The 72,089-nt window shown below is 44.4% G+C and overlaps 2 protein-coding genes and 1 pseudogene across 2 annotated transcripts; 2 read left to right on the forward strand and 1 right to left on the reverse strand.

The window, feature by feature from the left end:
- The first annotated feature begins 10,585 nt into the window (after positions 1-10,585).
- On the forward strand, positions 10,586-12,708 carry LOC123443022 (F-box protein At4g00755-like). Its single transcript, XM_045119241.1, has 5 exons — positions 10,586-10,889; positions 11,285-11,701; positions 11,781-11,959; positions 12,055-12,173; positions 12,277-12,708. The coding sequence occupies exons 1-5, from the start codon at positions 10,700-10,702 to the stop codon at positions 12,398-12,400; spliced, it is 1,029 nt and encodes a 342-aa protein (XP_044975176.1). The 5' UTR covers positions 10,586-10,699; the 3' UTR covers positions 12,401-12,708.
- A 613-nt stretch (positions 12,709-13,321) lies between these two features.
- Positions 13,322-15,338, forward strand: LOC123443021 (UDP-glycosyltransferase 1-like). The gene has a single exon (XM_045119240.1). It carries the CDS (start codon positions 13,643-13,645, stop codon positions 15,224-15,226), a length of 1,584 nt encoding a protein of 527 aa, XP_044975175.1. The 5' UTR covers positions 13,322-13,642; the 3' UTR covers positions 15,227-15,338.
- A 10,012-nt stretch (positions 15,339-25,350) lies between these two features.
- Positions 25,351-30,478, reverse strand: LOC123441508 (annotated as a pseudogene).
- Positions 30,479-72,089: the final 41,611 nt, after the last annotated feature.

A 72,089-nucleotide genomic window follows, 5' to 3' on the forward strand; every position in this document is an offset into this window, starting at 1 on the left:
TGCCGCAGAAATTTCTTATTTATCCCTACTCCTAAAAGGGCAGTTGGTAGCCGGATCTCACCGGTCTTTTTTCGTCCACCGCCACCTGGTTAATTTTCGTCACTGGGGTTTTTTCGTCATCATCCCAAGAAGGAGCGATCCCCTCGCATCCCACCCGCCCGTGCCCCCTCCCCTCCATCCCTTCCTCCGAGTCCCGACCCTCGGCTAGGGTTCCATCTGCCGCCGTCGTCGCCCCCATCTCCTACTCCGCCGCCCCCACCCCAATCTCCTGCTCGGCCGTCGTCCCTACTCCTCGGATGCGCGCGCGTCCGGCCGCTCCAAGGCCGCCGCCAATGACACCCCTCGGTGCGCGTGTCCGTCGCAACCATAGAGTCTGCCGCCGTAAGTGACACACGTGCCCCGTCCCTCTCGGTGTCCCAGTCACCGACTAGCTCTGGTCATGCAGTTAATGACTCTTTGCCGTGTAGTCGGCGGACGAGGACGTGGAGACGATGAACCCGAGGACGGTGGTGGCGGTCATCCTCGGCGGCGGCGGCAGGACCAGGCTCTTCCCTCTCACCAAGCGCAGGGCCAAACCGACGGTGAGATACCACTTACTAATACGACCATTTTGCATCATGCTTTCATGTTGATATTTATCGCTTTATGGACTGATATTATACTTTGTGGTACCATACTTATGCCTTTTCTCTCTTATTTTGCAAGGTTTATTTGAAGAGGGAGAATACCGGCAGCTGGAATTCTCGACTGAAAAAGGAGCAAGTCTGAGTCCTCTATTCTGCGCAACTCCAAATGCCCTGAAAATCAACGTGGAATTTTTTGGGAATATATAAAAAATAATGGGCGAAAGAAGTGCCAGAGGAGAGCTACCAGGGGCCCACAAGCCTGGTAGCCGCCACCTGCCCCCTGGCGGCCGCTACAGGGCTTGTGGGCACCCTGGTGGCCCACTGCCCCCCCCCCTTTTGCTATATGAAGGGTTTCGTCCAGGAAAAAATCAGGGTGGAGCTTTTTCGTGGATTCTTCGCCGCCACGAGGCGGAACTTGAGCAGAACCAATCTAGAGCTCCGGCACGACGATCCTGCCGGAGAAACTTCCCTCCCGGAGGGGGAAATCGTCGCCATCCTCATCACCAACACTCCTCTCGTCGGAGGGGAGTCATCTCCATCAACATCTTCATCAGCACCATCTCCTCTCCAAACCCTAGTTCATCTCTTGTAACCAATCTCCGTCTCGCGACTCCGATTGGTACTTGTAAGGTTGCTAGTAGTGTTGATTACTCTTTGTAGTTGATGCTAGTTGGATTACTTGGTGGAAGAGTTTATGTTTAGATCCTTGATGCTACTCATTACACCTCTGATCATGATTATGATTATGCTTTGTGAGTAGTTACTTTTGTTCCTGAGGACACGGGATAAGTCATGTTGATAATAGTCATGTGAATTTGGTATTCGTTCAGTATTTTGATATGATGTATGTTGTCTTTTTCTCTAGTGGTGTTATGTGAACGTCGACTACATAAAACTTCACCATATTTGGGCCTAGAGAAAGGCATTGGGGAGTAGTAAGTAGATGATGGGTTGCTAGAGTGACAGAAGCTTAAACGCCAGTCTATGTGTTGCTTCGTAAGGGGCTGATTTGGATGCACTAGTTTAATGCTATGGTTAGACGTTGCCTTCATTCTTCTTTTGTAGTTCCGGATGCTTGCGAGAGGGGTTAATCATAAGTGGGATGCTTGTCCAAGTAAGGGCAGTACCCAAGCGCCGGTCCACCCACATATCAAACTATCAAAGTAACGAACGCGAATCACATGAACATGATGAAACTAGCATGAAAGAAATTCCCGTGTGTCATCGGGAGCGTTTTTCCTCCTAAACTTTGTTCAGGCTTGTCCCATGCTACAAAAGGGATTGGGCCACTTTGCTGCACCATTGCTACTACTTGTTACTTTTCGCTTGCTACGTTTCACCTCACTACACCATCACTTGTTACTGCTACTTTCAGTGCTTGCAGTTATTACCTTGCTGAAAACCGTTTATCAGAGCCTTCTGCTCCTCGTTGGGTTCGACACTCTTACTTATCGAAAGGACTACGATTGATCCCCTATACTTGTGGGTCATCACTTACCATCACTCCTCTTTCCATGATTTGGCAAATGCGAGTAGACTAGATTGTTTGACACGCATTGGACTGACTCGTTGACGGTGCCACCCGTCGCAGGTGCCGATAGGCGGCGCGTACAGGCTCATCGACGTGCCCATGAGCAACTGCATCAACAGCGGGATCAACAAGGTGTACGTCCTCACCCAGTTCAACTCCGCCTCCCTCAACCGCCACCTCTCCAGGGCCTACAAATTCAGCAATGGCGTCGGCTTCGGAGACGGTTTCGTCGAGGTGGCAAATCCTGCAGTTCAATTCAGACTTCTTATACTACTTATTAGGAGATAATTTATTATCGATGGCAGACGCACTGCTTCAAGGAATCTTCGGGTCTTGCTTTGATTATCTGAAACAGGGATAACAGAGTGGGAACTTATTGTTTTGTTTTTTCAGGTTCTGGCAGCAACTCAGAGGCCTGGATCGGAGGGAAAGAGGTGGTTTTAGGGTACCGCTGATGCGGTTCGGCAATTCGCTTGGCTTTTCGATGTACGTTTGCTCTCCGTGTGTGTGAATGATATACATTTTTATTTCATCGCTACAGACGATGAATCGTGGTGCAGGGAGTGTGCACGTGGTATAGGTAGAAAAATGTTCACTGATATAATTACACAATCAAGAAACTGCGTTCAGCTATGCTTTGGGTTCCGCTACTGGAAACCTCATGCTTGTAACGCTGCACGTTATTTATTTATTTTTGCTTTCCAGGATGCCGAATCTAAAGACATAGAAGATGTGCTGATTCTTTCAGGAGATCACCTCTACCGTATGGACTACATGGACTGTGTTCAGGTAATTTACCGCATAAAGACTGTTTTCCACACTTGTCTGTTCAAGTACATGGTTAAATTGCTCTCGCCACTCCATATGCAGAGTCATCGGCAGAGAGACGCAGGCATCAGCATATGTTGCTTGCCAATTAATGACAGGTGATTTCCTCTCTATTTAGTGGCTAATGTACATAAAGTCACAAGTGGCCTTCCACTATGCATCATCTACATGCAGATGAAATACTATAATTCTTCTTCAAATTTTGAAGTTTTTGAAAAAAAATTGAATTGCCATTGCTTTGTTAAGGAAAATGTTTAATTTTTAGCATATAATGAACTCTTCGATTTAGCATTCTGTTAGTTTATGTCTTGTGGATTAGAAATGAATAATTTTGTTTTCAATGTTAGTCGGGCGTCTGATTTTAGTCTAATGAAGATAGACGACACAGGAAGAGTTCTTTCATTTAGTGAAAAAACCGAGAGGAGCTGACTTGAAAGCAATGGTAAGTTGTATTGATTTCTTCGTGCCACTCACCTCTCCAGTCCACACTTGAGAGTAACATTCTAGATGGCCAAGTGCACAGCTTATCAGTTAGTACAACACTGAGAATGTCATTCAAATAAGATAAAACAGAAGTTCATGGCCATTTGTTTTTGGCAGCAAGTTGACACCACTCTCCTCGGCTTAACGAAGGAGGAAGCAAAAAAGAAACCATACATAGCTTCAATGGGGGTATACATATTCAAGAAAGAGATACTTCTAAATCTTTTGAGGTATGCCAATTCAACTTAGTGGATCTCAAAATGATGTCAGTTAAATATTATATTTGATTCTTCCTTGAAAAAAAGTGTATTCAGTTCCGCAAATATAAGGCAAACTGCCAAAGTTCCAGTAAACATGGAAAGTACTAAAAACAAGTTGTTTCATCTTCAAATATTTGATGTTATAGATTTTTCTGGGATACTACCTTATGTTGTAGTAACGTGCATTTTTCATAGAACAACTTGATCACAAGTAGATCTTAATAAGCAATGCATTGTTATTAGGTCAGATGGCGTTTTCCCTCTGCAAATGATTTTGGCTCTGAAATAATTCCTGCTGCAGCAAGAGAGATTAATGTAAAGGTACGTGAATATCATAAGTGCAATCATTAGTAGGCATGTTGTTTAAGCCTTTCTGAGGAGTTAAAAAAATAGTTTTAAGATGCTCCCTCTTACCCCCTCTTTTGTCATGAGATGTAAGAGTATATAATGTAGATCTGAGTAGTTGATCTCATTAATTAGTAGTTTGATTAACTCTTACCTTCTTACCTCACATGTAAAAATAGGGGGTAAGAAGAAGCATGTTAAAATTTGCTCAAAAAACAAAATGACTATTCCTCACCTACTGGTGCCTTCTTCAATTGCAGCAAGGCATCTAAAACTGCACAACTGAAGATAGAAAAGTAGGATGATGGCATCACCGTTGTAAGCTTGATTTACGAGGAGCTTCTCGGTGTTGTACGTGTAGGGTGTGGAAAATATAAATAAAATATATTTATCCATTCTTATACTGTACCTCCAATTCATCTCCCAAGGTTTAGTAAATTTCAGTTGTATGCTTAAATATTAGGAAGCCAACATCTTCAAAAACATACTGCTACCTACTTAAAACATATTTTCTTTCTTTGTGTTTCCGATAAATTGTTTGAAAAAACACGCATACAATAGAAGTTGCAGAACCTGTATTGGACCATGCTCATTTGCTCTATGCATTTTTCTTCAAAGAAATAATACACCAGGTTCCAAGGTATTTAGAATTATGGCTTGGTGTGCTATTACATTTCCTAGAATCGGACACTATATATATTTTCTATGGGAATTCATTGATGAATTTCCTTACAAAAAGTTGTATCTTCGAAATGGACAAAGTTCTTTATGTAATTCTACTAGCCATTCTGATTTTGAGGCAAATATACATATTATGAAATGCCTTCCAAGTCAACCACATAGCCATTTTTTTAAGAACTGGTGCGAATTCGTTTGTCAATATTTTTTCCAGGGAATGTTGCGTTATTTCTCCAGTAAGCAAATAAACAGTGTGATGAACTTAGCAACTCGCTATCCTTATTTGTTATTTACATTATTCACAGCGTGTTTCCCATTTTATTCATGTAACGATGGTGAACTTAGACTTTGTCTAATGTGAGCCATTCTGTTTCCTTGAACTTAACAACTCTCTATCCTTGTTTCTCCAGAAAGCTTGTAGACGATATTGACACCATGTGATTCCTTGAAACATCAAGTGTTTTTCCCATCTATTACAATCCAAGGTTTGTCATTAATCATATTATTTATATTCATAAGTAGTATGAAGTTGCTCCAAAATTCTTAATATGATTTTGGATGATATATTATGGTGCTGACAAGGAGGTTATTGGTGCTCATTAAAATAGCAGTATGAAATAAGTGTTTTGTCGATTTCCAATTTAAGCCTTTCAACTCCACTAAAATTATTATTTGTACATTATTTACTCACTTTTACCTCCATTTTGCAGGCTATTTGGAATGGTTGCAGGTTTTAATCAAGAGGTCCTCAATAGGTAGACTGGCTCAAAATGGAGAAGCATGCTGGTAGCTTTTCGGTTGGTCGTATCAATCACTTATGTTCGTAGCAATTCCTAACGCCAATATATTTGGGATTATTTGATGTCAATGTTTGAATGTATGTCCAATTACGGGTTCTCCCCGGTTGGTGATCGAATAGATTTCCTTCTGAGTCTTCTGTCCAAATACTTTTGAGTCGATACACCAAATATGAAATTAAATAAATATTATAAAATAAAAATAAATGGCAATAAAAATTAAAACAATAAATGTTATCAAATATTTATATATCCAGCTGGCACAAGAGAGGTAGGAGTAGCACGTTCTAGAAGATGTGTTTTGATGTAGTAATTTATAAATGTAATACTGTGCCACCCAATTGCATATTGGAGTGAAGTTTCTCTAACATCTTGGAACATTTTTTTAAAGGAAAAAATCATCAATGTGTTGTTTTAATTAATCAATAATAACAATGCACATGCCTTTGTGAGACAATCAGTCTTAAGAATAAAAAAGGCATTTAAGTGTTATTATCATTTGTAATGTGGTGCACAATAAAGAGTTCAATGTATGTGTAACACCTTTATTTTGTGCAGCAGGTGTATAGGGCCAAATTATTATTTTTATCAAAATGCATTGCAAACTAAGTAGATTCTAATTATTTTTTCGTTTATTATTGGCTATATTTCTATCTATATAAAATTTGACATGCAACCAGTATGAATTTTCGTAAGCCCGTGGCAACGCACGGACAGTCTACTAGTATTCATGTAGTCTTGGACCTGAGTCCTCCACCACCGTTTAGAAGGTGGCAACCAATGGAGCTGGGCTATGCCCATGCTAGAACTTTAGGTTCACTACCGAATAAAATAGTCCCACCTTTTTTTCATGAAATTCAACAAGTTTATCTACGCGCATAAGTTGTGTGGAAAATAAGCAAGCCGATCCTCTAAAAAGAAGAATGCCTCAAGAATAAGGAAACAAAGGTGGGCTTGCATGTGGCTTATATTTCATGGGATGTTATGACCCTAGATTAAATATGAATGTTCGGTTTCAATGAGCATATATAATAATGAAATGAAAGAATAAAAGGTGTGATCAATGGGCATAAAAAAGAGAACGGGAGATTAAAAAATATGAAGGAAAGAATAACACAAATGAATTGGTAGTAATACCAAGGGCGTGGCATACACAAAATAAAGAAAATGAATTGATGCTAAGGAACGTAAGAGGGGCACGTATATAAGCGTTGTTGCGCAGCGTGCGACGTGCAACAAAAATAATGCAACCACAAGGGTGAGAGGCACCCGTAAGTGTCGAGTTGCATACAACAAACTAGGGTTGTTTCCAGACACAATTTTTTTATATTAATCTTCAAGCATTTGCAGAGATGGCCTACAACTATACCTAGCCATAGGAAGCCCGACCCGACCCAGCCTGACCCGACCTTGCCCACGGGCCGGGCTTGGGTCTAGATTTTAAGCCCGTCGGGCTCATCGGGCCAGGCTTGGGCCAGGCTTGGGTCTAGAAAACCAGGTTTCACGCCTATGTTGGGCCGGGCCGGGTCGGGCTTTTTCGGGCTTGGGCCCAAAAGCTAGGCCCGATGGTAGGGCTGGGTCGGGCTTGGGCCTGTGTTTTGTACCACGAGCTTTTTTGGCCCGGCCCGGCTCGAGTTTTGCCCAGGTATACCTACAACCCATTTAACAAAACCCTTTTATTGTGATATTTTCACGACTCGACGCAAATTCCAAACATTGCTTTAACTTATAAATAATGCCTTGATATAAAATATTTGAAATTAGGCTCATTCTTGCTTAAATCACAGCGGTGCATGTCCTTAGGCTCATTCTTGCTTAAATCAAAGCAGTGCATGTCCTCCTTTTATTTCAATCAATTCCGCAACTCTTTCTTTTCCTTCTGATATGTACAATCACCCGCCATAACTTTTGGAGTCTCTTTTTTCTTGATGAAGTGATTTACTCTTTTTGTTTCGGTGTATAGGTCGTCTTAGATTGTGCAACGCGATCAAAATGAAAAAGTAACAAGAGAAATTAATGTTAATTTACTACTCCCTCCGTTTCATAATATAAGACATTTTAGAGATTCCACTAGAAGACTACACACGGAGCAAAAGAAGTGAATTTATACTCTAAAATATGTCTATGTACATCCATATTTAGTTCATAGTGCAATTTTAAAAGGTCTTATATTTAGGAACGGAGGAAGTAATTAATATCATTGCTTGCAATGAATTGATCATTGTATGTTGTGCTAGTTAGTCTTAAGTCATTAAAAACATACACAACTCATGTTCCTTATTGGTTGATCTTTTATTCGTGTCAAGAAACAAAAAAGAGATGAAAGTAAATGCATTGTGTTTAAATATTTTGGGATTATTTATTTTTCGTAAGATGACTTATAAATCGTGACGAAGAAAATACTTATTTTCTAGGCACTTCGTGAGAAAGTAGCGAGGTGGGATAATTAATTGGGCAACGACACAATTGGTAGCACAAATCATGGTATAGCAGCGTTGAGTGTTGTGATCGGAAGAAAAGTTGAGTTCTTGAGTTTGATTCCCTCACAAGTATATAGTTTTCGCTGCGAGGCTATTGATAGGAAAAATTGTGGAGCAGGCCTGCTTCGGCACATGGGAGTGACATATGGAAAAAATAGAGCAGCTTACACGGACGGAAAATCATACTCGTAAGAAAATACAATAAAGAAGGCAACTTTCTTCTTTTTGACAAAGACCTCATCTTGATTGGTTGGTTTATGCTCGAGTCTTCGTTCTAACTTTTTTCAAACTCGCAATGATCTCATTCTTTATTAAAGCAACTGCTTGATCCTGGATGTCCATGATGAAGTGTGGGTTCCTTATAATATCTATAGGGACTATTCTATAAAGCATAACATGGACGATCATAAACCTGACGTAAGTAGTTCGTGTGCTTTAGGATATGTACAATAATATTATTTTAATAGTGTCACATAAGATAAATGAAGAGACGAAAGAGACAAAAATTATAAAAAATGCTTGTCTTTTCTTTTTTAAGAGATAATCTCTTAGCATAATATATTTTATCATACTTTTAAGAATAGCTAGTTATTGAAGATAAGACTAAGAGATAACCCAATTGTGAAGATATTTTTTTAGCATCTCTAAATTACATGTAAATCTTAAAATAAAACTGTCCTATCAACCATTATACATGTCATTATTATTAGGTAAAGATAAAGATTAGGTAGAGAAGAGATTTGTCCGGATCTTTTATCCCGTCTTCGAGCATCTTCAGCCGTTCGCCCCCAGGGGCTTGAAATAACGTCGCCTAGGGGCGCGTCGGCAGAAAAATCGACGTCGGGGGGCCCGGGTTCCCAGCCCCCACCCCTCCCCCCAAAGTTGCCCCGGCTAGGTTTCTTTTAAATGAAACTCGACCTAAATTCAGCCAAAAACGACAAAAAAATTAAAGGAAATTCGACGCTTTCATTGATATTTGTACAAACTAAACTAAAAACATAATTTAAAATGAAATTTAAAAACTACTATGCAGTTGCCGCCCGTCGCCGCCGTTTTCTACATGCCGAGAACCTTATAGAAGTTGGTGTAGTTGCCCCCGTCGTCGTCGTCGTTGTCGCCGCCGTCCTCCTACACTCTGTCGCCGTCCTTGCTGCACTCCTACCCTGGGTCGCCATGGCAGATGGGGCTGGACAACCCTAGTGCCTCCTCGTCGTTGTCGTAGCCGTCGTCCTCGCGGCTGCGGCGTCGAATAGCGATCTCCTCGAGGGTGCGGTGCTGGCGCTCCATCTCCTCCCGGACGTAATCGTCCCTCGCACATTTGAGCGCGATCTCGTCGGCGACGGCCATGGCGAGGTGTTCCTGCTTGACAGGGAGGAACACCAACTTGGTCTTTGGCTTGACTAGGCAGGAGGAGGAGGCTGGAGGAGAAGAGACGCCGCCCTCATTGATGATAAGGCGTCGCTGCACGTGCGCCGCCCTAGCGGCGTCTCCAACGGCTTCAACTTGAAGGGAGGAGCGCCGACGACCAGTAGGAGCGGGAGCAGGAGCAGGAGGAGGAGAAGGAAGCCGTCTTCATGCGCCTCGGCGTCCAAGAATTGTCGCGGTAGCGGGAGAAGAAGGGGGGCGTCGGGTATTCCAAATGCGGCGAGTTGCCGTCCTCGATGTGCTCGAGGATGGCCTCCAATGTGCGGTCGAGGACGCCCACCATTGGCGTCACCCCTCGGAGTTGAAGCGGTCGCGGTGGTCAGCACTGTTGGTGACGGCAAGCTAGTCGGTGTGGCGGCATTCGAAGTACGCCGTCTACAACGTTTTGTTGTTGGGGCGTACCTCGGCTGGTTCCGCGAACTCTCCGATAGTGACGACCGGATGCGCGCGGTCTCCACGCGTCGCTCAGGTCCAGAGGGCGGCGGTGGCACCGGGACTCCACCGGCGCTCAGCCTCCACGAGCTCGGCACCCGCATGTCCTGTGGCGCCGGGTAGTCCGCCTCGTAGAGGAGGCGGGCTTCGGACTCATGCGTGTGGTAGCGGTCGATGTCGTTGGCCGCCGCTCCGCCGTTGGGGTAGCGGTCGGGCATTGGTGGAGAGAGAGAGGAGGCGCCGATGATGAAAGGGGGCCGATGATGAAAGGGGGTGAAAAGAGGAGAGGGGCGTTGGCGGCGAGAGATGTGCGGCCATCGACGAGGGAGGGACGACTTATATAGCCGCAGGCGGGCGATGAGTGGACGGCAGCCGGGCGAACGCGTGGAGGGAGTGGACAGGACGCGCGTCTTCACCCCCCCACCCCCCCCGAATCAATAAAAGACCGACCGGCGGCGCAACCTTCGCTTTGATTCCCGCGGAAAACAAGACGATGAGGACGATGAATGCATCTGGTAGCTGATTCGACCGGTCCACACGCATTTCGCGCTAAAAACGTTTGCGTCGGACCCCGAACGCCTCAACACGCGGATTCGGCTTGGAACCGTCGGACCAAATTCGAAAAAACAGCCTCCTTAGACAACCGGACTGTTTTTTCACTCGGACAGAAAAAAGATTTAGGGACGTGGATGGAGATGCTCTTCGCCCCTGGACACAAGGCACCGAACGCGAGGCCCCTTGTTCTAGCCGCTTTTGACCTTCTCCTCTACTTGTGGGTCTGGACTATATACAGAGGAGAGGAGATTTGCCTGCGATGGCGTCTTCTCGGGGGTTGACTATGGAGAGGATAAGAGAATTGCCTGCGATGTCGTGGGAGGAGGGTCGGGGGTTGGACTTTCTCGAGAGCCTGGGCCCGGACAACTCCGCCACCGTCTTCAGCCTGCTCGACGACCCCGCCGACCTCGCCCGCGCCACCGCCGTCTCCCGCTCATGGCGCCGATTCGGTACGCCCTAATTTCCTGGATCTGCCTCCACATGCCTATGCGTCCATCCATCCATGTAGATTCTAGTCTAGCTACTTATTATTACCAGCCAGCGATCCACTCGATGCGGAAATTCCACAATCGATTTGACGACGATGCCACCCAAATAGGCCGCTTACAGAACCATCTTAATTTTTGCTGTTATGCTACTGACCTTATGTTCGTTTCTCTGCTCATAAGCTTCATAACGTCCCAGCTGAATTGGATCCATTATATTCCGATATTATATATATTGCTGCTTATAGAACCATCTCATATGCTGCATTGCTGCTATGCTAGCCGCTGTTTGGTTTTCCATTCAGTGACAATACTACCCACAAGGTTCAGACCAGCTGAATTTGAATCTTTTTATTCAGTTATTGCAAATCAGTTCAGCAAGCTCCTGTGCCTGCGGGTTTATCCGGAGGTTTCCAACTTCACCCGTGTTGAGTTGGGCAGCTTCAGCAATGCACACCAAAATGCTGGATCAAGTGATTGTGCCGGGTTGGAGAAGCTCGGGAGCGATCACAGGGTGTATATGCATCTTAGCCATGGTCTTCTCTCGCCGTACAACCCCAAGGATTGCATCAATCACTGCGTAGGTGCATCCAGCACTGATCATTTCCCTGAAGAGGCCATAGGAAATACCCTTGAACCGGTTGATCGTGACGAGAGGAGACCGTCTTATTGGTCGAGCGGTGGCCACAAAGATCCTGCTGTGCCAGAATGCCTGATATATAGGCTTCAGTCGGAGCTGTGTCTCGTTGATGAAATCAAGATACGGCCATTCAAAGGTCTGGCACCTAAGACTTGATTCAGCCTTCTTTCTGTATGCAAAAGATGCCTTCTGTGCTAATACTCTTCACCGTGCAGCATTTTTCCGACGTAATCATCCGATATACTCAGCAAAACATATCCGATTCCACATGGGCTATGTAAAGCCACCCCTCTGGTCTGAAACACATGTACATGTTCAAACTGATGATGGGGAGCTGATTGATGATAGCAATTATATCTGGACGTACACATCTCCGGAATTTCCAATGTTGCAGGTCAGTGGGCATACATATTCCTAGCTGTCTTTCTTTTTTGTGTAATAAATATAAAATTTAGGTGTTTGAAAGTAACATGAGGTGTGATATTCCAGGAAAATGTGATGCAATCTTTTAAGCTACCACACCCAGTTCTATGTATCGGTGGAGTGGTAAAGATTGAGCTTCTTGGGAGGGTCCACAAGGACACGGTTGATGGTCTGTACTACATATGGTGAGCTTTCGAGCACTTGCGGAAACGCTTCATTGATTTCACATGATATCTCTTTATATGATTTCGTATTACACTGATATATTGGTTATGCATTTTATCCTAGTGTGTCTCATGTCCAAATAGTGGGGAAGCCATTGTCACAAGATTTTGGGGTCGCTCCTAGCAAAAATGATGTAGTCCTCAGTTACTATCTGGATTACCACAGATTCAGGGGACGATCACAGTAAATTACATGGCTTTGTATTGTGGATCTGGCGCTTTGGTATGGCTCAAAGGGATAGGAGAATTGAACCATGCGTGTTGAGCAGGCTGTCTGGTGGGTACATAAAAGTGATGAATCAGAGGAGAAGCTTCCATGCAAGTGAAGCGTATCTTCCCGAACTCGTGTCTATTGGTTTTGAATAAAAGAAGTCCTTTGTGATCCTGTGGGAAACTGAGAATGTATTTGCTTGTGTAACTGACAAGCACAAAAAGAGACGCATGATTGAGTCCATCTACGAATGAATCAATATAAACATCTTGAACCTATTTGGAAGAAGGAATAAATCTGGAGACCTCAGGTACTAGCAATGCACATTGCATAGAAAATATAACTAGCATTTGTTGGAAAACCGATCTAAAATTTAGGTGTGGCCATCATTTTTTTCCCACTCACAACCCAGTTTATGGAGGGAAAATCTCATGTATTAAGGGCCGAGTGAATTGCAAAAAACCACCACATTTGGGGCATCGATTGCAGAAAACCACAAGGTGACTTATCTTTTGCAAAAAACGCCGATCCAAACACGAAAACGGATGTTGGTATCTGATGGACCGATTTAAACGGATAAATAAGAACAAAAACGCCGTCCGTTTAAATCGGCCGGTTAGAGTTGCCCTTACAAGCCTTGGACGGTTTCATAGGAGAATTGCTGAACCAGAGCGACAGAGCGTGCTTGGAAGCCTTGGACGGTTCTACCTAGGCTCTGTCTGTTCTTGAACACCACGAGGCACCTTGGCCAGTGCTAGGTGGATTGGCGCACATGTCACCATTCCGGCCGTCAGCTTGCCAAAAACTTCTCGGTACCCCCGAATCAGCTTTGAACTGATCGATCTCGCGCAGGTGCAGGTCCCGCCCGGCACGGGCGCCGCACTGACTTAGAAAATCCATAACCCCACTGTCGCCATGCCAAGCACTAGGGAAAATCAGATCAATCGCAAGTTGATCCTCCACTAGTGCACGCACATTTTCTTTGACCACCTACTGCTTCCTATCACGTTCCGTTCATTGACAAGTCAAGTGACAACCTCCACCCGCTTAAAATTTGATCAATTCATCGCGTCACCACGGACGTCACGGAGCATGATTTAGCCTCGACATCGGCCGTGTACGCGCACCATTGACCGGGGTGTTCGTATGTGCTCACTCGCACACACACACACTCGCACTGACTAGCTAGCTAGATTCGGATCGGATCGAGCTGCCGTCGATGGCGATGCCGGAGGAGCTGCACTTCGTGCTGGTGCCGCTGGTGGCGCAGGGCCACATCATCCCCATGGTGGACGTGGCGCGCCTCCTCGCCGCGCGCGGCCCGCGGGTCAGCGTGGTCACCACGCCCGTCAACGCCGCGCGCAACAGGGCCACCGTCGACGGCGCCAGGAGGGCCGGTCTCGCCGTCGAGTTCGTCGAGCTCCCCTTTCCCTGCGCGCAGCTCGGCCTACCGGAGGGGGTGGAGGCTATCGACCAGATGGCAGGGCTCGAGCCGGCCATGTACCTCAGGTTCTTCCAGGCCATATGGAAGATCGCCGACCCGCTGGAGGAGTACCTCCGGGCGCTGCCGCGCCGGCCGGTCTGCCTCGTCGTCGATGCGTGCAACCCGTGGACGGCGCCGGTGTGTGAACGTCTCGGCATCCCCAGGCTGGTGATGCACTGCCCCTCGGCCTACTTCCAGCTCGCCGTGCACCGCCTGTCGGCGCACGGCGTGTACGACCGCGTCCGCGACGACGAGATGGCGCCGTTCGAGGTGCCGGAGTTCCCGGTGCGCGCCGTCGGCAATAAGGCAACGTTCCGGGGATTCTTCCAGTACCCCGGCGTGGAGAAGGAGTACCGTGAAGCGCTCGACGCCGAGGCCACCGCCGACGGCCTGCTGTTCAACACGTCCCGCGGCATCGAAGGCGTCTTCGTGGACGGGTACGCGGTGGCCCTCGGCAAGAGGACGTGGGCCGTCGGGCCGACATGCGCCTCGAGCAGCATGGTCAACGACGCCGACGCCAAGGCCGGCCGCGGCAACCGCGCCGACGTCGACGCCGGACACATCGTCTCGTGGCTCGACGCCCGGCCGCCGGCGTCCGTGCTGTACGTCAGCTTCGGCAGCATCTCGCAGCTGACGGCGAAGCAGCTAGCCGAGCTCGCGCGCGGCATCGAGGCGTCCGGGCGGCCGTTCGTGTGGGCGATCAAGGAGGCCAAGGGGGACGCCGCCGTTCGGGCGCTGCTCGACGACGAGGGGTTCGAGGCGCGCGTCAAGGACAGGGGCCTCCTCGTCCGCGGGTGGGCGCCGCAGGTGACCATCCTCTCGCACCCGGCGGTGAGCGGCTTCCTCACGCACTGCGGCTGGAACGCGACGCTGGAGGCCGTCTCCTACGGCGTGCCGACTCTGACGTGGCCCACCGTCGCCGACCAGTTCTGCAGCGAGCAGCTGCTCGTGGACGTGCTCGGCGTGGGCGTCAGGTCCGGCGTCAAGATCCCCGCCATGTACCTCCCGAAAGAGGCCGAGGGGGTTCAGGTGACGAGCCGCGAGGTGGAGAAGGCGGTTGCAGAGATGATGGGCGACGGGCCGGAGGGGTCGGCGAGGAGGCTCAGGGCCAACGAGATCGCCGCTGAGGCGAGGGCGGCCATGGAGGAAAGCGGGTCATCGCATTCCGACTTGACGGACATGATCCGCTATGTCACGGACCTGTCGAAGCAGAGAAGCCGCGAGAGGGACGCGAGCTCGATGGCCCGGCCTTCCGAGCTCGGAGAGAAGAACCAACAGGATGCTGTGCTGCCGGTACAAATGACGCAAGTTAGCATTTAGGATCTTCCATTTCCTGGAATAAGTTCAACACTGGATCATGTTGTATACGCAAATGTAAAACTCCATTCTGAGGGGACTGCTACACTTCGGCCAACGAATCTCTTAGAGCGTACAACCCTCCAACCCTTAAAAATAATCGTTTTTTACAGTTTTCATAAAAAAACGGCGTAGACTAGAATCCTTAAACTCTTAAACCCGTAAAAAAATTAGAGGTCGAACCGTCAAACCCCTTCCCAGCCTGTAGAAGTGAGGGTTGGGGGGAAAACTGTCCCCAACCCGCACTCATTTTCCCTCCTCGCGCGGGAGCCAGTTGGTTCCCCCGCGCGAGAGGAAATAGCTCGGCCGCATCTCGCCTCGCCGCCGGCCCGCGCTCCGGCCGCCGCCCCGCCGCCCCTCCGCCCCCCGGCCGTCGACCCGCCGCCCCTCCGCGCCCCGCGCCCCTGCCGTGGCCTCGTCGACCCGCCGCCCCGCCGCATCTCGCCCCGCCGCCGCCCCGCGCTCCGGCCGCCGCCTCACGCTCCGGCAGCCGCCCCTCCGCGACTCCGCGCCCCGGCCACCGCCCCGCCGCGCCCCGGCCGCCGCCCCTCCGCACCCGCCGCCGTCCGCATCTCGCCTCGCCGCTGCCCCTCCGCCCCGGCCGCCGCCCCTCCGCACCCGCCGCCGTCCGCATCTCGCCTCGCCGCTGCCCCTCCGCCCCGGCCGCCGCCCCTCCGCTCCGGCCGACGCCCCGCCGTCCCCACGCTCCGGCCGCCGTCCTGCCGCCCCTCCGCGCCCCGGCCGCCGCCCCGGCGCCCCACCGCGCCTCGGCCGCCGCCCCTCCGCTCACTGGTGAGATTTTTTTTTACTTTTTTAGTTTTAAACTTTTGCTTCATTGGCACTAATTGTAGCCACTTCGTATGTAGATGGACTCGTTGTCGGATTCGTCGGATTGGTCATCATCCGACGATTCGGACATTGACGAGTTGTTGCAAGACGACGACGTCGAGATGATGAGCCTCCTCGTCGACGTGCAAGCGTTTGAAGACCGCGTGAAGCTTTTGGATCAGAGGAGAGGGTCGAAGATGGGGCGACTCACCATCTACCGGAACCGCGCTCTCGGACACGAGCATTTGATGCGAAACTACTTCGCGGGGGTACCTACATACCCTCCTCGTCTCTTTCACAGAAGGTACCGGATGAGACGTAGTTTGTTTGTGAAGATTGTCACCGATTGTGAGGCCGCCTCGTATTATTTTACACGTCGTAGATCCGCCGCCGGTATCATGGGGTTTAGTGCATATCAAAAGATATCGGCGGCAATGCGGGTACTCGCTTATGGCATACCCGCGGATTATACCGACGAGTATCTTCGCATTGGGGAAGATACAACCACGGAGTCCGTCCGTAGGTTTGCCAAGTTGGTCATCCGGTTGTATGGTGAGCAGTATCTTCGGGCACCAAACGAGGAAGATACAAAGAGATTAATGGAAATGAATGAAAAAAGGGGATGGCCGGGGATGCTTGGTAGTCTTGATTGGATGCATTGGAGGTGGAAAAATTGCCCAAAGGCATGGCAGGGAATGTATTGCGGTAAAAGCCGTGATGCTACCATTGTTCTTGAGGCCGTAGCATCGGAGGACACATGGATTTGGCATGCATTCTTTGGGTTGCCGGGAACACTCAGTGATATCAATGTCCTCAATAGATCTCCCTTGTTCAAAAGATTAATTTCTGGAGATGCTCCAGCTTGCAACTACAAAATCATGAACAATGAGTACTCAATGGGATATTATCTCACCGGTGGCATCTATCCCGAATGGGCAACTCTTGTGAAGTCCATCAAGGAGAAAAATGGGGTGCCCTTAACAAGAAAACATGCTCATTTCACCAAGGCACAAGAGGCAGCCCGCAAAGATATTGAGAGAGCTTTCGATGTTTTGCAAGCAAGGTTTGCCATAGTTCGGGTCCAGCAAGGTTTTGGGACAAAAAAACCTTGATGAACATCATGAAATGTTGTGTGATTCTACACAACATGATCCTAGAGGATGAGAGAGGGTTAAACCTCCCTTGTTTCTATGACAATGTTGGTACCCGTGTGCAACCGGAAAGAAACCCTTCTCGCATACAAGCTTTTCTTGAAGCACATCGTGAGATTGAGGATGGAACCACTCATGGTCGGCTCCGGGATGATCTAGTAGAGCACCACTGGCATTTGGATGGGCGGCGCATTGGCCCATGATGTATCTTTGTTTTACTTTTCTATGTCCTATTTGATTCGAACAATTGTTGTTATTTGCTCAAACATTGTTGTAATGATTTGAATGATTATTGTTTTATTCGGTGTTGTAATAATAACTAGAATGATTATTGTTTTATGTCAAATGTGATTGAATTTGTGATATGTCATATGATGAAATGTGTGATATATGAATGACAGTTTTAAGGTTTGGGGTTGGGGCAAAGACTAGAGCCCTCAAACCCAACCCTTATAACGGAATATTCCGTTATAAGGGTTGGGTTTGAGGGTTCTAGTCTTTGCTTTCCGTTATAAGGGTTGGATTTGAAGGTTCTAGTCTTTGCCCCTGTTTTTCAACCCTTAAAAGTGTCAAAAATGTGCAATTCTCAACCCTTAAAACTGGTTTTTGTTTTAAGAGTTTGAGGGTTCTACTAGAGATGCTCTTAGCCTTTAAATTTAATACGACCGATCAGCCAAACTTCTTTCTTCACTTCACAACAAAAGTTCTGTTACAGAAACATTTTCAACAGAGTTTATATTGCGGGTTTTTCCTATAACATATTCTAGTAGATCGTATTGCGTAATTTTTTAAAACATAAGTTGATGTTTTTCTTTCTGTAACATGGGTCGTGTTGCAAAAAAAAATCCATCCTGGTTCTAGCCACTGTGAAATCTAACTTCGGTCGTTATGCAACAAGAGGCTAGTTACAGAACCCTTTTTTGAAACAATGAATTGGTTGCGAAATGTAAACATAAAAGAATTAGTTCCATACCGTTGATTAAAAAATCATCCAACGGACTTAGGGATAGCGGGCGCTTGTAGAGAATCAGTAGGTGAAAGTGAATCGTTTCCCGTTGATGATTGATCATGTTGTTTGTATATAATTACACTGGAACGAAATATCTATGTCTTCACTTCATAAATGAACAAATAACATAATAAGATTGTCCTCGCCACAACTTATGTTCACGTGGTAGTGAATGGGCTTCATGGTCACATGTCAGCTACTACAAATAGTGTCAAATGAAATCTTATAGGAGTATTACAATACAGAGTGAGTGGCACTATATTTTATTTATTTTTCAAAAACCTAGGACTATATTTTCCATCTTTATTTGGGCAATGATATTCATTGATGTGCATATGAAACAATTCTTTTCAGAGTGGGAAGTAACTTAGAATAGTTACATACACATGTTACTAGTCTATGTTACTACCTCTATAGTGAGGAATAACATATGGAGAATATGTTAGGAGTGTTAGAATTAGACTCATATACGTATGTAATCTTAACTCCTAATCTATATCTTTTAAATATATCGTTCTATCTCCTCTAACTACCTGCATCTTTGGCGATCGGGTATTGCTTCTCAGCCACGACAAGCCCTATGTCATCTATCAATAAAACCCCATGCAACTCTTCTATGGATGAGTAGGAACGCTTCCACCTGTTCACGAGATCAATCTTACATGGTATATAAAGCTAGGCTCTTCCCTTCCATCTAGCAAAAACAAAAACCCAACCCTAGCTTCGCCATGGCCGTTAGCTCAAGTGATGTCGTCCTCAACCTCGGCGCACCACAACAAAAAAGCTTGTGAGGGGGAACTACCTCCTCTGGAAGGCGCAAGTAATGCTGACACTACGAGGAGCGCAAGGGACCGACCTCCTGGATGGCAGCGACGTTGCACTGGCAAAAAGATGGAATTGATCAAGGCGGACAAGACCATGACCATGGAGCATAATCCTCTGTTTGGCCCGTGGCTGCCAAAGGACCGGCACGTCCTGAGCTACTTGCTCAATTCGTTGACCCGGGAGATCCTCGCAAAAGTCATTGGTAAGGAGAGTACCCATGATCTTTGGATTGCCATCACCACCTTGTTCGTTGCGCAGTCTCAATCTCGGATTACTAATGTGAGGATAGCCATATCCAACACCATGAAGGGGAAAATGTTGAGCAATGTATTCATCGCCAAGATGAAGAGCCTCAGAGATGAACTCGGTGCGGCGAGTCGTCCAGTAACCAATAGGGATATGGTGGACTACATCTAGGCCGGACTCGATCGGGATTACGATCCCATTTTAGCAGCAGTTGGAGCCATAAAAAACTCTGTCAAGGTTGATGATCTTTTCTCATAGATCTCTGCCTTCGATCAAAGGATGGAGATGCTAGGCGATGGACCAGGCGGCTTCCACTGCTCTCATAATGTTGTATACAGAGGGCATGGGCAGTCTCAAGCAAGAGGAGGTTGTGGGCAAGGAAACAGGGGGCATGGTCGCAGTGAGCGCGGTGACTGCTCTTCTCCCTCTCTTGATCGCGGCGGCGGCTACGACAACCATAAACAGCTCCCACGACAACAACCACAGCAACCATAGAAGCAAGAACAAGACCATCCCAAATGCAAGATCTTCTACAAATACCACGCCGACAGCGCAAGGGCCTGCTGGCATCGGTACATTGAGGACCATGAAGAAAAGAAGGCCAAACTCATCACCAACTCCTAGGCAGATTATGGCGCCACCGAGCACATCACAGGGGAGCTTGACAAGCTGACAATGAGAGAAAGGTACCGTGGAGGTGACCAAGTGCACATGGCAAGTGGTTCAGGTATGAACATTACTCATGTTGGAAACTCAGTTTTTAACCCCCCCCCCCCTTAAAAGACTTGCATCTAAACAATGTTTTCCATATCAGTGTTTGGCTTGGCCTCGAACATTGAGAATCTCGGTTTTTAAATCCTCGGGAATCCAAAACTCATCCGAAAATCATGAAACCTCGCATGGTTTCATGACATGGCACATATTTGCCGTGGAAAAACATTATCCATTTTGGGGGCAAGCTTTATTACAAGCCTCTTACAAACCGGAGGTTCTCTCTCAAGAATCCTCGTGGTTCCGATAGGGAAACCTATCCACCTTGTGGGCGAAACAATAATTGTTGTCTCTTCTCGCATTATATTTTTTTCTACACGCAACATGGGACAAAACGAGATCCATGCTGAAATTTGAGATTATTCTTGGTCCGTTTGGCCTTTTTATACATTAATTGAGGTTTGTAGGTATTTAATGTCCATAATTCAAATCTTAGCTATAAATACATGCTCTCGTGCATTAAAATGTCTAGAAAAATTATACATGTGTCCTTGGGGTTGATACGTCTCCGTCGTATCTACTTTTCCGAACTATTTTGCCCTTTTTTTGGACTCTAATTTGCATGATTTGAATGGAACTAACTCGGGTTAACGATGTTGTCACCATAATTGCCATGGTGTTGTTTTTGCGCAGAAATAAAAGTTCTCGGAATGACCTGAAAATTTACGGAGAATTTTTCTGGGATTTTATGAAAAATACTAGCGCAAGAATCAGCGGAGGGAGTGCTGCCGTGAGCCCACAAGCCCACCAGGCGAGCCCCCCTGGCGCCGCATGGCAGGCTTGTGGGGCCCACAAAGCTCCACCGCCTCTCAATCCAGCTCTATATAGTCCGTTTCATCCGGAAAAAAATCAGGGAGAAGAGTTCATCGCGTTTTATGATACGGAGGCGCCGCCACCTCCTGTTCTTCATCTGGAGGGCAGATCTGGAGTCCGTTCTAGGCTCCGGAGAGGGGAGATCGTCGCCATCGTCATCATCAACCTTCCTTCATCGCCAATTCCATGATGCTCTTCACCGTTCGTGAGTAATCTCATCGTAGGCTTGTTGGACGGTGATGGGTTGGATGAGATCTATCATGTAATCGAGTTAGTTTTGATGGGGATTGATCCCTAGTATCCACTATGTTCTGAGATTGATGTTGCTACTACTTTGCCATGCTTAATGCTTGTCACTAGGGCCCGAGTGCCATGATTTCAGATCTGAACCTATTATGTTGTCGCTAATATATGTGTGTTTTAGATCCTATCTTGCAAGTTGTAGTCACCTACTATGTGTTATGACCCAGCAACCCCGGAGTGGCAATAGCCGAAACCACTCCCGGAGATGACCATAGTATGAGGAGTTCATGTATTCACCAAGTTTTAATGCGTTGGTCCGGTTGTTTATTAAAAGGAGAACCTTAATATCCCGTAGTTTCCATTAGGACCCCGCTGCCACGGGAGGGATGGACAATAAATGTCATGCAAGTTCTTTTCATTAAGCACGTATGACTACATACGGAATACATGCCTACATTAGATTGACGAACTGGAGCTAGTTACTTATCTCTCCGTGTTATAACTGTTACATGATGAATAGCATCCGGCATAATCATCCGTCACCGATCCAATGCCTACGAGTCTTTTCCTACTGGTCCTTGCTACTGTTACTCTGTTGCTACTGCTGTTACTTTGCTGCTACTGCTGTTACTTTGCTGCTGCTGGTTACTGTTGCTACTTCTGCTATCATACTATCTTGCTACTGATACTTTGCTGCAGACACTAAATCTTTCAGGTGTGGTTGAATTGACAACTCAACTACTAATACTTGAGAATATTCTTTCGCTTCCCCTTGAGTCGAATCAATAAATTTGGGTTGAATACTCTACCCTCGAAAACTGTTGCGATCCCCTATACTTGTGGGTTATCAAGACTATTTTCTGGCACCGTTGCTGGGGAAGCCAAGTCAAGTATTCTCCCGTCAACGTGCTATTTTCTGGCGCCGTTGCCGGGGAAGCACGGCTATATTCTCTGAGTCACTTGGGATTTACGTTTGCTGGTCACTGTTGACGTGCAACTATTCCTGACTTGATGCCTCCCCGGCAACGGCGCCAGAAAAGAGTTGCTTCCAGTTGTTCAACAATTAGCAATTGTCGTGCAATGGCCCACCAGCGTGTGGGATCGCAGCAGTTTTCGAGGGTAGAGTATTCAACCCAAATTTGTTGGTTCGACACGATGGGAGTGAAAGAATATTCTCCAGTATTAGCAGTTGAGTTCTCGGCTCAACCACACCTGAAAGATTAGTACCTGCAAGCAGGGTATAAGCAGCAAAGGTAGTATGATAGCAACGGTGCTAGGAAAGAATCTGTTGACAAGGCAGGCTATTCCTAACTGAAGTATCAATTGCGCCAGAAAAGTATTGTAGCAGGTAGCAGCAGGGTAACGAGTAACAACAGTGGCAAGGAACATCAGTAGTGACAGCAGTAGCAAGTAACAGCAGCAGCAAGACAAAGCAAGTAACAGTAGCAACAATAGTAGTAACGGCAGAGCAAGTAACAGTGGGAGTGGGACAAACTCGTAGGCAATGGATCGGTGATTTGTTGGATGACATTCATCATGCAACAGTTATAACACGGAGAGATATGTGGCCCCGACAGACAGCAAAGGTGGCGCGTAAGGCAGACGGCAAATACTCCGTTAGCCACCTAATGGAGTAGGTGCGTGTGGGCTGACATCTAATATATTTTCCGTCTGCTTGCCATCGACGCGGATGGCAAAGGTCTTTGCCGTCCGCTGCCTGCCGGCATGCGGCAAAGAAGGCCCTTTACCGGCGCAAGTAGCCGTAGAAGTTCTGCCGTCTGCCGATTTGTCGTCCGTGGATTAGATCTTTGCCGTCTACCATGGCAGATGGCAAAGAAGCGAATTCTTGTAGTGAATTGGCACAATCGCTTCTTTTTGGACCCCTTGTGGGTGGAGCCCTCCGTGGACTCTGGCAGCCGTTATCCTCCGTGGGTTGAAGTCTCCACTAACATGGACGTACAATATAGCCACTTATCGGAACCATGCCAAAAATCGTCATGTCAACCTTTGCGTTTGATCTCCCTACCATACCCTCTACTTTACATTTGCATGTCGTTACTTTGCGCTGCAATACTCTTAGATGTGTATGTGTAGGGTGAACTTGACTAGTCATAATTGCTAAAACTGGCCTACTACTAAAATTAGAAAAGGCTAAGTTTTTATCTTATCAAGTAGCCTAATCACACCGTCCTCTAGACATACTTTCGATCCTACAGTAATAATAAACAATTGATAAACAATTTCATGCCCGATTAATTTTCCATCACGTGAACAACGTCGGGGTGGCTTCTTCACGTCCAAACTTTATGTTCCAAAAGGCGATAATTAACATAATCTTATTACCTCAAATCATTTTATACCATGAATTTTTTATGTTCAAACTTAGATTGGTGTCATATGGTGCATGCCTACCGGTCTGATGATAGATATATTTTGTTTACCATAACTACGTTACAACAAATTAAGTTTTTTAGTAAATCAAGTTACTGTTATTTAAATCACCCATGTATTTTTTTCTATTCTGCACTTTTATAACTACTCTTTTATAACTGCTCGCCATGACTTTCTTATTTTACAATGCATACCGATAACTGCATATAGATATCTAGCATGTCCATGATAAGTTTTAGAACTAAAATGATGGGGTGATTAAGTCATTGATAGTTGTTCATTCAAAATTGCAAGATTGCCAATGAGAAGTTGTTTCTTCCGATGCAATGCGCGAGCATTTTTCCTAGTAATAATAATAATAATAATAAAGTACGGATTGTTTCTGATCATCCATCACTCTTAAAGTTACGAAATATTAACCACTAATGCCATCTATAAATAATAATAAAAAGTTTCAAGAAAAAAATCGGACCAGCCAAATAGATACCTCCTATGCTGCAATTCGCGTTAGGAGACGACACAACGGGCCCGTTTGGGGCGGCTCATGTACGGGCGACATGTTTTCAATTTTGTTTTTAGTTTTTTTTTCTCTTTTCCCTCATTTATTTATACTTTAAATATTTTTGGAATTCGAATTTTATAATACAATATTTAATAATTCGTAAATCATTGTACATTCAGAATTTTTTTGTGATTTTTAAAAATATATGAAATTTGAAAACAAATGTTTGGGAAATAAAAAACTTCTATGATATTTTTTAAAGTTAGTGTCTTAAATTTTTTAATGAAATTGAACAAAATTTCGCCAATTCAAAAAATGATCATCTAATGAAAAATATGCTAGAAATATAAAAACTGTTCATAAATTTAAAATTATTTTATTGAGTCATAAAATATTCGTTGATTCAAAAAAGATCATGCATTTTAAAAAAGTTCCTCAATTCCCAAAGTTATTCCACTAATTTCCAAAAAATTGTTCCTCGATTCTAGAATTGTTCAATGAATCAGGAAAAACATTTTAAAAAATGTTCACATATTCTAAAAAATGTTTGTAAATAGTATAAAATATTCATGAATTTTAAAAAAATATTCATGATTTAAAAAATGTTCGTGAACTGTTCTCTTGTATTCAAATATGTTTATGAGTTTTAAAAAATGTTCAGATTTTCAAAAATTGTTCACAATTTCACGAACATGAATGATAGAGTGTCTCTATGGTGGCTAGTACATTAAAATGAGAGCTATACAAAAAAATATAAATCTGGGCTTTTTGGCATGTGTGTGTTTATCCTCAGAGTCCATGATTTTTATTTTATTTTTGCAGCCGGCAATTCAAATTTTCCACGGATACACACTACATCCTTGCATACATGTGTACTTTTTTTGATACATTTTCCAAACAAGATTTTCGATTTTCTTCAAAATAAAGAGCGTCATGGAGCTCGGTCTTCAAATTAACTTCCTCATTAGCAGGGTCAAAATAGTCATTCTAACCTCCAAACTAAATGTTCAATATAGCCCAGCGCTTGGAGGCCAGGTAATAAGTCTTGCACAAGGAATCTGCATATTGAGAATTGCACAAGTACTCATTCAAAATATAAGGACTAGATATGGCTGTGGCCGTTAATATCCACGGGTCAAACAAGAAAATCTCATACACAATTATCTTAGCGTCTGAAGATGCATGGTTCGAAATACATTTAAAAGTTTCTGTTATAATACAACAGAAGTTCCCGCTAACTCCAATTTGGTAAAAACGGGCACCTGTTGTGGCCTGCGTCCGATGCGCATGCCTGCGAGCGCCTCGGTGCTCACACCTGCTCACATTCTTCAGGAATATTCTACATGAGTTCCCTAGCCTTCCTGTGAGAAAATGGAATAGATACGTCAGCTTTACCGAAATCCGTCGATACTGAACTCAATACCAGTACTCATTCTTGGGTTGATATCGTTAGGTACACAAGTGGCAGATAAGAAAGAAGAGCACCATAAAGTACTTCGCCAGCCTAAAATCATAGCAGCATTTGGAGGACACTCGAAAGAGGCGAGCATGAGAGAGTAGTTACCGTAGTTCACGTTCAATCTCTGCATTCTCAGGATCCAAGTTTTGTGCATCCAACAGAGCGTCATAGGCTTGTTCATACTCCTGGTTGTAGAGAAAATCAAAGAAAGCGACCAGACTGTAAGATCAATATGAAGTAAATGAAGACGACACTTGGCAATGTCAAGCTAGACTCACCTCGAGTAGCATGAGAGCTGCACCTTCACGATAGAAAGCTTTTGCCCAATGGGGTCGCAGCACTCTACACCTGAGAGCATCTGACAAAGCACCTTCACCATCACCCATGAGCAGTTTAGTAAGACTCCTGTTTGCATACAGTGTTGCACTTTCTCCATGATTTATTGCCTAACTAACAGAAAGAGGGCATTAAAATATTATTCTAAACTTAAAATGGTACAAATGTTTTTTCGAAGGCTTTTTCATGGACAGGTAGAAAACTGTCTAAAAGCTTTACTATTCCCTCCGTTCCTAAATACTATAAATCTTTTAAGTGATTCTACTAGGGGACTACATACGAAGCAAAATAAATGAATCTACACTTTAAAATATGTCCATATACATCCGTATGTAGTTCTTTGATAAAATTTTAGAAAGACTTATATTTAGAAACGGATGGAGTACTAGGTAATATACTGCACAATGGGGGTTATGGAGCACATTCTCTTACTAAAACGGTTGGCTTGCTCAATTTACATGTACGGTCAATTTGGATATGTTGTCAACAATCCTAAGTGACATCAAATCAGACACGTAGACAGAAAAAGTGGACAGCCATATAAATATTTATATTAGTCAAGAAGAAAAAATAACTTCAATGTCATGGATTCTGGAGACCTAACAAGTCAACGGAAGTTTGACATGTACAAATAAAGTAAAATATATGTCTCAACTGAATTCAAAAATTTCTTACTATGCATGACCTACGTTAGTTAATTAAGACCAGTCTAAATCAGTGACAAATCACATGAAATCATGTCAAACTACATACATGGCAAATTAACAATTGATATATCTGGAGAAGTATGAGAACTAACTCGATCTACATCTGACCTACTTGTTGTTCCATATCCCTAATAGTATGCATCAAGATCCATGCAAACATAGCTTTTACTCATTCCTTGTCGGCACCCTAAACGGGCTCCATGAGAAATCTTCTTCCACTCTACCCAAATAGTAAGATGCATGACTTTAAACACATTCCTAATGTATAGTTTCTTCAAATTATATTCATTTTACATGGGCATTGCTCAGACGATCCATTCGTAAATTTAGTTGATCTAATTAGAGTATACAGTAAGGAACCCAGTTAGTAAAAACAGAAAATACGCTTAGATTGGTTAATTGGTTCCCGATTAACAAGCAAAATCTTACCACCTAAACTATAAGAGGTTAAGTAAAAGAGGTTTACCATGTCATACAACTCTGATGCCAGCTTATAGTTCTTCTGCTTGAATGCTATATCAGCTTGTAACTTTATGAAACTTTTTCTTCTTTGGCAATCCTTTTGATCCTGGAAAATACATAAGGAAACAATTAACTGAATGTTTGAATTTTGGTAATAATGATCATTTACTTGAAAAATTGTACGGTGAAGAAATTCAACAAGATTGTGTTCAACACTCTAGTTTGGTGTGTAGTTGGTTGTCCAACACCGTACCCACCCACCCACCCTATCTAGGCGGAATTATTTTTCTTGTAACCTCTGGACGTGACGGTTTGTGTGGATCTTCCCAAGCCGGGACCCCGTTTGTACTCATTGCCTAGAGCCAATCTTATAGTGTTTGTACTTTCCAAGCTTGGAAGTAGCGAAACTCTTTTACTCAACGATTTTTATCGAGTTTGGTTAGTATTCTTAATTAATTCATTATAATCCGGGTTAATGAATTGATAGTGCATACCTCACATGGCTTCATTATGTCTATTGTTAGGCAGCCCTGTTGTTAGACCAGGGCTAGATGCTACCTCCGCATGATCCCATTACCCTTCCAAATTAGAGTTAATTTGTTACAGGCTAGTCAGGTGTCAAGAAATTATCTTAATGATTATCACAAGTTGGGACACCTAAGATTACCCCAATAAATAAGTCGTGGTTATCTCAACGTACATACAGTGTCATGCATATAGTAACCATAGCTTATAATAGCACTTAATGGACAAATTCAGAATATAATACTAAAATTAAACTTAAGCTTTCAAGCAATATTCAGTAGTACAAAGCAACACACGAACAGAAACGTACCAGTGGCTTTTTGAATTCAATCTTTGCATGAGAAATTACACCCTCAATAGTCCAGTTTGGGACATTTGGAATTGGGGAAGTCAAAGGAAACAACATTTCTACCTCTTCCTTGCAATCACGTGCCGCGGCAAGCTGTACTGGCAACCAACCCAACTGGGCAACAGAAGGAAAAATAACTGTCATTCATTTCCGAATTTAGAATTTGTCATTAAAAAGGGAGCCAGTTGGAACTTGGTATATAGAAGCTGTTTAATCAATGCAAGAAATGTAATATTATCACAAAGTTAACAGTATCTAAATACAAGTAAACGGTAACATTTGTAGAACAAAATAGCTTTGGTATGTGCTTCAATAGGAAACTTAATAACTGACAGTCAACAGAAAATGACAAATAGATATAAACCATTTTGAATTGGGATGCATCCCAGTGCTAGACTTGCAACCGTGTCTTACTAGGCACAAGTGCAATTTCCTGTTAGTATAATCAACGATGCAAAGCAACCTAAAATCATTCCCAAATAACTCCCCGTCATAATGAGAAAAGTTGTATAAAAGTACCACTGGAAGCTTTATGAGAATGCGGCGATATGTTGCATAACAGTCAACAAAACATAGAGAAAAATACAAAACATACATCATCAGAAATATTAGCATCTGCTCCAACGTCCAAGAGGAACTGAATGAAGTCGGTATAACCTCCTCGCGACGTAACAAACCCCAAAGGAGTGAGACCGAAAATCTTCAAATTAACATCGGCACCAGCCTGTGAAAAGGATTGGGCAAATGAGTGTTAACAATTATATATCCATGTACATCAGAGTATAGCTAGAGATGGTAGAGTAAGCAAAATTACAACATAGATATGGAAGAATAATCCAGAGAATTCTAACCTTAACAAGTGCCTCCATGCATTTGAATGAACGCTTAGTAAGAGCTATAAAGAAGGGACTTCCCATACCATGGACATCGATATTAGGCTGAAAGACGGATATTGTGTATTAATAAATACAGGTGACTCCAGATTTTATTTTTGAGATAAGAAAATAAGAAAAGTGAAGGATATTTACATCTGCGCCGTGGTCCAACAAAATATCCAATGTCTTATCCTCCCCACTTTCAGCAGCCACATAGAGTGGTGTTCCATGACCATAGTTTATGTCCACCGGAACTCCTTCTGAAAGGAGGAACTTTGTTACCAGGCAGCATCCTGTGATAAAAAAAACAAACCCATAAGTCATGTTCTAACACAATATTTAAACATAGGCAGTGTACTGGTAAAGCCTAGCTAGTAAAACGACCAACTCCAGGAAATCATGTGTGAGTGTGTGTGCGCGCACGCACGTGCATGCGCGTGTCAGGGAGAAGAACCTTCAGCGGCAGCATGGTGAAGAACTGTGCGTCCTTTGTCATCTGCTTTCATTAAATCACCACCATGATCAAGAAAATACTTGACGGCAGCAACATCACCAGACTGAGCACACGCCATAAATGGAGTCATACCTGTGATAACAAGCACATCGTCAACCACATCGTCAACGCCATCGAAGATATTATGCTGGCAAACATTGATATGGCAGCCACCAGTTTTAAGCATGGAGAAAGCGATAGATAAAGACCTACAACACCAGCTCCATAAGCACGAGAATTTACATCTCCCTTGAGCTGAGCATTTACATCTCCCTTGAGCTCCTCCACCAAATACTTGCTAACCTCCAGTTGGGCAGACAATGCCGCGGCGTGCAACACAGAAATTCCACCGACGTTGAAAGAAAAAATCGTCGATGGGTCACCACTTCCTTTGGTAAGACGCTGTACAATGCCTTTCCCGAAAGTAAACACCATCACAAATAGACAGATTAGTAAGATAGAAAACCAAAAGAAAAGAAGCGAGCATGTGAAATACTCCCTACGGTCCTTTTTACTCCACGCATAAAATTTGTCTCAAGTCAGATTTTGCAAACATTGACCAAATTTATATTAAAAAATGTCAACATCTATAATACGTATTAAATACTACTATATAGCATATGAAACTACATTCCATAATAAGTCAAATGATATTGATTTGATGTTGTGAATATTGATAATCTTATTCTATAAGTTCGGTCAAATTAGAGGTACTTTAACTTCGGACAAACATAATACCGTATAGACTAAAAAACACCGGAGGGGGTACTGTACAACAATTTCATGAAGCTCAGGGGGGCAATCTGATACCTTTGACGGAATCGAGGTTTCCGGCGATGGCGGCTTTCATGAGAGCCCTCGTATCTGCACACGCGCGCGCGCGCAGTCAGCATTAGGAACGTAATTTAGGGGTCAGAAACAAGGAGGGGAACGAACGCGGCAGCAAGTAATAATCAGGGGCTACCTTCCAGGGAATCGTTCATGGGAGCGTGGTTGCCGGCGGCGTCGTCGTGGATGCTGCTGCTTTCGAGGGAATTGTCCACGGACGCGTTGTTGCCGGCGGCGTCGTGGATGCTGCTGCTTTCGAGGGAATCGTTCATGGGAGCCTCGCTGCCGGCGTCGTGGGTGTCGTCAGCAGAAGGGCAGTAGTTGGGCAGAGACGCCATGGACACGGCCAAGGCTAGCGGAACGGGAAGAGAAACCTGCGTTGCGCTGCCGTTCGGAGGTTGGGGTTTCCTCGGAGCCTCTCTACTCGGGTCTTTGAGCCCGCGCTCTTTATATATTGGCGGGCGAGGAAGGCGAGGGCGCGGCACATCGGCTGGGCCCGGTGTTGGTGCACACGAATCCTACTCCGGATGTGTCTCGTGCGCCCGCCAACGTATGTACTTCGCGGGACTCCTCGAGCAAGTCACAGCCCTTGGATTTGGAACGGAGGGACCAGATCCAGCGCTGCAGGAAACCTGCATCGAACTCTGTTCTTTTTTCTTTCTTTTTTCTTCTTTTTGCGGGATAACTTGCATAGAACTTTGCTGCTGCTTTTGCTTCGCTGCAGTCCGAGTCCTTCTGTGACCCTTCTCAGGCTTGGCCGCTTTGACTAAGAGTGGCCTTTTGTCCCAAAAAGAAGAAAAATAACGCTACTCATAGGAAACTACTCCTTCCGTTCCTAAATATAAGTCTTTTAAGATATTTTACTAGGAGTCTACATACAAAACAAAATGAGTGAATCTACACTCTAAAGTATGTCTATATACATCCGTATGTAGTCCACTAATGAAACCTTTCTAAAGACTTATATTTAGAAACGAAGGGAGTATCATATAGTAATATCATGCATACGATCTTATTATATATACGGAAGATCTAGGCATCAGACGGTTGATGCCTCCCATCTCATCAGACCACCTGCTTGCCGTACGATTAGCGTTGTTTTGATGCGTCCGGTGGATGAGTAAACCATTGAAAAGGTCTATGGTGGGCCTATGTAATTAACTGGAGTACATGGAGTACATGCATGGGTCTTCATTAATTGAGATTTTCTTTGCTGTAACTGCTTTCGTAAAGCACATATAATCTGCTAGCCTTCATACCCCTTCTGAACTATTTCATCCGTGCTTCCAAATTGGATAGGGCATCTTCTTTTCAAAGTATGACTTATTTTGAAACGCAGAAAACATTATTTCCGTTGATAGTTTATATAAAAATGTTTTTGTGGATATGCAAATTTGTATCCATTGTGATTTAAGCTTGTTTTGATCTGAAAGAAAATTATTTTTACTGAAGGGTTTGTTTTCAACGCACCAAAACTATGCTTCGTAGGTACAAAATTTGATTCAGTTGCAAATGAATTTTTCTTCATTTTTTCATTGGTTCATGCTTCCTGAAATTACATGCTTCGTGATTTCTAGGTTAATACTTCATAGGTTCTAGAATTTATATCATGACACACAACTACCAATCAGCTACGTTTGTAATGATACAGTTGCATGCTTCCTAGCTATTATAATATATTTTTGCTAAACATACGTAAAGTAATCATTTGGTAATCACATGTGTTGCAATTTTTGTTGTTACTTGCTTCCTTCAAATCCCTAATGCTTGAAATTTTGGAGCATAATAGCAGATTTTTTGATATATAATCAGAGTTTGTTTTGAACTACTAATATCCGTTTTGATCGGACGGAGTTTGCTTCCACAATATCATAAGCTGCTCCAATTACTTGTATTGTGTATAAAAAATTTCGTCATGTCTAAAGCACGTTTATTAGTTATAGTACAGCCAACTTTTTTATTTGACTAAAGCAAATTTAAATTTCAATGGAAGCAAATCCAATTGATATCAAAGCACTGTCGACTATGGTTAAAATCATGCTCCCACCGAGGACCGGCTGCCATAAGCTTGCACCTTTACTCACCCACCGCCTCCGTCCATGTTATGAGCATTAGGGCCTCCATTTAGGAGAATGAGTTCTCCATCTCAATAGTCATCGAGGCCTTGGCTGAGCATGGTGTTCGTGTCCAACACGCGAACTCACCACACTCAATGTTTGAAACTGGCGAAAGAATCAAGTAGCTCCTTTGTGTTGATTGATGGTTTACACGATTGCACCGACCTTACAGACCACGAGATGTGCCTGATGCAATTGGCCAACAACAACCGAGAAAGTGAGATTCCTTCCATGTTTATGGCGAGAATGTCGGCGGGGTGAGAAAATCTGCATAGGAAAAACAACAATGGGAAATAATGAAGCATACACTAGCAATGGCTGGCACAAAAATTCACTCAAGTAACACGGGTCGTGGGTGAAGGAAAATGTTAGTAAAGAAAATAAGCATATAGTAACAATGATTGAAGCAAAATTCAGTACTACAGAAACAGATGTCACAAATCAAAAGTGGGAAGCATGGCTAATAGGAAGCAAAAATTTGGTGTCATCATGCACTAGAAGCATAGAAAAATGGTTTGAGGAATCTACACGCTTTTGAAGAAAGATTTGGGTACACAAATTTAATGTTCGTGAAAAAATATAGTTGTGCGGCACTATATGTCTACATTAGAAGCATATGCTAAAAATCAATGAAGCATGACTAACAAGAAGCACTAATTCGCTGATATTCAATCGACTGATATTCACCAATTGAAGCAAACTATATTGCCCCAAGAAGCATATGTATTGCAATGTAGAAGCACCGTGGAACATGTGGTAAACACCGGACTCAAATGGAAGCAAGAGGATGGATGTCACTAACATACCAATTGGTCAAATTTTGATAAACTGTGGAAGCAAATTGTATAAAGTTCTTATTTTTGAAATAAATTATACAAAGTTTAGAAGCATGTTCATTCCAATATAAATACAGAAGCGTGAACGTGGTACTTTGGGAACATGTTTAATCATGGATGGAAGCATGAGAATTTGAAACTATAACGAAATTGATTTTGCCACAAAGTTTGGGATGCATACTACCGTGATCTGGTGATGTGCGTTCCCAGATAACTAAAATTCATAGATGACCTATGATGAGGACATCAATACCATTGCTACACCCACAGCACCAGCTGCTATACATACTGGACCAGTTACTAGAGCTCGTGCACGCCAATTGAATTACCAGGTACTTTCGTTTATTGGGAATACTTCTAATGTTCATGAACATATGATGCTGCCTAAGTTAGATACTTTTGTTGTTCTCATGAATGAAGGACCTAGCATGGACAAGAAGGATATCCGTTGGAGCGGGATGAAGCATGGCAAACAAGGGGCACGCGCGGGAGGGAACAATGGAGCTTCCCTTGGTGATTTCCGCACTTTAAAGCCACCATAAGGAGAGCATGAAGACTTTGGACGAAATATTCAAGACCCCACTTTATTAATTTCGTCCATAGGCTATTATAGGTGTTGCGCCACCTTATTTTTGGGCCAGGTCCATGTAATTTCGAAATACCATAATATAGGCTATTTTTAGAGTCCGTATGTGTGGGGAAACCGAGACTAGGGCTGTTTTCGGAACCCTTCCCCAAGGGTTACGGAATTGCCTCTCTTTTCCCTCATAATACAGCCCTTAGGGCACCGTTTAGACTTGGGTTTTGTTTAGATTTCAAGTTCGCCATAGCTGCAACTTCGCGTTCTTCGTTTGTGTTCTACGACCAGACAAAGACGTCACAGAACCCCACCTTCATCAATAAAGCTTTTCTCTTATATTCGCAATATCCTGATTGCAATCTTGGTTTCTTGCTTGTTCTTCGTTTGCGTGCAGGAAACAGACCCTCGTGGTCAGGTTGATCGTGCTCCGGCGTGATCAATAACCTCTCGGAGTTGGTTTAGCGATTGCTAAGGCGCGACGTCCTCACACGTTCGTAGTCGGATCGTCAAAGTCTACTCCATCTAAACGATATCCACGATCTCATCGAAAGACAGGGACAACTTCGCCTCTATCAACCTAGCTAGTGATCAATTACAAATCAGATAGAACCATCAAAGGCTAACCAAAATTATAGACAATATAATGATCAATTGCACGTATGATATAAGCATCATATCAACAGGAAAAAAATATTGGAGGACTCAATACAAAGGTGAGGCCCATATGCTACCTGCAGGGGAGGGGTGCAACCTTCCTCGTGTGTTGGCTTCGCACCATAACCGAGACAACGATTCGACGTGGTGGACCGTGGAGCTTGGGGCCCGAACCTGCGGAGATCCCGGGCATGGGGTTCGGGGCTCGCTCATGCTTGAGGTGGATAAGTCAGGTGCATCCATCAAACGGGACGGTGCACCGAATATCTAAAACTGATGGATGCAGCAGGGAGGGCAGGTTCATGGCGGAGAGACCGAGAGCAACCGGGCAATGGTGACCTCGGCGCGTGAGAAAATTCGGGAGCTGGCGATCCGGGAAAGAGTATCTAGTGGGTTTGGGGTAGGTAGATTAATGTGTGATAACTGACGAGCGATGTTATAGTGGGGAGTAAAAATCAGCGAGGTATGTAAACAAAGCCAAGAGTTTGGACGTAGCATCAGCCGTGGGATGAAAAATGTATCTACGCCTCCTGACTGGTCTGAAGAATGTCTTCTATAGAACGACTAATGGAAAGTATTTCCCTTATATATATGATACTAACTCCATAATGCATAGTATCATAGATGACCTCATTTATTGACATGCATGACACATAGTAGCATAGCATTTAACATGATACATTATCTACTTATGTTACCCTAACCCTTTCTCTCTTATTTAATTGTATGTCACATCAACGTGGTTGCTAGTCCCAAGTATATGATACTACCTAAGTTACTTCCACTATGACCAGCCTAAGAGTGACCTCGACACGAGCTCCACGTGGGGCCTCCTTTCTCCTCCACATGTTCTTTTCTTCCTATTTTTATTTCGTCATGTGGGGCCTCGTCATGTCGGCTATGGAGACATACTCCCTACCGCGACCACCATTTCCTTGCTACCACAAATCAAGAGAGGGTTCCGATGCCAACCACGCATGTGCATCCACCAATCCTAACACTGATGCAGCATCACTCACATCATGATGGAACATCCAATGAAAGCATCATCGAGCGCCACGGGTGGTACGATGGAGCTTCTGCGCGTGGTCGTGGGCATTGTGATAGAGTGTAAGGCCAACTCCACCGCACGATCTCAAACGAACGTCCGTTTCGGCCTGCTTTTGTCCGTTTGAGGCTGCAATCGGGTAGACCATGTCCGGATCGGTCCATTTCCGGGTCGGTGCGCCCAACGTGCGGCCGCATCCCAAATCATGTCCGGGTGGATATGATATAACAAAATCACAAAACTCAAATAAGTGCCGAAAAAATTAAATAATACACAAACATAATGATTAAAACATAATTAAACAATATAGCCTTCAGGGCCTCCAGAGTACTTAAAAGATAATTAACATAAAAACTAAAAATAAGATAAGCGTCGCCCGCGCGTTGCTCCCGTGCCCGTCGATGTCGTGCCCGTCGTCGTCTCATGAGCCGTCATTGTCATCCTTGTCGCCAGTGAGGTCGATGTAGGGCGGCGGCGTCCACAGGTGGGCCGGTGGCCCCTGGAAGGTGGAACGTGCCTGCACCACCTCCCCCCGCAGCGACGGCTCACGCTCCGATGACCGGGGAGGCGTGGGGCACCAAGATCCGCCCCTAGGGCGTCGGCCAAGTCTGAGGCCGTGCACGACTAGCTCCACCAATGGCCCACGAGGCTTGGGTGGAACGCGACATTAGGCTGCTCATCCAACACCTCCTCCTTCACCTCCACCTTGACGTCCATCATCTTCAGTCTGGTATGGTGTTAGGGCATATTTATGCCTAAGTGATTTTGGTGATTGATGACAGTACCTCAGTGGACTAATCATGTGCATTGAGCATTTCAGATAATACATGACAAAGGCACAAGACGATTCGGCACCCCTCCGTGGAATAGAAGCACGGTGTCTTCTACGATTTTCTTTGGTGGCTTTGAGTCGTAGGAACGCCATACTATTAAGAGGGGATCCGTGTCAGAAAGGTTTGGGTGGAATCAATCTCGCACGCACACATTTTATCTCCATCTCTTTTCCATTGCAACTATGGAGCTTGTTCCCTCGTTGATCTTCCTCTCTATCTTGCAAAAAGGTCTCTAGCGGTAGTACCGCTCGGTCCTAGCGGTAGTACCACTGGAGCTGGCGGTAGTACCGCTAGCTGGCGGTAGTACCGCCCCTGGCCAACGGTAGTACCGCTCCAAGACTGTAGTACCGCCATCCTTGCGGCTGTACTGCGTCGTACTTTTTGCGAAGACTTTCTTGACAGTGGTAGGCCCGGTAGTAGCCCTTGCGCTACCATGGGCCCAGCGGTAGTACCGCTCTGGTCTTACCGATAGTACCGCTGGAGCCAGCGGTAGTACCGCCCTGCTCGTGCTGAGAGTGAGGGTAACAGTTGGAATTGTTCCCTCACTATATAAAGGCTTCTTCCACTTCAAGAACCCTACCTTTTGACCCTCCAAGACTCCATTGTTGCTCCCTAAGATCATAAGTACCCGACCCCTCTCCCTAGCCAAGCAAACTTGTTGATTTTCTAGGGATTGGTGGAGAAGGCCTAGATCTACACTTCCACCAAGAGAAATTTGATTCCCCACACTAATCCCTTGCGGATCTTGTTACTCTTGGGTGTTTGAGGACCCTAAATGGTTGAGGTCACCTCGGAACCACATTCCATTGTGGTGAAGCTCCGTGGTCTTGTTGGGAGCCTCCAAGCTTTGTATGGAGTTAGCCCTAACCTTGGTTGTAAAGGTTCGGTCGCCGCCTTCAAGAGCACCTATAGTGGAATCACGACACCTTGCATTGTGTGAGGGCGTGAGGAGAATACCGTGGCCCTAGTGGCTTATTGGGGAGCATTGTGCCTCCACACCGCTCCAACAGAGACCTACTTCTTGTCAAAGGGAAGGAACTTCGGTAACACATCCTCGTCTTCATCGGTTCCACTTGTGGTTATCTCTAACCTTTACATTGTGTATGTTATTGCTGTAGACTATTTCTTACTTGCCTTAGCGATTATAGTTGGTAGCATCATATAGGTTGATCACCTAGTTGTCATTCTAGAGAACCTTTATGTTACTAACCCTAACTTGTTAAGAATTGTTAAAAAGTGGTAGTTGCCTATTCACCCCCCTCTAGTCAACCATATCGATCCTTTCAATTGGTATGAGAGCCACGTCTCTTTATTAAGGGTTTCACCGCCCGAAGAGTATGGATGAGGATGAGGGAGGAACCCATGGGCAACCCGAGGCCATGGCCTTGACTTCGATCACAAGGGACGACTTGAATGCAGCTATGGCCAATCTCAGGACGTCCTTGACGAACGAAGTCAAGACCATGCTTAAAGAGTTAATTGAGGGAATTAAAAGTTCTCCCGAACCGGCGTTGGTGGCTAAACCCGTCAACACGGATTCGGAAGCCAATTCCTCCAAGGAAGCGACTAAAGGTATGCAACATTTTTTCCCTCACAATATTAATGGGACTGGAACCTATACATCAGTTCCACCTCCCACTACAGGAATTAGCTTCTTTGCCGTGTGTCATCACAGACGGCAAAGAGTAAATCCCGGACGACAAAGAGAATATCACAGATGACAAAGAATCTCACGGCCGGCAAAATTTCTGCGTCAGCCTATGACGACATCGTAGCTTCTTTGCCGTATGTCTACCCAAAGCGGACGACAAAGAGCTTTGTCGTCAGCTTTTCATAGGAGCAGTCGGCAAAGTGGTCGAGACGGCAGCCGACACGCGTTGCCTCCGTTAGGGGCTAACAGAGGCTTTGTCGTGTGCCTCCCTCCTCTTCTTTGCCGTCTGCCTCCCCCCTCTTCTGTGTCGTCTGCCTCCCCTCTCCTCTTCTTTGCCGTCAGCCTCCACCTCCTCCACCCCCTCCTCTGTGCCCTCTTCTTTGTCGTCTGCCCCCTGGAAGCAGACGGCAAAGATACTATATGGCCAGCTGCTGCTGCCCAGGTTGCACAGCTGGGCGCCACGTGGCACCTTTGCCGTCGGCTGGCAGACGACAAAGACCTTTGCCATCAGTTGGCAGATGGTAAAGAGCCTATATTGTCACATTTTTGTTTATTTTTTCTATTTCACAGCACATATACATATAATTCATAGCACATATATGATAAATAGGTCACAACACATATATGATATACATATAAAGCTCATCAATGCCATTTGTTCATCAACGTACATCCCATATATCAAAAGAACCAACACATACAAAGTTTCATCCATATATACATACATATAGTTGCACATATATTGTTCATCCATATATACATATACATATAGTTCCACATTGTTCATCAACTCAAATAAAAACGGAAACTAAAGCACTCCAATGCCATCTTCCATGCATGTAGTACATCCAGTCTGCAAAATGGGAATAAGAAAGTCAGAAGAAGAAGAACAACAACATATATATGACAAAAAATCTAAATTGAAGAAGAAAGAGAAGAAGGAAGAAGAGAACAAGGAGAAGAAAAACAAGAAGGAGGAGGAGGAGGAGGGGAAGGGGAAGGAGAAGGAGAAGGAGGAGGAGAAGAAGAAAAAAGAAGAGAAGAAGAAGGAGAAGAAGGAGGAGAGAAGAAGAAGGAGAAGAAGGAGGGCTCCTTCTCCTTCTTCTCCTCCTTCTCCTTCTTCTTCTATTCTTCTCCTCCTCCTTCTTCTTCTCCTTCTCCTTCTCCTTCTCTTCTTCTTCTCTTCTTCTTCTTCTTCTTCTTCTTCTTCCTTCTTTTCATTTCTCCTCTTCTCCTCTTCTTGGAGCTAAATTAGCCAACTATGTCTTTTTGGAGCTAAATGGGCTAATTATGCCATTATAGAGGAAAACAAGCTAAGTATATAATATTAATGAGCTAACCAAGGTTCTTATGCCATTTTGAGCTTATAATGTCTTTTAGGAGCTAAATTGGCTAATTATGTCATTGTTGGGGAAATTAAGGCAAGGAGAATATGAAAGAGGAGAAGAAAGAGGAGGAGGAGGAGAAGACGAAGAAATAAAGAAGAAGGAGGAGAAGGAGGAGAGGAGAAGGACTAGAAGGTCCTTGGCCTTCTCCTCCTTCTCCTCCTCCTCCTTCTTCTCTTATTCTTCTTCTTCTTTCTTTTCATTTTTCCTATTTCTTCTCCTCTTCTCCTCTTGTTGGAGCTAAATTAGCTAACTATGTCTTTTTGGAGCTAAATGGGCTAATTATCCCATTTTAGAGGAAAACAAGCTAAGTATATAATATTAATGAGCTAACCAAGGTTCTTATGCCATTTTGAGGTTATTATGGCATTTTGGAGCTAAATGGGCTAATTATGTCATTGTTGGGGAAATTAAGGCAAGGAGAATATGAAAGAGGAGAAGAAAGAGGAGGAGGAGGAGAATAAGAAGAAATAAAGAAGAAGGAGGAGAAGGAGGAGGAGGAGGAGGAGAAGGACTAGAAGGTCCTTGGCCTTCTCCTCCTTCTCCTCCTCCTCCTCCTCCTCCTTCTTCTCTTCTTCTTCTTCTTCTTTCTTTTAATTTTTCCTATTTCTTCTCCTCTTCTTGGAGCTAAATTAGCTAACTATGTCTTTTTGGAGCTAAATGGGCTAATTATCCCATTTTAGAGGAAAACAAGCTAAGTATATAATATTAATGAGCTAACCAAGGTTCTTATGCCATTTTGAGGTCATTATGGCATTTTGGCTAAATGGGCTAATTATGTCATTGTTGGGGAAATTAAGTCAAGGAGAATATTAAAGAGGAGAAGAAATAGGAGGAGGAGGAGAAGAAGAAGAAATAAAGAAGGAGGAGAAGGAGGAGGAGGAGGAGAAGGACTAGAAGGTCCTTGGCCTTCTCCTCCTCCTCCTCCTTCTCCTTCTTCTCCTCCTCCTTCTTCTCCTTCTCCTTCTCTTCTCTTTATCTTCTTGTTTGTGTTCTTCCTTTTAATTTCTCCTCTTCTTGGAGATAAATTAGCTAACTATGTCTTTTTGGAGCTAAATGGGCTAATTATCCCATTTTAGAGGAAAACAAGCTAAGTATATAATATTAATGAGCTAACCAAGGTTCTTATGCCATTTTGAGGTTATTATGGCATTTTGGAGCTAAATGGGCTAATTATGTCATTATTGGGGAAATTAAGGCAAGGAGAATATGAAAGAGGAGAATAAATAGGAGGAGGAGGAGAAGAAGAAGAAATAAAGAAGAAGGAGGAGAAGGAGGAGGAGGAGGAGAAGGACTAGAAGGTCCTTGGCCCTCTCCTCCTTCTCCTCCTCCTCCTCCTTCTCCTTCTTCTCTTCTTATTCTTCTTCTTTCTTTTCATTTTTCCTATTTCTTCTCCTCTTCTTGGAGCTAAATTAGCTAACTATGTCTTTTTGGAGCTAAATGGGCTAATTATCTCATTTTAGAGGAAAACAAGCTAAGTATATAATATTAATGGGCTAACCAAGGTTCTTATGCCATTTTGAGCTTATTATGGTATTTTGGAGCTAAATGGGCTAATTATGTCATTGTTGGGGAAATTAAGGCAAGGAGAATATGAAAGAGGAGAAGAAAGAGGAGGAGGAGGAGAAGAAGAAGAAATAAAGAAGAAGGAGGAGAAGGAGGAGGAGGAGGAGAAGGACTAGAAGGTCCTTGGCCTTCTCCTCCTTCTCCTCCTCCTCCTCCTCCTCCTCCTTCTTCTCTTCTTCTTCTTCTTCTTCTTCTTCTTCTTCTTCTTTCTTTTCATTTTTCCTATTTCTTCTCCTCTTCTCCTCTTCTTGGAGCTAAATTAGCTAACTATGTCTTTTTGGAGCTAATGGGCTAATTATGTCATTGTTGGGGAAATTAAGGCAAGGAGAATATGAAAGAGGAGAAGAGAAACTTATCGTAGTGGTCATCAAGGAGGAGAAACACCTGGAGAAGGGTCGTGCGATGCCGCTCGGGAGTTATTCTGCAGAATAGATATTTTGCAATGTCTGAGTTAGCATGATGACACTCAATTATTAATACTAGTTTATAATGAAACTCACCGTGCCAATCGAAGAGAAGACGGGCATCGGCGGAGGGACTTGACCGCTCTTCTCGCACAGACCGTGAAGAGTGGGTCGTATTAGTTAGTAATGAAACACACATTGCACACATGATTTGGCTAATATGAAAAAAAAACTTACCACAAAAAGCTCGTACAGGGCCCGTTGACCCGCCTCATTCCCGACCTCTCCTCCTCAATCAATCTTGATGTGGTATGGTCCCTCTCATCAAGAGCAACCTGACTTGCCAATCTCTCTTTCTCAAGAGCAACCTCAATAGCAGTCTGGCTTGCCAATCTCTCTTTCTCAAGAGCAGCCTGGTTTGCCAATCTCTCTTTCTCAAGAGCAGCCTGAAACACCATTCCTCGTTACCACAGTAATGATCTATGGTGACACACATAATGAAATGGATGAAAGTGTTCTTAGTCCGTACAACTAACCTCGATGGCAACATCGACTGGCCGTGGACGACGCATTATCTCAGGACAGCTGCTCGACTCGCGCGCCTTGATCTCCGGGAGAGTGAGTGGACAACGTATTATCCCATCTCCAATGGCTATCGAGCCATGGGGCCTCCCGCCACGAGATATCATCACCAGCTCTGGATCCAAACGTTCCTGGCTACGGTTAAAGTCATCCCCTTTCGTAGCTTTCCCCGCGTCCCTGTATGCCACGAGCTTCTGGTGTAATGATATGTTGGTGAAGTTATTGGGATCATCCAGGTCAGACTCAGAGAATGCCTTCGCCTTCTTGTACGAGGCAGTATGGGCCATGCCATAAAGGTCGTACAAGTGTGGCATCTCCGTCTTATTGTTATGCGCCTAAAAGAGAGGAACAAAATATTAGCATGAAGAATGAATTGCATGAATCATGAAGCAAATCACATACCCAGTTTCGTCCGAACTGATGTAAGTTGGTGCTGCCTTGATGGTGTGGCACACCAACCATTTGGCTACGCCGATCCTTCGCATTCTCGTGGACGGCTCGCCAGCTGCCTATGCACCACTCATCAACCAACGCCTCCCAACAATCCATCTTATCCGCACACCATCTCGGGGGCACCTGTAAGTTATTAGAAAGAATTTTGAGCGCTATGCCTATGAATGAAATCAAGAAAACTACGTAGAAGGACTTAAGAATAGGTAATTACCTTCATGTATTGCTCCTTCTTCAGAAACTTTCCACGGCAATCCTTCTTCTGCTTCTTAATACCACGCGTGGCGTAGTAATCTCGAATAGCCTGCGGCCGAGCCTCGTGGCATAAGTTCTGTAGTAACCGCCTACACTCGGCCTCGAGAACCCTGGCCGCCTCCTCCTCATATCCATCCTCACACCTATAGAAGGACTGCAATCAAACGTGAAAACACCGATTAATACAATAATTAGCTATATTGTTAATTTTAGATTCTGTAAAAGGATAATTTACCCAAAAGCTCTTGATCACCATCTCGGCCCTCGTGTGGCACAAGACACCACCTATAATATCCTCCGGCGGGGCCTGCGCACCCTGGTAGTGCTCCCAGGAAAATCCTAGTGTAGGAACCTGACCCTCACGAGGCAACGTGACAAACCCCGGGGAATTTGTCCAGCAAAGCACACCAAGGACGGAGTTCGGCCTGCGGACTCCAAGAGGGTGTACCCATCCCCTGCAGTATGATAAGGTCAACGCATTAGATATTTGAACAAACTTGAAGGCAAAAGCTAAAAAAGAGTAAATTTACTTACCTATCTCCTTCAGGTTTAATCACCGGCCTCTGCTCGCGGGTAGCCGGCACGACCGGGAGACGGGTACTACCACGCTTGTACACGATGGCCTCGTCCACCTGCACATCGCCCTCACTATCCGTAAGCTCATCCCCGCCATCCCCGCCCCCTGAGCCACCCGGACCCTCGGTCCAATCCGGCAACTCGGTCCGATCCGGCCAGGTCTCCCATCCGGGCCTCTCCACGTCGGGTGAAGCCTCCGGAACCGTAGTCTCGTGGGCCGAATGCACCTCGACCTGAGGCTGCTCCTGGACCGGAGTCTCATGGGACGAATGCCCGTCAACACCAGGCTCCTGGAACGGAGTCCCCGTAGCCTCCTCCGCAAACGGGTCGACCATAGTAGTCCTATGCTCGGGTGAATGAGCTGGTGGTGGTGGCGAGGACGGCTCAACAGTCCTCCTGGATCTTCCGCGACCACCACCTCTCCCTGTACCCTTCCCCTTCTTCCCTACCCGACCAGCACCTCTCCCAGTGGGCAATGTCGCTGACGAAGAAGAACCCACGGGTGGTGTCGACAGACTATCTGCCAAGGCTCTACGAAGAGGTAGGGGTGGAAGGGAAGTACCACCCCTCGTGCAGGGCACCTGGGAAGAACCCGTCGAGCGATCTGGACCAGCGCCCACCATCTTTCAACACCTGGTGACCTGCCATGATAAAGATTAAAAGAAATTAGTACAACATAAAAATTGAATAACTGACATGAATAATAATATGTACATGAATAATAAAGATTAAAATATATATAATTTAAGTTGTGAATCTTACAAACTAATAATTATCATCAATAAATGCATCATCATCATCACTATCACGCATGTCTTCATGAATGACGTACTCATTGGGTTCAACAGCGTGAAGTTGTGAAAGGCCTTCCTTTAATCGTTGAAGCATTGACAGGTCATCTGCATCAGTAACCTCTACGAGTTCCAGGTCTTCTGGTTCCGACTCAGGGCTGGAGTCGGATTCATTGTCGCTGTCTACTTCCATGTTCTTGGGTGAAGCACGACGGTTCTCGAAACGTTTCTTGGAAAGACGTGCTTCTTGGAAGAATTCTCCATCATATGTGTCTGGGTTAATGTGAGGTTCATAATCCTGTTCATTTGGGAGAGGTGGTCTGACATGTGGCGGCACTTCATAAACAACATACCAACCTTCCAGATTCTTATCCGTTTGGCATGCCCACGGTAGATAGAAAACTTGGGTCGCCTGTTGAGCCGTAATATAGACATCGGGAACATCTAAATGGGTGTTTGGATTGATTTCGACTAGTCCTATATGTTCATGAGTCCTTCTAGTCTTCTTCGGCTGGAACCAATAACGTTTGAAGACTACGACGTTCGGTGGGTTTTCACCATAGAATTGAAGTTCATAAATTGCTTCAACTCTTCCATAATACTCGATAACACCTTCGCTGATAGCAGAGACACCACAATTTGTAGATTTCTGGCCGGCAATAGATAGCTCTTTGCCAAAGGTACGAAAGAGATACCCGCTGATGTTGTATTTCTCAAATGAACAGACCTTATAGTCAAAACCATTAGCGACTTGTCTCAATTCGGCGTCCATAGACTCTGAATTAGCCTACAAGTTTAATACGAAACGAATGTTGCATTAGCCGCAAGTTAGACCAAGAAATGAAATGGTCCATTATTGATAATTACAGTTTGTTTGAACTAAGAGATGAAACCGAGATAGCCGCCTCCTGTCTTTGACAGAAGCTCATACTGTTCGACGGAATCATTTTCGATCACCGCTCCATCCGAGAATTTGGCGACGTAACGACTGTTTGAAATATCCTGGAATAGGAGCAGTTCAAATGAATTAGAAGTTACGGGAAAATGTGCTGAGAACTCACTCGATGTACGGCCGCACTTCTGTTAGGTTGTTGAAGATATACAACGAAATGTTCCGCCATTCTTCGACATCCAACGTTATTGGTTTCGAAGCACCGGCTGGTGCAAGCTTCCCTTTGAATAGGCTGAGGTTGGACCCACCTTTTTAGGGTCTGCATCATTGTGCCGAGGCTTCGGATTATGCAAATGATGATTTTTGGCTTCGTAGTGTGCTGTCACAAAGTTTGCCACCTCCTCAGTAATGAATGCCTCAGCCATCGATGCTTCAATTCTACGCTTATTTTTACATTTAGCTCGAAGGGTCTTCTGCATCCTCTCAGTTGCATAGCACCAACGATCTTGCACGGGCCCACCCAATCTTGCCTCGGTCGGTAGATGTAAAGTCAAATGTTGCATTGGATTAAAGAAGCCCGGTGGAAAGATCTTCTCTAACTTGCACAACAACTCCGGTGCAAACTCCTCCATGTCTTCTACCACGCCAGGCGACAATTCTTTCGCACAAAGAACACGGAAGAAATAGCTCAGCTCCGCCAGTACTAGCCATTCATCCTCAGGAATAAAGCCACGTAACATCACCAGCATTACCCCGCTCTAGCCATATGTTCCAATCATGACTCTTGAGACCAAAGATTTTTAATTTTTCAAGACTCGCTCCCCTCTTTAGATTCGCTGCATACCCATCGGGGAACATCAAGTGCATTTTGACCCACAAGATAATTTCCCTCATAGCTGGCCTTCCAAGATTGAACCAGGCCTTTGGCTTCAACCACTTCTGCTTTCCTTTGCCTTCTCGCATGTTTTGTAACGGTCTATGACATAGTGTCTTTTGATCGACTCTAGCCTTAGTATTATCCTTTGTCTTTCCATCTATGTCGAACAATGTACCAAAATAGCCTCTCTGATATTCTTTTCAGTGTGCATCATGTCAATATTGTGTGGAAGAAGGAGGTCTTTGAAGTAAGGCAGATCCCAGAAGCATGGCTTGTGAGTCCAGGCGTGTTTTGAATTATACCCCTTGAAATACCCTGGACGCTCTGGATCAGGCTCGAGGGCGTTTAACTGATCCAGGATCTGTTGGCCTGTGGACGCAGGTGGTGCCAAGTTTTTGACAACTTTAGCTTTGGTAAAGTTCTTCTTGTCTTTTCTGAACTGATGGTCAGGATCAAGGAACTGTCTATGCAAGTCAAAGCAAGAATACTTCCGACCCTCCTGCAACCAATGAAACTGAAGAGCTGCCTTGCATTGGGGGCACGGGAACCTTCCACGCACACACCATCCAGAGAATAGCGCATACGCTGGCAAGTCATGCATAGAGTACATGTACCACACGTGCATTTTGAAGTTTTCTTTTCTAGCGGCATCGGATGTCTTGACCCCATTATCCCAAGCTTCTTCCAATTCATCCTTAAGCGATTGCAGGTACACATTCATATTCTTCCCCGGATAATTGGGCCCTGGAATTATCAACGTCAGAAATATGTTCTTTCTTTGCATAATCTGCCCGGGGGGGGGGGGAGATTGAGTGGAATGACAAATATAGGCCAACAACTATATTGGGTTGCCGTCATGCCGAACGGATTAAACCATCCGTGGCGGCACAGACTCGAGGATTCCTTGGATCTGTCGCTTTATCCTGATGCAATCCATCGAAATGTTTCCACGCTTCCCCATCCGATGTGTGTACCACCATCTTATTCCCATCCGCATCTAGTTCGGTTCTTTTGCCCAATTTGTGCCATATCATCTGTCTGGCTGTCTCTTCGACCATAAAAAGACGTTGAAGTCTTGGTACGATTGGCATATACCGAAGAACACTAACTGCGATTTTGGTCTGCCTCTTCTCACCCATACCGTTTTCTACCACAAGATACATGCAAGACTCGCAATTGGGACAATAGTCCAAGTGTGCATACTCCTTCCTAAATAAGACACGTCCTTTCTCACATGCATCTATCTTCTCACAGGGCATCTTACGTACACGAAGTATTTTGTCCGACTGGTACAGGTTTGCAGGCATGACATGGCCTTTGGGTAGGAAGTGTCCAAATAGTGTCATCATCGCGTCGTAGCATTCTCTTCCCAAGTTGAACTGAGCCTTCAGAGCCATTACTTGTGCAATTGCATCCAGCTGACAGAGCTCAATGTGCTCATGGAGAGGACGTTTTGAAGACTCCAACATTTCATAAAAGGCCTTTGCAGATTCCTCCATCTCATCTTCCGAATCCCGAGCATCATCAAAGTCTTGCACCATGTCTTCGATCCCGGTACCATGCTCGTCCGTGCGACGACGGACCACCTCAGCTCTTGTGCTTTATGTAGACTCACCATGAAATGTCCACACTGTATAATTAGGCTTAAAACCCCTCCTCTGCAGGTATTTAATCATTACAGCCTCTATCGTCTTTTTATAGTTGTCGCATCCAGGACAGGGGCAATAGTTTCTTTCCTGGCCATTTGCAAATGCGACTTTCACAGATTCCTTTGTTTTTACAAACCATTGTTTCGGCATCTCTTTCTGACTAGGGTGACCGGTATACATCCACGCACGATCACTCATCTTGCCTAGCTACTAAAGACTGAAGAAATATATTTATATATAATTTAGCATTTATATTCATCGGTTAATCAGGTTCGCCATTTTTATTACGTCCAGGCAACCTACACGCTAATAGGTAAAGATAGGTCCTAATCCCACCCGAGTATGTGTAGATTGGGTTCGTTTTCCCATGCTCTTGCCTAGCTACTAAAGACTGAAGAAATATATTTATATATAATTTAGCATTTATATTCATCGGTTAATCAGGTTCGCCATTTTTATTACGTCCAGGCAACCTACACGCTAATAGGTAAAGATAGGTCCTAATCCCACCCGAGTATGTGTAGATTGGGTTCGTTTTCCCATGCTCTGCTCCGGATCCAACGCAAAATTTCGGCAGCACCTCCCCGCTGTTCTCCCGATACACGTCTCCGCAATAAACAGAGAGGATGTGCATCCGGAGAACAACAGGGAGACACTGACGAAATTCCGCATCGGATCCAGAGCACAGCATACGGGAAAACGAACCCAATCTTCACATACTCGGGTTGTCCATGGATAATGTTGGACAATTCGAAAGGATGGTGGTTATAAATATGCAAAGACATGCATATTTATAGATGTCGCCCTTTCGAACGGGAGACGCATACTGGTCACACATACTGATAAATTAATTTAATTACCTAAATCTAGAAAGTTTCATCCGGAAACCGAGCCACAGTAAATGAAGGGGCGGGGAGGAGATGAAATTTGTACTGACCCACGAATGAAAGGGCGGAGCTCCTACAACGCACGGGCAGGTCTTCGCACAGCAGACCTCACAGCGACGAGACAACTATCACATGTAAATCCACCCGATCAACACAAATATTCTAATTACGTCATTTTAGAGGAAAACAAGTTAAGAATATAATATTCATGAGCTAACCAAGGTTTTTATGCCATTTAATAGCTAATGGGCTAATTATCTCACTATTGGGGAAAATAAGGTCAGGAGAATAAGATAGAGGAGAAGAAAGAGGAGGAGGAGGAGAAGAAGAAGAAATCAAGATGAAGGAGAAGGAGGAGGAGGAGAAGGTATTCTTCTTCTCTTCTTCTCTTCTTCTCTTCTTCTTCTTTTCTTCTTCTCCTTCTTATTTTTGTCTTCTCCTCCTCCTCCTCCTCTTCTTCTTCTTCTTATTCTCCTCCTCCTCTTCTCCTCTTCTCCTCCTCCTCATCTTCTTCTTCTTCCTATTCTTTCTATTAAGCTAACTAACTAACTAACCTAATAACGAAGCTAACTAAACCTATCGCTAAACCTAGATAGCACTAAACAGCAAAAAAATAACAAAAACAGAATCTACCACTATAACAAAAACAGAATCTACCACTAAGTAACTAAAAAAGAATAGCTACCACTAAATACCAAACAATAAAAAATCAACTTCTTCTTTTTTCTCTTCTTCTCCTTCTTATTTTTTTCTTATTCTCTTCTTCTTTACTTCTTCTCCTTCTTATTTTTTTTCTCTACTTCTTCTTCTTCTCCTTCTTATTTTTTTCTTCTCCTCCTCTTCTTCTTCTTCTTCCTCTTTTTCTTTTTCTTCTCCTCCTCCTCCTCATCCTACTCCTCTTCTTCTTATCCTCTTCTCGTCCTCCTCCTCCTCCTCTTCTCCTCCTCCACCTAACTAACCAAGCTAACTAACTAACCTAACTAAAACTACTAACCTAACTAAATCTAGCACTAAAAATACTAACAATAACAACTAGTAAAACTACTAAAAAATAATAAAACTACTAAACAATAATGAGGGTGGGGGTGGGGGTGGGGGTGTGGGGGCTCACCGGGAGGGACGGCTGTGGAGGGGCCAGGGTGTTGGGGGTGGCGGGGCGGTGCCGGGGCCGGGGCGCCAGGGGCGGCGGCGCGACGGTGGTGGGGGAGCGGCAGCGGGGGCGAGGTGGGGAGAGAGACGGGCGGCGGCGGGGGCGACACGGGCGGCTGTGGGGGCGACAGGGGCGGCGGCGGGGGCGACAGGGGCGGCGGCGCGATGGGGGCGCCGGAACCGTTACAGAGAGAGGGGCGCGTGGGGGGAGAGAGAGAGGGGCGCGCGGGGTGACCGTTACAGAGAGAGAGGGGCGGGGTGGGGGGGAAGGCCGGAGCCGTTAACGGAGTTAGCGCGTTGCCTTCTGCCGGCGGACGGCAAAGAGTCTAGACTCTTTGCCGTCTGCCTCGGGACTCTTTGCCGTCCGCTAGCAGACGGCAAAGGTCTGACTCCACTTTGACCTAGCCACCACGCGGTCAGGTGGGCCCATCTATATCTTTGTCGTCTGCCTCCGGACTCTTTGCCGTTCGCTAGCAGACGGCAAAGACTAGGCAGATGGCAAAAACACTTTATGCCATCAGCCTGTGCTTTGCCGTCTGTTTTGCTGAAGCTGAAGGCAAAGACACTCTTTGCCATCATCTAGGAGACGGCAAAGACTAGGGAGATGGCAAAAAACTGTTTTCCAGTAGTGTCCCATGGTCTATGGAGGGCCGGTTCCTACTCCGCGTATTAATCCTGTAGGTCCTCCTCCTAAGCTTGTTAAGGGTGATTTTGCTAACTGGGTATTTTCCATTAAGTCTCATTTGAATCACAGCTCAACAAATTTATGGAGAATCATTGAGCAAGGCTACTATCCGCATGATCCAAGCAACCTCACTCCAAGAGAAGAAGCGGACAATCAATACAATGACTCCGCATTGTTTATTCTCGAGTCTACAGGGCCTCCTGAAGATCTTTCTCACTTGCCCCCCTTCACTCTGGCTAAGGACTATTGGGAGCACATTATGGTTCTGTACAAGGGAAGCTCAAGCATTCAACGGTCCAACTATAAAGTGGTGCTTTATGAGGCCGATGAGTTTGTGATGAAGGAAGATGAGGACCCTCGTGATCTCTATCGAAGGGTGACTGATGTTGATGTTGCTCTCAAGGATCATGGGAGCAAGGATGTGGATGACACATGGATCAAGCGCAAGTTTCTCAAGGCCATCATGCCATTTAGCAAAGCCATGTCATCCATCATTCGCCAACGACCAGATTTCCACCCCTTGTCCTCCAGTGAGGTGTTGGATGAATTCATTGCAATGTCAATCATGAACAAGACCGCTGACAATGCACTTGCTCGCGTTCGGTCAAAGACAGCTTCAACCAACCTTGCTTTAAAAGCAAAGGCTGCTTTTGAAGAAGAAGAAGAGGATGAGGAAGAGGAGAGCTGCCCTAAAGACACTAAGTATGCTTATCACGAGCACATGGCTCTTGCGTCAAGGCAATTCTGGGACAACAAGAGAAACTCAAGGCCCAACTTCTCCAAGAATAACTCAAGTGAGTTCAAGACCAAGCAACATGTGAGGACATGCTATAACTGCGGCAATGTGAGTCACTTCGTGGCAGAATGTCCCTATGAGAAGAGGGAAGACAACGGGGGCAAGCTCATTCGCAAAGACAAAGCCAAGTCTTTCCCAAACAAGAACAACTTTGTCAAGAAACCCCATCCAAAGGGTATGGTGGCACTTGAAGAGTACCCCTCCGATGATGATGATGATGACGATATGGTGGAAAATGCGACCGTAGCCATTGCCACCCCTTCTCCCAAGATGTCTATCTTCAACGCCCCCAATGATAACCGCGTCACCAAGTGCCTTATGGCCAAAGGTATTGATCAAGTAACACCCAACATTAAGACCACCATCACTACTGCTCCTTCGTTGTTAAATTGTGTTGATAATAGCGATGTTGTGGAACTTAATGAGCATGATTTTGACAAATTTATGTGTAAAATCAAAGGAGAATCCAAGAAGCACTTTGTTGCTCTTTTGGAACAACTAGGTGAGGCTAATGACCTCATCGAATCTCATGAGGAGACTATCTCCGAGCTGCAAGGACATAGTCATGACTATGCTGATGAGATTGCTGAATTATCTATTGCACTAGAAAAAGAGTGCGGTCTTTGTTTGGCTCTTGTGGAGTCACACAACGATGATTGCGCTAAATTCCAAAATGAACTAGATCATGCTATTGTTCTTACTCCTGTGCTTAAGTCTGGAAAGGCTGCACTTGGGGTTGGTCATTACAGACTCAAAACATAGTTTGATACACTTGACAAGGCTCACAAGGTCTTGAAAGGTGCTCATTTCTCCCTGAAAGAGTCTCATGATCAACTCCAAGCAAATCTTACCAAGGAGATCTCTACTTGTCCTCCTTTTGTTATAATTGATAATGCATGTACAACTAACCCTTGTTCTGAGCATGTACATCTTGTGGAGGAAAATGCCAAGTTGAAGGATCAACTTGAAAAGGGCCTTGTGTCATGCATCCAAGGTGATAAGAACCTAAACGACCTTTTGAGCAATCAAAAGGGTGTTGTAGGAAAGGAGGGACTTGGACTTACATCCAAGTCGAAAAGGAAAAGGAAGAACAGGAACAAGCGATTCCCTTCCCTCATGGACATCTTTGTCAAAGAGGGCGAAGGGACTCAGAAGGAGAACAGGAACAAGGTGGATAATAGTAGCATCAAGGAGGGCAAAACCATTCCTACCAACACAGCCGGCAAACTCAATCCTTCCTATGTTTTATGCCGTGCTGGTGATGGGCATGTCTATGCCAGATTTGTTGGTTCTTACTATGAGTCCATTGAATGAGCTATTTTGGTTCCTAAGACCCTTGTCTCTAACATTAAAGGACCCATTCAAAAATGGGTACCTAAAACCAAGCCTTGATCTATTGCAGGAGTTTGCTTCCGGTGGGGTGTCATGACTGCTCGATAGTGGAGCAACAAATCATATGACCGGAAGCAAGGACTTACTGGTGGATGTTCATCCTTCCCCATCTATTCCACCCATGTCCAATTCGCCGATGCATCAACGTCAAAGGTATTGGGATTTGGTAAGGTGGTCATCTCTCAAGAGTTATCTATTGAGAAGGTCATGCTTGTTGAGTCCCTTGCTTACAATTTACTTTCGGTTCGTCAACTTGCAATTATGGGCTTTGCCACATTCCTTAATCTTGATACCGTGGTCCTTTTGTGGAGCAAGACTCTTAAAGTAGCCTATGTTGGATATGTTGAAAATGGTCTCTATGTGGTGAACTTTTCAAAGCGACCCACTAAGACTGTGACTCATCTAATGGCTAAAGTTGATGTGGGCTGGCTTTGGCATCGCCGACTAGCTCATGTAAATATGAGATCTTTGCAAAGTCTCCTCAAAGGGGACCATGTTCCTGGACTAACAAGTGTGAGTTTTGCTAGAGATCGTTTTTGCAGTGCCTGCATTGAAGGGAAGATTCATGAAACTGCTCATTGTCCAACAACTCTCATTTACACTAAGAGTCCGTTGGAGCTCCTTCATATGGATCTCTTCGGTCCCCCATCATTTGATAGTCTTGGGGGCAGAAAGTACTACTTGGTGATTGTTGATGATCACAAGATACACCTGGGTATATTTATTCAAGAGGAAGAGTGAGACTCAAGAAACCGTCATCAACTTTGCTAATGAAGCTCAACGACAACATGAAGCAAAGATTTTGATGATTAGAAGTGACAACGGCACCGAGTTCAAGAACTACACCTTGGATGAGTTTCTTAGTGATGAGGGAATCAAACATCAATATTCAGCACCATACACCCCTCAACAAAATGGTGTGGTGGAAAGGAAGAACCGGACGTTGATGGACACGGCAAGAACAATGAGGGCGCAATTCAAATCTTCGTATAACTTTTGGGTCGAAGCCATCAACACAGCATGTCATGCATCCAATCGGCTCTATATCCGCAAATGCTTAAACAAGACCCCATATGAGATTCTCACCGGGAACAAACCCAATCTCAAGTACTTCCGCGTATTCAAGTGTAAGTGTTTCATTCTCAAGAAAGGTGCACGTTTAGCTAAATTTGATTCTAGAGCTCAAGAAGGCATCTTTGTTGGTTATGCTACAAACTCACATGCTTACCGTGTCCTCAACAAGTCCACCAGGCTCATTGAGGAAACGTGTAACGTGGAGTTTGATGAAAATAATAGCTCGCAAGTGGAGCAAAGTGGTCTCTGTGATGTAGGTGATGAAATTCCTCCCCAAGCCATAAGAAGAATGGGGATTGGTCAAATACTCCCCATTGAGGAACCCCTTGTGACTGAAGGTGAAGGACAATGCTCTACTCAAGTGGAGCCATCATCCTCGCAAGCCCCACACGCTTCCGGTGAACAAAAAGAAAACCCTCAACTAGCTGAACAAGTTCAAGGACAAGATCAATCGCTCAAAGATGGTGATGTACCGCATGATGTCCAAGTGCTTACACAAGGTTCCGAATCTGCTCAAGATCAAGATCAAGTGCAGCTACAAGATGCAGACCAAATGATGGCACAAGATCAAGATCAAGAGCAACCAAAACATCAAGAACAAACCAGTGATCCTGCTCAAGTCGAAAATCAAGTTGGTCAGGATGTTGTTTCTCAATTTCCTTCTGCAGCACCTAAGAGGGGTATCGGTGCCAAGGGAGGATCACAACGCAAGGCCAAGCAAAGTAATCAAGTTGATGCTCCTCGGTTATCAAGTGCAGAACTCTTGGAGCATCGCGCGGACAAGATTGCAAACAAGCTGAGAGTCAAGTCACATCTTATGAAGAACGTGCTTGGTAGTTTAAAAAGGGGAGTATCCACTCGTCAACAAATTTCTAATTATTGTGAGCATCACGTGTTTGTTTCGTATTGTGAACCTCGACAGGTACAGGAAGCACTCGACGATGAGGATTGGCTTATGGCCATGCATGAAGAACTCAACAACTTCGAGCATAATCAAGTCTGGAAATTAGTGCCAAGACAAAAGGAGGAATATAATGTCATCGGGACCAAATGGATCTTCAAAAACAAGCAAGATGCCAATGGGATTGTGGTTCGAAACAAGGCAAGATTGGTGGCTCAAGGCTACTCCCAAGTCGAGGGTATCGACTACAGTGAAACCTTTGCCCCTGTTGCTCGTCTAGAATCTATTCGCATGTTGCTTGCATTTGCTTTTCATCATAATTTCAAATTACAACAAATGGATGTAAAAAGTGCTTTTCTTAATGGTCCTTTAAATGAGTTGGTTTATGTCTAACAACCCCCGGGATTCGAACATCCCAAGCTCCCCAATCATGTATACAAACTTAATAAGGCACTCTATGGCCTTAAACAAGCCCCACGTGCGTGGTATGAGTACCTTACTGAGTTGTTACAAGATCGTGGGTTTGAAATTGGGAAGATAGATACCACTCTTTTTACCAAGAAGGTCAAAGTGGATTTTTTCATATGCCAACTATATGTTGATGATATCATTTTTGGTTCGCCTAACGAATCTTTCAATGAAGAATTTTCTGCACTAATGATCGAGAAATTTGAGATGTCAATGATGGGTGAGTTGAAGTTCTTCCTCGAGTTCACAATTAAACAAGGTTTAGAAGGGACCTTCATCAAACAAGCCAGGTACACCCAAGCAGTGGATCAAAAGGTATATCTCTCCATGATTGGATCCCTTCTTTACCTTTGTGCATCTAGACCGGATATCATGTTGAGTGTAGGGATTTGTGCACGGTTTCAATCTGCACCAAAATAAAGCCATTATATGGCTGTTAAGTGAATTTTTCGATATTTGGCTCATACCCCAAACTTTGGCCTATGGTATCCCAAAGGAGCAAACTTCAACCTAGTGGGCTATTCTGACTCAGATTGGGCGGGAGACTGTGTGGAGAGGAAGTCAACTTCTGGAGGATGTCCATTTCTTGGTCGTTCACTAGTAAGTTGGTCTTAAAAGAAGTAGAATTGTGTCTCACTGTCTTCCACCGAAGCTGAGTATGTGGCAGTCGCGAGTTGTTGTGCACAGTTACTATGGATGAGGGAAACTTTAAAGGATTATGGTGTCACTTGTGACAAAGTGACTCTTCTATGTGACAATCAAAGTGCTATCAAGATTTCCCTCAATCCGGTGCAACATAGAAAGACCAAGCACATTGATATTCACCATCACTTCATCCGTGAGCATATCAAGCGTGGTGACATTGAGGTTCACTTCATCAACACTGAAGAGCAACTTGCGGATATTTTCACTAAGCCCCTAGATGAAGCAAGGTTCCAGGAGTTAAGGCATGAGCTATAATATCATTGATTCAAGTAATGTGGATTGAAACTAGGCACTTTGCACCTCACTCTGCATTATATCTTGCTCTAGGTGTAGGCATGGACATAGGGGGAGTCTTGTTCTCTCAATGAACTTCCCCTCCCCCCATTATGCATAAATCGATCAAGTCTTTCACTTTGACCATTATTAAATGGTACATGTGCTTCAAAGACGAGCGTTGGTAATGAACCCAAGGATAATTCTTCGCGGTGGCATACCTCTGTCTCAAACATAGGTGGCTCCTTCCACCACCCACCTTTCTCCCTCGTTGAAGAAAGGTTACAAAATGACTAGTCAACATATTTTGCATATGTTTTCTCTTCCTCTACACTGACTAGTCGTTGCCCACAACATTTTTCACATCGTTCTAAGCCTCTATGTGTTTTTCTGGAGCGGTACTACCGCCAGGTTAGCGGTACTACCGCCAGGGGGAGCGTTACTACCGCCAGGACCCCAGTGGTACTACCGCCAGGGGGAGCGGTACTACCGCAATGACCATCCGATCCTAGGGCTATGTTCAATCATTTAAGGATGTCTCAAGGGGGAGACGTACTACCGCCAAGGCGAGCGGTACTACCGCTATGACCCCAGCGGTACTACCGCCAGGTGGAGCGGTACTACCGATATGATCCCAACAGTACTACCGCCCCGCCCGTGCCCTAAGGGCTATATAAAGGGAGGGCGGCCGTTTTTCTTGCCCCTGTTTCTTCCTCTTCGTGGTGCTCCCTCCCTCTACACCAAAATCTCCCTGATCGGATCTCCCTCTGCGGAGCCTCCCCTCCCTTTCTGGTTGGAGGGTTTGCTCCCCTCCTCCTTCCTCCTTCAAGTGCAATGGATTCCGATACAGCTCCTCTCCTTCCTCTCTTGGTTGGTGTTTTTGCTTCTAGGGTTAGGAGCTTGATGTACTAGATCCATGGATACACTACATGCTTAGTTTTTAGTTTGAACGGAGAAGAAATCCTAGGATATTTTAGGTCTAATGTTCTTCCTTGCATTCATCTAACATGCCCTAGTATTCTTCATGTTTTGAATCTGATAGTTCTTGTCACAAGCCTCTTTGGATTTGGCTTAGATGTGGATACCATTGACTAGATTGGTCTCCATCTAAATAACCTAGAGTTCCACATGTTTTCAAAGATCCTGTGATTCTTGTAAAAAAATTATTTGCTAGATATGGATCTCTGAATAAATCTAGATATTTTCCTTGCTTTTTGTTAGTCTAGATCTGCAAGTCAACCCCCAAGCGATACTACCACCATCCTGGCGGTACTATCGCTGTGGGGGCAGTGGTACTACCGCCATCTCGGCGGTACTACCGCTGATGGGGCAGCGGTACTACCGCTGGCCTGGCGGTACTACCGCTATGACCCCAGCGGTACTACCGCAAGGGCGAGCGGTACTACCGCCCCTTGCCTTTTTGCTTTGATTTCCTGTGGCAACTTATGTTTCCTTTTATGTTCTGAATGTTGCCATGACTTCTTTTGTCGCTCTTTCTGTGTGTGTGTCTTGTGTGTCACAGGTGGTGGTTCTAGTCGCTCGAACCCTGTGCGTGAGACAACGTCAAAGCGGTACAGCACTACTGAAGCTCGAGAAGGTTCCGCAACCTCCAATCTCAACCCAAAGCGCTCATTCAAGAAGACTGCCTCAAAGTCCAAGGAGGCCAACCTCAAGCTCTGCACTATGCCTCCTAAAGAGTTTATGGCACTCCGCGGCCGCGACCCCTATGTCCATGAAAGAGCTCACCTAAAAAACCGTGATAAGTTTTGGTCAAGGCAACAAGCAATGATTTATCGGGACGTGATTCTGGACTTCAAGAAGGCTTATGTCCCAGTGCAGTGGATTGACCTCCCTCACCTTCGGCGGAATCCTGAGTACTTTGGCGAGGCCCTCAAATTGATTCAACAACTTGGCATTCAGGACATCATCACCTTCCATAATGACTTTGATCCAGAGATTGTGGCCCAGTTCTATGTTACTGATCACTTCCACTCTGATGAAGATCGCACTATGACTTGGATGACGTGTGGTCAGAAATTGACTGGAATTTGGGTTGAGTTCATGCAGATCCTGAAGGTAGAAGACCAGGGGTCACAGACTGTTGTTCGTTTGCGTCCTCATAACCAACCTGGCCCCACCCCCAAGAACAGGCTGCAACATCTCAATGTGAGGAATAATGTGCTTCCCTCGCACCTGGATATTATGCATCGGATCTTCGACAACACATTGTTTCCTCGCATTGGCAACAAGGACGAGGTTCACTCCTATCTGGTGGATTTGCTTCTGATGTGTGAGGAGGCAAGGACGAAGGACACCGGGCATCTTGACATATCTGATGTGATGTTCAATGAGCTCAAGAATTGCATCCTGCACCGTAGGGTTCCCATCTATGGGCCTTACCTGTTCTGCTTTATCTAGAAGAAGTGGGTAGAATCCTATCCAGATATACCTCTCCCTGTTGAAGCTGACTATATCACTCATGATCCTATCAAGTTGCGTCAGAAGGAGAAATGGGCCAACACCTCAACATCTTCTCAACCTATGGAGACTGACACAGAGACTGCTGCTGCTGGAGATGAAAGATCAGATGAAGACCCTCTCCTCTGCTATGCCATCTTGGGTTGTGAAGATGAAAGATCAGATGAAGACCCTCTTCTGCATGCAGGCCAAGGGACAGTATCAGTCTCATGTGGCCTAGAAGGAGAACTGTCAGAGGCACAAGCGTGTCTTGAGGACCCTTGATGTGGAGATCTCGAGCGGCTCTGAGGACATCATCACTCCAGAGACTGACTAGATGAAGGCTCAAGGCTACCAGTGGGATGGGTCCGATATTAAGGAGGAGGTTTTTGATGAGGACGTTGAGGAGGAGGAGGAGGATGAGGAGGATGCAGATGCTACGGACGAGTCTGATGCGGCTGCTTGAGTGACCACCTGTGTCCTAGGTGTCCACTCTGTCCCTTTTTGGTGTCTTGATGCCAAAGGGGGAGAGAGTGTAGGGATTTTCTTTGCTTTATCTTTATCGTTGCTTTGCTTTCTGAGTCTTTCTGTGCTGAACTTGGTTGGTTTTATCAGGTTGGATTACTTATCATGGTTATGAGACTATTTTAATCATATGGTGTGAGACATATGCTATCCCTAAATTATCTTTATTATTATCTTCTTATCTCCCCATATGATATCCTGTGAGTTAATTATCTTTATACTCACATGATATACCTTGCTTCTTCACTTATTATTGTATCAGGTCATTGCAAGGAGTATCAGCTTATGGTTTCTAGGGGGAGTTCTATCCTTGGACTAAGTGCGCTACCTTTCATAGCACTATCCTAAAATCATGCACTTATCGAGGGGGAGCCAGTGCTTGGACCATAGACTTTGGGTTTGTTGTTATATTCAATATTCTTTCCTCTGTGCAAATCAGGTATTGTCATCAATTCATCAAAAAGGGGATATTGTTAGGGCATATTTATGCCTAAGTGATTTTGGTGATTGATGACAGTACCTCAGTGGACTAATCATGTGCATTGATCATTTCAGATAATACATGAAAAAGGCACAAGATGATTTGGCACCCCTCCGTGGAATAGAAGCACTTTGTCTTCTACGATTTTCTTTGGTGGTTTTGAGTCGTAGGAACACCGTACTATTAAGAGGGGATCCGTGTCGAAAAGGTTTGGGTGGAATCAATCTCGCACGCACACATTTTATCTCCATCTCTTTTCCCTTGCAACTATGGACCTTGTTCCCTCGTTGATCTTCCTCTCTATCTTGCAAAAAGGTCTGTGGCGGTAGTACCCCTGAAGGCGAGCGGTAGTATCGCTTGAGCTGGCGGTAGTACCGCCCCATCCTCGCGGTAGTACCGCTAGCTGGCGGTAGTACCGCCCCTGGCAAGCGGTAGTACTGCTCCAAAACTGTAGTACTGCCATCCTTGCGGTTGTACTACGTCGGACTTTTTGCGAAGACTTTCTTGGCGGTGGTAGGCCCGGTAGTAGCCCTTGCGCTACCATGGGCCCAACGGTAGTACCACTATGGTCCTAGCGGTAGTACCGCTAGATCTAGGGGTACTACCGCTGGAGGGCTAGCGGTAGTACCGCTGCTGCCAGTGGTAGTACCGCCCTGCTCGTGCTCAGGGTGAGGGTAACGGTTGGAATTGTTCCCTCACTATATAAAGGGTTCTTCCACTTCAAGAACCCTACCTTTTGACCCTCCAAGACTCCATTGTTGCTCCCTAAGCTCATAAGTGCCCAATCTCTCTCCCTAGCCAATCAAACTTGTTGATTTTCTAGGGATTGGTGGAGAAGGCCTAGATCTACACTTCCACCAAGAGAAATTTGAATCCCCGCACTAATCCCTTGCGGATCTTGTTACTCTTGGGTGTTTGAGCACCCTAGACGGTTGAGGTCACCTCAGAGCCACATTCCATTGTGGTGAAGCTCCGTGGTCTTGTTGGGAGCCTCCAAGCTTTGTATGGAGTTAGCCCCAACCTTGGTTGTAAAGGTTCGGTCGCCACCTTCAAGAGCACCTATAGTGGAATCACGACACCTTGCATTGTGTGAGGGTGTGAGGAGAATACGATGGCCCTAGTGGCTTATTGGGGAGCCTTGTGCCTCCACACCGCTCCAACGGAGACGTACTTCCTGTCAAAGGGAAGGAACTTCGGTAACACATCCTCGTCTTCATCGGTTCCACTTGTGGTTATCTCTAACCTTTACATTGTGTATGTTATTGTTGTAGACTATTTCTTACTTGCCTTAGCGATTATAGTTGGTAGCATCATATAGGTTGATCACCTAGTTGTCATTCTAGAGAACCTTTATGTTACTAACCCTAACTTGTTAAGAATTGTTAAAAAGTGGTAGTTGCCTATTCACCCCCCCCCCCTCTATTCAACCATATCGATCCTTTCATACGGCCATGTCGATGGCTGCACAGAGGGCCAGCATGGTGTCTAGACCAACCAATTGACGCTCATCGTGCATGTTCTTGGAGTCTTCCAAGACACATTGAATGAGCCGAGCCTCCTCCTCCTCTGTCATGGGAGGTGGTGGTGGTGGTGACGGCATACGCGCGTCGCACGTCGTGCCACCCGTGGGCTAGCTAGGCGACCAGCAAAGTATGACGTGCGTTGCACGCGTGCTTGTCCCGAAACCAATGGTCCCATAGTGGGATTCGATAACGTACCTAGGGTCGTAGTACAGGTTGCCAGGCAGGCGGCGGCGGTGGCGGTCGATCTCCTTGCAGCGAGCATGATCGCTCATCGGGATCGGCAGGATCGGCACCCGGTCCAAAGATAGATGCGAGTTATTGGGCAGGAGAGGCATCCCTGTTTCCCAATAACACCGGCAAACAGCCACGTGGACGTACTACCGGTCGCGCGCTGGGGCGGCCGAAGGGGCGATGGCGAATGCGGGCGGTGCGGAGGCCGTCCGTGAGGGTGGTGCGGGCTGTGAGGTGGCGGCACGACGATGGTGAGAGGAGGAACATGCCTCGTGGTCGTGCTCCCCCTTGCGTCCGGTGTTCCACCACACCAAGGCTGCCGGCTGATACATCTTCGTCTTATCTACTTTTCCTAATGCTTTTGCTCTTGTTTTGGACTCTAATTTGCACAATTTGAATGAAACTAACCCAGATTGACGATGTTTTCAACAGAACTACCATGGTGTTGTTTTTGTGCAGAAATAGAAGTTCTTGGAATGGAACGAAACATTTTGGAGATTTTTCTCGAATATATAAAAATTATTGGAACCATGATCCACCAGAGGGGGTGCCATAGCAGCCCACTAGACATCAGGGCGCACCAGGCCCCTTGGCGCGGCCTAGTGTCTAGTGGGGCCCACGTGGCTCCTTTGATCCTAATTCCAATGCAATAAATTCCTATTTTTGGAGAAAAATGAGAGAGGAAGTTTCATCGCGTTTCACGATACGGAGCCGCCGTCACCTCGTGTTCTTCATCGGGAGGCCTAATTTGGAGTCCGTTTGGGGCTCCGGAGAGTGGAATCTTCGGTCTTCGTCGTCACCAACCCTCCTCCATCGCCAATTCCATGATGCTCTCCACCGGGAGTGAGTAATCTCTTTGTAGGCCTACTCGTCGGTGAAGAGGTGGATGAGATTAATCATGTTATTGAGTTAATTTTGTTAGGGCTTGATGACCCACAAGTATAGGGGATCAATCGTAGTCCTTTCGATAAGTAAGAGTGTCGAACCGAACGAGGAGCAGAAGGATCTGACAAGTGGTTTTCAGCAAGGTAAAATCTGCAGGCACTGAAATTGTCGGTAACAAGTGATTGTGTGGTGAGATGATTCGTAGCAAGCAACAAGTAACAAAAGTAGCAACGGTGCAGCAAAGTGGCCCAATCCCTTTTGTAGCAAGGGACAAGCCTGAACAAAGTCTTACAGGAGGAAAAACACTCCCGAGGACACACGGGAATTTCTGTCATGCTAGTTTCATCATGCTCATATGGTTTGCGTTCGTTACTTTGATAGTTTGATATATGGGTGGACCGGCGCTTGGGTACTGACCTTACTTGGACAAGCATCCCACTTATGATTAACCCCTCTTGCAAGCATCCGCAACTACGAAAGAAGAATTAAGACAAAGTCTAACCATAGCATTAAACTAGTGGATCCAAATCAGCCCCTTACGAAGTAGCGCATAAACTAGGGTTTAAGCTTCTGTCACACTAGCAACCCATCATCTACTTACTACTTCCCAATGCCTTCCTCTAGGTCCAAATAATGGTGAAGTGTTATGTAGTCTACGTTCACATAACACCACTAGAGGAAAAACAACATACAACATATCAAAATATCAAACGAATACCAAATTCACATAACTATTATTAGCATGACTTATCCCATGTCATCAGGAACAAAAGTAACTACTCACAAAGTATAATCATAATCATGATCAGAGGTGTAATGAATAGCATCAAGGATCTGAACATAAACTCTTCCACCAAGTAATCCAACTAGCATCAACTACAAAGAGTAATCAACACTACTAGCAACCTTACAAGCACCAATCGGAGTCGCGAGACGGAGATTGGTTACAAGATATGAACAAGGGTCTGGAGATGAGATGGTGTTGATGAAGATGTTGATGGTGACGAGGCCCCTCAGATGAGAGGAGTGTTGGTGATGACGATGGCGACGATTTCCCCCTCCGGGAGGGAAGTTTCCCCGGCAGGATCGTCCTACCGGAGCTCTAGATTGGTTCTGCTCAAGTTCCGCCTCGTGGCGGCGGCGAAACCACGAAAAAGCTCCCTTCTGATTTTTTCCTGGACGAAACCCTCCATATAGCTAAAGAGGGGGGGGCAGTTGGCCAGTGGGCTGCCCACAAACCCCCATGGCGCGGCCTGGGGGGTGGCCGCGCCGTGCAGGCTTGTGGGCACCCCGTGGTGACCCTCCGGTACTTGTTCGGCCCAGTATTTTTTATATATTGGGAAAAATCCCTCTTGATTTTCATGGCGTTTGGAGTTGGGCAGGATAGGTATCTCAACTTTTCTCCACTTTCAGGCCAGAATTCCAGTTGCCGGTATTCTCCCTATTCATGTAAACCTTTCAAAATAAGAGAGAAAAGGCATAAGAATAGTACCGTGAACTGAAATAACAGCCAAAGAAGCGATAAATATCAACATGAAAGCATGATGCAAAATGGACGTATCAGGGCTTGACCCCTAGTATCCACTATGTTTGGAGATAGATGTTGCTATGACTTTGCTATGCTTAATGCTTGTCACTAGGGCCCGCATGCCATGATTTTAGATCTGAATCGTTTATAATTTCACCATTATATCTATGTTCCTGATCCGATCTTGCAAGTTATATGCACCTACTACGTGTTAGGAACCGCATACCCCAAAGTGACAATAATTGGGATTCTTTCCGCTGATTACCGTAGTTTGAGGAGTTCATGTATTCACTATGTGTTAATGCTTTGTTCCGGTTCTCTATTAAAAGGAGGCCTTAATATCCCTTAGTTTCCTCATGGACCCGGTGCCATGGGAGGGTAGGACAAAAGATGTCATGCAAGTTCTTTTCCATAAGCATGTATGACTATTTACGGAATACATGCCTACATTATATCGATGAATGAGAGCTAGTTCTGTGTCGCCCTATGTTGTGACTATTATATGATGAATATTATCCAGAAATATCATCGATCCAGTGCCTATGAGTTTTCCACATATTGTGCTTGCTAAGTTACTACTGTTACTACTGTTGTTACAACTGCTACAAAATTGCTATCACTGTTACTGTTACTGCTGCTACTGTTACCGTTACTTCTGCTATTGTTACCACTCCTATAAAAACTCATATTGGTGTGCTACTGATCATTGTGTTGCATATACTAAATCTCCAAATGTGGTTGACTTGACAACTCAGCTGCTAATAGCTGTAAATATTCTTTGGCTCCCCTTGTGTCAAATCTACAAATTTGGGTTGAATACTCTACCCTAAAAAACTATCGCGATCCCATATACTTGTGGGTTATCAACAACGTTTTCTCGCGTCGTTGTCGGGGAACATAGCTATATTTTCTGAGTCACTTGGGATATCTATTTATTGATCACTATGAAGAATCTGAAAAATCCAAGAACCAAGATCATTCCCTCTAAGACGAGGGGAGGTAAGGAACTGCCATCTAGCTCTGCACTTGATTCACCCTCTGTTATGAATAGAATTGCAACACCACCACCACATGTTATTAATCCTAATATGTTGCAAGTTATTGATGATGCTACCTCTACTATGAATGATGCTTATGATGATGCTAGTACCTTGCTTGATGATACTATGCCACTAGGTGAATTTCTTGATGAACAACTTGCTAGAGCTAAAGAAATTGAGCATCCTGAAATTGATGATACTATTGAAACTGATGGAGTCCTTGCTACTGAAAATATTGAAATACCTTTTACCCATGATTATCCTAGAACTGAAATGCCTGAAATACCCGAAGGTTATGTTATGGATGGATAAATTGCTAGAGACTTTCTTGCTTGTAAGGATAGAGAAGATCTTAAGAAACTACTATGCAAGTTGAAAGTAAAATCCTTGAATGCTAGAATGAAATATGATCCTAAGTTTGCTACCTCACCTATATTTGTTACCGATAAGGATTATGAATTATCTATCAACCTAGAGATAAACACTCTGGTTGAGTCTGATCCTTTTCATGGCTATGAAAATGAAACTGTTGTGGCACATCTCACTAAGTAAATGATATAGCCACCCTATGTACTAATGATGAGAAAATTCTCTACTACTATATACTCAATTTATTTCCATTCTCATTAAAGGGTGATGCTAAGATTTGGTATAATACTCTTTCTCCTGGTTGTGTGTGTAGTCCCCCCGATATGATTTACTACTTCTCTCGAAAATATTTCCTGCTCATAAGAAACTAGCTGCCTTACAGGAAATATTCAACTTTATGCAAATTGAAGAAGAGAGTCTGCCACAAGATTGGGGTATGCTTCTCCAATTACTTAATGCTTTGCCTCATCATTCTCTCAAGAAAAATGAGATACTTGATATATTTTATAATGGACTAACCGATGCTTCTAGGGACCACCTAGATGGTTGTGCTAATTGTGTTTTCAGGGAACAAATTGTCGAACAAGATCAGGAGTTATTGACTAATATATTGAAGAATTATGATGAATGGACGCTTGAACCACCACCTAAGCCTACTCGAAAGAAGAGAGGTATCTTATTCCTTAATCCTAAAACTATAGAAGAGGCAAATAAATGTATGAACGAAAAGGGCATTAAAGCTGAAGATGTTAAGAATTTACCATATATCGAAGAAATCCATGGTCTCAAGGCACCACCACGGGTGGTGGAGGTAAATTCTCTTTTAAAGTTTGATGAAGGTGACATCCCTTACAATAAACCTCCTAGTCAGTGCTTATATGAGTTCAATAATTATATTATGAAGCAAGATCATTTCAATTCCTATGTCATGAAAGAATTGAAACAAAACTCTCATATGATTTCTCGCTTAACTAACTTGTTATTTAGACTCACCAATGATGTAAGAGGTGTAGGAAAACATGCATCTATGTTTCAAACCCAACTAGAACAAGTTGGTAAATCCCAAAGTGAGTTACTTCATGAAATAACTAAAATACGAATGATCATGCTATTAGAGTAATGACTAGAGGAGGAAGAATGGCTCGAGATCCACTATATCTAGAAGGTCATCCAAAAAGAATTTAACAAGATTCACAAAGAATTAATATTGATGCACCTAGTCCTTCTAGGAAGAAAAAGAAAAAGAAAAATTATAGGACCTTCCATACCTCTAGTGAACCTGAATTAGAGAAACCTTCTGTGCTAATGATATTTGTATCTCTCATGCTGAAACTCAATCTGGCAGTGAGAATTCACCCAGTGATAATGAAAAAGATAATGATGATGCTCATCCAGATAATGATAAAGAACCAGATAATGATGTTGACATAAAACCTGATGTTGATATTGATAACCCACAACCTAAGAATAAACATTATGATAAAAGATATTTTGTTGCTAGAAAGCATGGCAAAGAGAGGGAGCCATGGGTTCAAAAACCCATGCCTTATCCACCTAAACCAACTAAGAAAAGACGATGAAGAATTTGAAAGCTTTGCTAAAATGCTTAGGCCAGTCTTTTTGTGTACTCATTTAACTAATCGTTTGAAGATGGCCCCTTATGCTAAGTACATGAAATACATCGTCGCTAATAAAAGAAAAATACCTGAAGCTTAAATCTCTACCATGCTTGCTAATTATACTTTTAAGGATGGAGTACCCAAAAAGTTAGGAGATCTAGGAATACCAACTATACCATGTTCCATAAAAAACAACTATGTGAAAACTTCTTTATGTGATCTAGGAGCTCGTGTTAGTGTTATGCCTTTCTCTTTATACAAAAGACTTGACTTGAGTAACTCACACCAACTAAAAGTTCATTGCAAATGGCTCACAAATAAACTACCATACCTATCGGTATTTGCGAGGATGTACCCGTTGTTGTTGCTAATGCTACTATCTTGACAGGCTTTGTTATACTTGATATGCCCGAGGATGACATCATGTCAATTATCCTTGGTAGAACTTTCTTGAATACTGAAGGGGCTGTTATTGATTGCAACAAAAGCAATGTCACTTTTCATATCCATGGTAAAGAACATACTGTACATTTTCCGAGGAAAAAATTTCAAGTGAATGGTGTTAATGTTATTGAAAATTCTTCGACTACCATCAATAAAAGTTTTCAACTACCTCTACCTACAGCCAAAAAAATATGAGATATGTACTCTTGGGGATATGCACATCCCCATGGAGGTAACTTAGTGTTTTACGAAAATTATTTGGGATCATGCTAATTGGAATTGATTGTTAATAAGACTTGATCAACCTTGTTAATGAATCATTTTCGAGAAGCATGAGGTCGATGAATTTAGTAGGCACAACTCTCTATACCCAGTTTTCTTTCTCCGTTATTCTTAGTTAATCATAATAAAAGTCATGATTATCCTGTTTTCTGGTTTTTCCATGTAATAAAAAGTGCCCAAAAATAAAATTTCTCCAAATGATGTGAAATTTTTACACGGATTTTTTCTGAATATTTAAAAATTTCTTGCACTAAAAACACTACAGGGGGTGTCCAAGGTGGCCATAAGACACGAGAGCGCGTGAGGCCCCCCTGGAGCGACTAGGTGTCTAGTGGGCCCCTCATGGGTCCTCTCACTTATCCATTCATGCCAATTCACCACTTACCTCCATAATAAATACATCTAGCTCTCTTTCTCGTGTTCTTGCTCTCAAACCCGTGGATTTCGATCTCTTTGCTCGAAACTCCGTTTCTGAAACTGTGTAGGGGGATTGCTCATTGGTAAGTAACACCCCCACTCCTCCAATTAGTTTTTGCTTTAGTGGTTTATCTTAGGAGTAATTACCTACTTTAGGTGTTGCTGTAGATGAGCTTGCATGTTGAATTCTTGAATTTCCAAGTCGTTTGAGTGCTTGTTTCAGGCTCTAGGCATCCCTATGAGTAGTTGCTACCATTCTTGTGAAGTTTTTTTAACTTTAGTTTTGACCCCAAAAATTCAGAAATTGATATGTAGGAATAATGAGCTGGTTCAAAAGGAGTTCTTCGAGGAGGAAGTCCTCGGAGGCATCATCTAGAATTAAGGAATATATCATGTCTACGAGAGGGAGGTGCAGGAGTACAACGCGACAGTTAGGCTGCCCGTCAGGCCGCAGATGCTGCACCAAGGGCTTCCATAAGTTACCACACTAACTATTACCCAGGCTACTATGGGTGGTGATTACCAAGCTAGGCCAAAAACCTAAGCTTGGGGCAGTACGTGTTTCCACCGACTTTACATTCATGCTTACACATTCTCTCTTGCATGGTGTTATCCTTGTTAGATTTATGTTCTTGCTTTCTTCTTGTGTGTTTGAAGAACTTGCAAAACATTTAAAAATATTTCTTAGTTCTTTTCGATGTTTCTTTCTAGCATAATTTAGTTGTAGTATTGATAGAAAACCCAAAAATATTTCTCTTTTCTTCTCTTTTACTTGTTAGGAGCTTTCCCATGTAAATAGTTTTTTCTCGTTTTAGTTTTTCCTTCTTTAATTTGCTTTCTTCTTGAAATAACTAAAATCTCCAAAAATATTTTAGTGTGCTTCTCTGAAATTCTTTTCCCTTCTTTGAGTTATACCCAGAGGGGAAGACCATGATGAAAATGTTGAGTGGCTCTCATATGCATTGTTATTGATCTAATGAAGATCCCGTATTACTTTATCTTGTCCTCTTGAATAAAATGTTGCAGATTCCAGCTTAGTCCATGGCATTCTTGCACTATTATTATTTTCATATCGTTCGTTGTGCAAGTGAAAGGCAATAATGATGATATTTAATGAAGTGATTGTGGCAAAGAAAAGCGGGTATGAACTCGACTTATTTTTGTTTTTGTAAATATGTTTAGACCAGTATCCATGATTCAGCGTATTATGACCAAACATGTTTGCAATAAAAATTAGAGATTATAATTGTTCATGCCATGCTTAAGTAGCTAGGAGTGTATAATGATTTATCTTGAATGTCAACATGCATTAAAATGGTTATGATGTAGTATGATGATATGGTATCCTCCTCTGAATGTTCGAGTGGCTTGACTTGGCACATGTTCACGCATGTAGTTGAATCAAAACCAACATAGCATCCACGATATTTATGTTCATGGTGTTTATATCCTACTCATGCTTGTATGCAACGATGATTATTCATAAAGCATGTTCATGACAGTCTTCGCTCTCTAGTTGGTCGCTTCCGAACCTATTTGCTATCCTTCGCCTGTACTAAGCAGGAATACTGCTTGTGCGTCAAAATCCTTGAAACAAAGTTATTCCAGATGAGTCCACCATACCTATCTATATGCGGTATTACCCTACTGTTCCAAGTAAATTTGCATGTGCCACCTCTAACATTTCAAATGAACTTTTGTTTCGAGTGTGTGGACCGCTCATGGAGCGAAAAAGGGCGGTCAGTATATTCCATGCTAAGCGGGTTATTCTCATGATGAGTGTTTATTCACTCATCCTTGCACGAGAGGGGCTGGTAAAAGGGACTCCCAGTCCCGAATCATAAATCGCAAATAATTAAACAAAACTCCCCCTAGATTGTTGTTGGTATGGACGGCGCCCATGGATTCGGCTAGCCGTGGAGTGTGTTTGATTGGTGAAGGGGGAGTACACCTTTACTTTTACCGCTTGGGAACCGCCGCTAATTTTTTTTAGCATGGAAGATATTGATAACTCTGGCTCGTAACATTGATAGGAAGGGTGCACCTCCCAAAAACAATTATCTCTTATTTTCGGTATGAGCTCTGGCGCCGCTGCAAATCCGTGCTACCCTCTACGAAGGGACTTTCTATTTACTTCCATATTGTTTTATTTTTACTTTGACTCATCACCTTCTCAAATAAGCACCACACCTGAGAGCACTCGTGTCATCCTCATGCTTTGTGTCTAGTTAATGGTTGTTTGCAGCATGAGTGGATCTCTTTTACCATGAATTACAATGTCTAGTCGATGCTTGAACTTTAGAGGTGCTCTGCATTTATGTTTTGCGGTCTTAGAAAGGGCTAGAGAGATACCATTATTGTCATATTATATCATGATTGTTTTGACAATGTGTTAATGTTTGAGATATCTTATTATTGCTTGCTAGCTGATTATGTCATTGATATGAGCTAATATAGTTTCTAAGGGTTATTGTCGATATGGTTAGTTATGATTTATGTTGAAAACCTAGTGCTCTCTAAGCATGTATATGCAAACAAGAACAAAAGAGTTTGTAAAAGTTTTTCTTTATCACTTTCACTTGGTCAACTGGATTGCTTGATGACAAGCAATGGGTTAAGCTTGGGGGAGTTGATACGTCTCCATCGTATCTAATTTCCTAACACTTTTGCTCTTGTTTTGGACTCTAATTTGCATGATTTCAATGAAACTAACCCGGACTGATGTTGTTTTCAGTAGAACTACCATGGTGTTGTATTTGTGCAAAAATAAAAGTTCTCTGAATGGAATGAAACTTTTTGGAGATTTTTTCTGGAATATATAAAAAATATTGGAACCAAGATCCACCGAAGGGGCTGCCATAGCAGCCCACTAGACATCAGGGTGTGCCACGCCCCCCTTGTGTGGCCTGGTTTCTATTGGGGCCCATGTGGCTCCACTAACCCTCATTCCAGTGCTATAAATTCCTTCGGAGAAAAAATCAAAGAGGAAGTTTCATCGCGTTTCACAATACGAAGCCGTCACCACCTCATGTTCTTCATAGGGAGGTCTAATCTGGAGTCTGTTTGGGTCTCTGGAGAGAGGAATCTTCGGTCTTCGTCATCACCAACCCTCCTCCATCACCAATTCCATGATGCTCTCCACCAGGAGTGAGTAATCCCTTCATAGGTCTGCTCGTCGGTTGAAGAGTTGGATGGGACTCATCATGTAATCGAGTTAATTTTGTTAGGGCTTGACCCCGAGTATCCAATATTTTTGGAGATAGATGTTGCTATGACTTTGTTATGCTTAATTCTTTTCACTAGTGCCCGAGTGCCACGATTTCAGATTTGAATCATTTATGTTTTCACCATTATATCTATGCTCCAGATTCGATCTTGCAAGTTATCTGCACCTATTATGTGTTAGGATCTTCATACCCCAAAGTGGCAATAATAGGGATTCTTTCCGGTGATTACCGTAGTTTGAGGAGTTCATGTATTCACTATGTGTTAATGCTTTGTTCCGGTTCTCTATTAAAAGGAGGCTTTAATATCCCTTAGTTTCCTTATGGACCCCGCTGCCACGGGAGGATAGGACAAAAGATGTCATGCAAGTTCTTTTCCAAAGCCATGTATGACTATTTATGGAATACATGCCTACATTTTATCGATGAACGGTAGCTAGTTCTGTGTCGCCCTATGTTGTGACTGCTATATGATGAATATTATCCAGCAATATCACAGATCCAGTGCCTACGAGTTTTCCACATATTGTGCTTGCTAAGTTACTATTGTTACAACTACTACAAAATTGTCATCACTGTTACCGTTACTGCTGCTATTGTTACTGTTACTGCTGCTACTGTTACGAGTGCTATCTAAACTATCATATAGTTGTGCTACTAATCAATGTGGTGCATATACTTAATACGTCTCCATCGTATCTATAATTTTCGATTGTTCATGCCAATATTCTACAACTTTCATATACTTTTGGCAACTTTTTATACTATTTTTGGGACTAACATATTGATCCAGTGCCAGTTCCTGTTTGTTGCATGTTTTTGTTTCGCAGAATATCCATACCAAACAAAGTCCAAGCGTAATAAAAACTTACGGGGATATTTTTGGAATATTTATGATTTTTGGGAAGAAGAATCAACGCGAGGCGATGCACGGAGGGCCCACAAGCCCTCTAGCCGCCACCAGGAGGTACGGTGGCGGCTGGCAGGCTTGTGGCCACTCCTTAAGGAGGTTGGAGCCCTTCTTTCTCCGCAAAAAAGATAATATCCGAAAGAAATTGTGTTAAAATTTCAGCCCAATCGGAGTTACGGATCTCCGGGAATTTAAGAAACGGTGAAATGCAGAATCTGGGAGCGCAGAAACAGAAGGACACAGAGAGAGATCCAATCTCAGAGGGGCTCTCGCCCCTCCGCCACCATGGAGACCATGGACTAGAGGGGAAACCCTTATCCCATCTAGGGAGGAGGTCAAGGAAGAAGAAGAAGGAGGGGGGCTCTCTCCCCCTCTCTCCCGGCGGCGCCGGAACGCCGCCCGGGACATCATCGTGTGACGGCGATCTACACCAACACCTCCGTCATCTTCACCAACATCTCCATCATCTTCCCCCATCTATATTCAGCGTTTCACTCTCCCGGAACCCGCTGTACCCTCTACTTGAACATGGTGCTTTATGCTACATATTATTATCCAATGATGTGTTGCTATCCTATGATGTTTGAGTAGATTATCGTTGTT

Source organism: Hordeum vulgare, chromosome 3H (genome assembly GCF_904849725.1).
Source record: "Hordeum vulgare subsp. vulgare chromosome 3H, MorexV3_pseudomolecules_assembly, whole genome shotgun sequence".
NCBI lineage: Eukaryota > Viridiplantae > Streptophyta > Magnoliopsida > Poales > Poaceae > Hordeum > Hordeum vulgare.

What these genes read in the sequence shown, in the direction of transcription:
- LOC123443021 (XM_045119240.1), top strand. Translation starts at nt 13,643, where the DNA reads ATGGCGATGCCGGAGGAGCTGCACTTCGTGCTGGTGCCGCTGGTGGCG.
- LOC123443022 (XM_045119241.1), top strand. Translation starts at nt 10,700, where the DNA reads ATGGCGTCTTCTCGGGGGTTGACTATGGAGAGGATAAGAGAATTGCCT. An exon ending in CCGCTCATGGCGCCGATTCG is followed by an intron (nt 10,890 to 11,284) that starts GTACGCCCTAAT and finishes CTTTTTATTCAG; the next exon opens with TTATTGCAAATCAGTTCAGC. An exon ending in CGGAATTTCCAATGTTGCAG is followed by an intron (nt 11,960 to 12,054) that starts GTCAGTGGGCAT and finishes GTGATATTCCAG; the next exon opens with GAAAATGTGATGCAATCTTT.